The sequence below is a fragment of the Sphaeramia orbicularis genome, chromosome 17 (assembly GCF_902148855.1).
Source record: "Sphaeramia orbicularis chromosome 17, fSphaOr1.1, whole genome shotgun sequence".
Taxonomy (NCBI): Eukaryota; Metazoa; Chordata; class Actinopteri; order Kurtiformes; family Apogonidae; genus Sphaeramia; species Sphaeramia orbicularis.
Genome location: NC_043973.1, coordinates 23,829,914 through 23,902,002, shown reverse-complemented (window position 1 = coordinate 23,902,002; position 72,089 = coordinate 23,829,914). Strand labels below are relative to the sequence as shown.

The following is a 72,089-nucleotide window of genomic DNA, read 5'->3' as shown; positions in this document are numbered from 1 at the left end:
TAGATTTCAAAGTTTAAATCAATCAACACATTTCTATTCCCCGTCCTTCATCCATCACCTACCTGCTCATCCTCTCATTCTTTCCTGAACCCACTCACAGCCCCACCACACCCCCCCACTCACGATCCCAGCCCACATTCCCCTCATTGCTTGTGGACCATGGAAAGCCCCCGGTACATTTTCAGAGCTGCTGAGTTCGTATACAGACACAGAGACCTCTCTCTCTCTCTCTCTTTCCATCGCGCTGTCGGCCAAAGCCAGCCATCAGATCACATGCTATGTGCAGCCTCAGCAGCAGAGGAGCGCAGTTATTTGCTGGGGGCACATATGCTGGGGCCCAGATGAATGACTGGCATTCTGGTGACCTCCCAGGATGGCAGCGGACCTCTGGGGTGGAGGGCTGTTTTAGGACAGGGTGTCGTGGCTTGTTGCTGTGTCATTTATCTGCAGAAATCATGTTGTCTCCAGGGCAGAAAGCTGCAAAAATGTTCACCCGTCAAAAGGACACTTACGCTGGTATTTCTAAGGTGCCTTGGGCTGTGTCTCAGTGTAAATATGCACATTTGGTTCAGTTTGGCCCTAAAGATATAAATAATAAAGACAAAAAAATATTCAATAAATGCACAAACTTCTATTTAACTTGGACGTGTTGGAGTCTCTTTTGCTGGAGGCTAAATATTTCTTGAAGTTAGGTACCTTGTAAGCCATGGGTGTCAAACTCATTTTAGTCCAGGGGCCGCATTCAGCACAATATGATCTCAAGTGGACCCGACCACTAAAATAATAACAGTGAAAAAAGTTAAATTAAATAATGATAATGTTTATGTCTACAAAGTTTCCTTAAAAATCTGAATAATAGGAACACTTTGAAATGTCTTAAGAAAAATAGGTGCAATTTAAAAAATATTATGCCTCTGTTTATCATTTACATGTGTACCGTAAAACGTACAGATCACGGTGGATCTACAAATACACAGAACATTTAATAACAGAATGTTGGTAAAATTGCATTTACTTTTCTTAAGACATTTTATGTTGTTCATATTTGCTCAGGTTATTCAAATTTTTTGTAAAAGTATAGTTTGTTAATGTAAACATTTTCATGTAATTTTCCTTTTTTACACTAAAACAAAGAGAAAATTTGCAGTTGTCATTATTTATAGGTTATTATGATAATATTTTACTGCTTTGATCCACTTGAAATCTAATTGGTTCATTTGTATCTGTATGTGGAGCTGAATTAAAATGATTTTGACACCATTGATTGTTAATTTATTTAGTGAAATTTTTGCACTTCACAAATTCATCCCATGGGCCGGATTGGACCCTGTGGCGGGCCGGATTTGGCCCCCAGGCCGCATGTTTGACACCTGTATTGTAAGCTAATAGCTGTCTCGGTTACCTGCATTGAAGGTATTTTGACTAAATAACCAAAATGTAATGTCTAATCTGCAGCTAATTAGCCTAACTATTGATCACATGTATCACTTTTAGTCAGTTGTACTCTGACATTGCTGAATGTTCTCTAAATGTTTACAAAAGTCAGTCTTCTTGCACAACTGAGTGGATTTCTTAGCCTTGATGGGATTAGTGACATGTTTTAGAGAGTTTGGGTTCTACATTATAAAGAAGAGCAGAAACATGTGGTTCATGGTTTGGCTGCATGACAGACTGGAGAGCCTCACCTGTTGCAATATTTCAAACTGTCATTTCCTGTCTCAAAAAATGATAATTTTCATCATCTTATCAGGTGCTGTGGTAATTTTCTGGTCTATGTGTAAGATGTAAAAGATCATCATGGAGTTTGTCCAATTGTTATTGTAGATGAGATTTATTTTTCCTTGAAATGGGGACATTTCATTAAAAAAAAGGAAGGATGCAAGATGGAATTTATTTTTGCAATAATTTAATTTGTATAAACTTTTTCAAGGGTAATGTGTTTGGTTTTCATTATTAGTCATCATTATGTGCTGCTGATTTTTTTGCAAATATTTTCTGTGTTTAAATTGTAGTGCACTGGTAGTAACTGTTTTCTGGGCAGAGAGATAAAAAGAAGGATATTCTGTGGTTTGTCTGGTTCAGGAAACTAAATAATAAAACAAGTGGGTTGAACTTGGAGTGAGTGGTCCTTGTGCTGTGTTAATGACCATGACCCTCATTTACACTAAATAACACTCAATGCAAGACAAAATACAAAATATTACATTGTGAAATCAGCTGTTTTCACAAAACTGACACTCTCATAGGACCCATTTAACCCATAAGGAACCAGTGTGACTTTTGTGGCAGTTTCCAAATGAATTTTTCTCTCTATTTAACCTTTCCTAAGTGAATTATCACCATTTATTATAATATTATCCTCTGAATTTATCAATTTTTCCAGTGAAGATAATCTATTTTCCTATGTTTAATTGAGCATAAATATGTTCATAAAAGCTCAGAGTAAAATCAAAGGCTATTGTATCAAAACAGAAAAAAATGAAGAAAAGGGGACTTTTTCAGTAAAATGTAGCTTTAACTGCACATAAACCAAGTGTGTCCATCCTCTGTCATTGATCCAATTCCATGGGTTTTACTGGTGAATCAATGCTGTAGAAGATGACGGTGTTTTCATGTTCACTACAGAGCCTCTGAACATCCAAATTGGTCATATCTGATGACCATGAAAAGATGACAAACTGTATTTTACATCAATTATTTACATGGATTGATAGGATTAGTGGATCAACAGTTTAGATCAGTAGATGGTTTTGGTCAGCGGTGGATGTTTGGGTCTTTATGGGTTAAACCAGATCAGTTTCTGGTCTCCTTTTGAACGACCCAAGGCCATGACGTGTTTACGACCAGAGATCAGAATCTTGCATCTTTAGTCAAAATAGAGTTAGAGTTAGGTTTATGGCCCCATGTTGGCCCCTTGTTGGCACCATGTTGGTACCATGTTGGTACCATGTTGGCCCCATGTCGGTACCATGTTGGCCTCACTTTGGTACCATGTTGGTACCATGTTTGTACCATGTTGGCCCCATGTTGGTACCATGTTGATACCATGTTGGCCCCATGTTGTTACCATGTTGGTACCATGTTGGCACCATGTTGGCCCCATGTCGGTACCATGTTGACCCCATGTTTGTACCATGTTGGCCCATGTCGGTACCATGTTGGCACCATGTTTGTACCATGTTGGTACCATGTTGGCCCCATGTTTGTACCATGTTGGTACCATGTTAGCCCATGTCGGTATCATGTTGGCCCCATGTTTGTACCATGTTGGTACCATGTTGGCCCATGTCGGTACCTTGTTGGCCCCATGTTTGTACCATGTCCGTACCATGTTGGCCCCATGTTGGTACCATGTTGGCCCATGTCGGTACCACGTTGGCACCATGTTTGTACCACGTTGGTACCGTGTTGGCCCATGTTGGTACCATGTTGGCCCCATGTTTGTACCATGTTGGTACCATGTTGGCCCATGTCAGTACCATGTTGGCCCCATGTTTGTACCATGTTGGTACCATGTTGGCCCATGTCAGTACCTTGTTGGCCCCATGTTTGTACCATGTTGGTACCATGTTGGCCCCATGTTTGTACTATGTTGGTACCATGTTGGCCCATGTTGGTACCATGTTTGCCCCATGTTTGTACCATGTTGGCCCATGTTGGTACCTTGTTGGCCCCATGTTTGTACCATGTCTGTACCATGTCCGTACCATGTTGGTATCACGTTGGCCCCATGTTTGTACCATGTTGGTACCATGTTGGCCCATGTCAGTACCATGTTGGCCCCATGTTTGTACCATGTTGGTACCATGTTGGCCCATGTCGGTACCTTGTTGGCCCCATGTTTGTACCATGTTGGTACCATGTTGGCCCCATGTTTGTACTATGTTGGTACCATGTTGGCCCATGTCAGTACCATGTTGGCCCCATGTTTGTACCATGTTGGTACCATGTTGACACCATCTTGGTACCATGTTGGCCCCATGTTTGTACCATGTTGGTACCATGTTGACACCATGTTGGTGCCATGTTGGCACCATGTTGGTACCATGTTGGCCCATGTTGGTACCATGTTAGCCCCATGTTTGTACCATGTTGGTACCATGTTGGTCCCATGATGTCAGCTGAACCAGATAAACCACAATACACTGGTTTCTATACGTAGGACTTGGAATCCTTTTTTTCTTGAAAACCCTCAGGCTCACTCTACAGAACACCTCTCAGCTACCATATTAACTATTGCTACCTTATAATTGCAGTCAGGAAGAATCACACGCACAACACAGATTCCAATACAAATCTCACATACTGAACCTTAAAGGGGAACTCTTGTGATTCAAGACTAACTTCCAGAACTAACCCTGAGTTGCTGATGAAATGTGGGTCACGCTGAAGGACTTACTCGAGGTCTTCGTCACTTTGCAAACATTTGGCTTCTTGCAGCCTGTGTCATTCCGCTTTTCATTGTGCACTGTGCATGACTTGTTTTCCGTTTTGACAATTGACCTGTCGAGTTTCTGTTGTGTTTGAAAAGTGTCCGAAATGTTGTCACCTTAAGGAGATTTTATCGTGCGCTTTTGAGTGAAACTTTAAGAAAAAGAAAGAATGGATGGATGGGAAGAAAATGGAAAAGGAAACATCATTACAGTGACACTCAACTATTCGCCCTCAGCATTGTATGACTAATATGTCTGAGAGGAGCAGAGGCCAAGTATTCAGGGTGTTTTGAAACTAAAAGAAACAGTTATGTTTCCATAGCGATGTTGACATGTATATCTCATGTGTGTGATGCAATCATAAGTATTTTATTTCTCAATAACAGCTCATATAAAATCTTGGGTTTTGATCATTAAGAGTTCTGATCTGTATTTGTTGGTTTTAATCATTGATTGCCAACAAACTGTCACATTCACTTCTGCTAAGCATTAGATTAGGATCATGTCTCATCTGGCATTTTTTTTTCCTCATGTAAGAAAAAACTGAATCTATTGTAGGCCTAGTATTTTCATCTATTGTTTACTGTCTGACTCTTTTGGCAGACATTTCTGGCGTACATCTGCTCTAATTTGCTCATGCTGCCTGCCTTTGACTATTGCCATCACAGCTCCTTAAAAGTAATTTGTACCTCAAAACATTGTAGCATAAAGCACATTTTACTTTAGACTTCCTTTCACTTCAACATATACATACACAATGCAATGTACATGAAGGCTTCTCAGGTGTCATGAGTGGGGAGAAAAATGTGGACTTTCCAGTTGCACAGAAACAGTGCCCGTTGCCTCAAACACACCTGCACATCACTTGGGGTCAAATAAAGTAATTTAAATCAAAGAATTAGCATTATATTCCATTTAGTTCTGTTTTAAAGCAGTACATTACATCACAGAGGCAAGGTGAATGTATTGTTTAACCCTCCGGTATCCAGGTGCACCTTTTAGGCACACGTTGCACATCGTGTTAAAAAACTTCATATTATTTTTCACAATTTAAATAAGCTTAGAATTCAAAAGTTGTTCATTTTTGAATGATCTTTAAAATTCTGGCCACCTACTAAAATTTGCACATTGTAAACAAAAGAAAATTACAAGACTAGCATCTGTCTCCCAAGTGTGCCTAAAACGCACTATTTCTTCCATTTGATATGTATGATTAGGGCTGAACTTGATTTACAAAAATAAAATCAAATTAGAGTGGAAAAATAAATCAATATATATTTAATAGTTTGATTTAAAGGTGTGCCTTTTACGCACACTTGGTGACAGATGCTAGTATTTTTGAACATTTGACCTAGCGCCAAAAATAATAATGCAATTTAACCAATGTTGCTGTTAATCATTGACATATGCCAGGATGCAAAAATCTAATAATATGTGATCCACTTTTTATGTAGTATATTGAAAAAAATAAATGTTTTGTGTTTTTTGCATCCAAAAAAAATGGTTTGTTTACATTACAAACATGGCATTTAAAGGGCTAAAAATGTGACAATTATTGAGTATTTGGTATTTTTATTTTAAGTTTAAGTTGATGAAATAGAAAAAAGTGTAAAAGAATTAAAAACAAACTGTATGAATTTTTTTTTTTTTTTACATTATTCCACAAGTGTGTGAAAAACGCACACTAGGTGCTTAGTAAGGGCCTTCCTGGAAGGGATACCGAAGGGTTAATGTGATGAAATGCATTTGTGAATTTTTTTTTTTTGCTAAGACTCAGATAGAAATTTTGGTGAAATTAACATTCATGTATAGTATTGAAGTAGTGGCTGAGTTTTCATAGGACACATCCACATTAATACTATTTTTTATTTCATTATTTTTACAATCTAGAAATGTTCTCTCCATTTTTAACATACCTGAAATGCTGTTGACAGTGGAATGTTTGCAAAATGCTTCAGTAACTGCTCATCTGATGTGAATCCGTCAACAGTGATTGAGATAAGAGGAGAATGTAACTGCACAACAGCTGCAGAAAGATAACAACAACAAAACTGGCTTAAATTCAGTGCCCATGTTGATTTAACAGATTGTTTTCACTTAAAATGCGTGCAAGGAATCAGTGAAGGACTCGTACTGACTGATTTAGACTAAATCAGGCAGTGACTGTGGATGTGTCTTTATTTCACACTACAACACAAGCTGAGTTTCCAAACTAGAACAGGATAAGCAGCATTTCTAAAAGTCTGAGATTTTGTGAGATTAAGCATCAGGGTAGTGTGGACGTGGGAAAAGTTATGCATTTTCACCCTTTAACACCTAGAACTATCTTTTTGTATTAACTTGTATATAATCATCTCTATATTTAACCTTTCTTGAGTTATTTATAACTATTTATCATTTTTATTTTGATAAATGACAGTAAATGGAGACATTAGTTTTTATGTTCAGTTAATGATATATTTGATTGAAAAATCATTTCTTCTTCAGTTTTCTCCATTTTGATATAATAACCTTTGATTTTTACTCAGATATTTTATGAACATCTACATCACAGGTGTCAAACATGCAGCCCGGGGGCCAAATCCAGCCCGCCAAAGGATCCAATCCGGCCTGTGGGATGAATTTGTGAAGTGCAAAAATTACACTGAAGAAATTAACAATCAATGGTGTCAAAATCATTTTAATGCAAGTTCCACATACAGATGCATATGGACCAATTAGATTTTTAAGTGGATCAGAGCAGTAAAATATGATCATAATAACCTATAAATAATGACAACTGCAAAATGTCTCTTTGTTTTGGTGTAAAAAAGTAAAATTACCAAAAAAAAATGTTTACATTAACAAACTATATTTTTACAAAAAAATGGAATAACCTGAACAAATATGAACAACATAAAATGTCTTAAGAAAAGTAAATGCAATTTTACCAACATTCTGTTATTAAATGTTCTGTGTATTTATAGATGTACCGTGATCTGTAAATTATAAGGTACACATGTAAACGATAAACAGAGGCATAATATTTTTTAAATTGCACTTATTTTTCTTAAAACATTTCAAGTTGTTCCTTTTATTCAGATTTTTAAGGAAACTTTGTAGATGTAAACATTATCATAATTTAATTTAACTTTTTTCACTGTTATTATTTTACTGTTATTTCACTTGACATCATATTGTGCTGAATGCGGCCCAACTAAAATGAGTTTGACACCCCTGATCTACATGATCAGTGAATTAAATATAGGAAAATACATGATTTACACAGAAAAAAAAACAAACTCAAAATAAAGAGGCTATTACAATAAATGGTGATAAAAGACTTAAGATAGGTTATATAGAGAGAAAAATGTATTTGGGAACTGATACAAAAGTACCACTGGGTCTTTATGGGTTAAGGGATTTATCAACATTGACTGTAATATTATCCTCTGTATTTTGAATTCTTCACTGTAAATCATATATTTTCCCATGTCTAATTCCCTATACTTAATTTATTATGATGCTCATGTAAACTCAGATTAAATTCAAAACTTATTATAATAAAACAGAGAAAACTGAAGAAAAAGGGACTTTTTCAGCAAAAATATCAGTAAGTGAACATAAATCCAGTGTCTCCATCCACTGTCATTTATTAAACTCCATGGGTTTTACTGGTGAATCAATGTTGTAGAAGATGATGGTGTTTCCATGGTAACTACGGAGCCTCTGAATGTCCAAATGGGTCATATCTGATGACCATGAAAAGATGACAAACTGCATTTTACACCAGTTATTTACATGTATTGATTGGATTAGTGGATCAACAGGAATTCAATATTTTATATCAACAGATGGTTTTGGTCGATGGTAGTTGTTTGGGTCTTTATGGGTTGTTTTACTGATCATGTACAGGGTGGGGAAGCAAAATTTACAATATTTTGAGGCAGGGATTGAAAGACAGTGTATGACCAATTAGTTTATTGAAAGTCATGAGAATTTATTTGCCACGAGAAAATTGACATAATAGAAAATGTTTTTATTCTATGTGTACTCCTTCTTTCTCAATAACTGCCTTCACACGCTTCCTGAAACTTGTGCAAGTGTTCCTCAAATATTCGGGTGACAACTTCTCCCATTCTTCTTTAATAGTATCTTCCAGACTTTCTCGTAATAGTTTTGCTCATAGTCATTCTCTTCTTTCCATTATAAACAGTCTTTATGGACACTCCAACTATTTTTGAAATCTCCTTTGGTGTGACGAGTGCATTCAGCAAATCACACACTCTTTGACGTTTGCTTTCCTGATTACTCATATGGGCAAAAGTTTCTGAAAAGGTATGGATAATAGTGTTAGGTATGATTATGACATCAATATATGTTTGGGTTCAAAACAATTGACATAGTGCCTGCTGAGAAAAAACAACTAAATGTTCATTGTAAATTTTGCTTCCCCACCCTGTAAATATTCATAAAAGCTAAGAGTAAACTCATACATTATATCAAAACTGAAGAAAAGTGACTCGTTCAGCAAAATATCTTATAAACCGAACATAAAAATAAGTGTATATGAACTACATGGGTTTTACCAGTGAATCAATGTTGCAGAAGGTGACAGTGTTTCCACATTTATTACACAACCCCCGGACGTCCATATAAGTCATATCTGATGTTGAAGAAAAGCCAAAAAACGACATTTTACCAGAATTATTTACATGTATTGATAGGATTAATGATTCAGATGTTATTAAACCTTTTAGATCAGTAGATGCTTTTTGTTGCAGGCCTCTGTTTAGGTCTTTGAGGGTTAAAACAATAACAAAAAGAACACATATTAATATTCAGAAAGCCTTAGTTTAGCACAAAGATTGGAATCAGTGCAAAAAGCTAATAATATCAGTCAGTTTAAGTTGAATAACTGTAGGCTGCTGGTTTTAACTCTAAACAGACATGGGTCAGGTAGTGGTATTCTCAGCTAATGCTTTCAGATCTAGTGTATTTCCCCTAGTTTCTATTTTAGGCCACATGTCAAGCACACAAAGTGATTTATTTATAGCTTTTTTTGTTTTTAATCTCCTCTCTATTAGTAACAGAAGACAGTAAAATCCAACCTGTCTCAGATATGACTGTGCTACACATCTGTTCTGTCATCTTTGCACATTTAACAGACTGGACTTCCGTGACTCATGTCTGAAGTGTGTTTGCAATGAATGTCTGGAAATTCCCAAATGGAGACTTGCTGCAACATGCAAAGATTTTCATTCAGTTGACGTTAATAGGATACATTTTTTTCTTTGCTTTTTTTTTTCTGCGTAGGTGTCATGGAAGAATTTGAATAAATCATGTCTGTCTGGTTTTATTAATGATAATTTTAACTTGGATCCAACCTTGGTATCGCTTTGATTTGCCAACAACGTAGTTCAAGCTGTTGTGAAACACGAATACATGGGAAGCTGTCCTTTTCGGTTTCCTGAGAACAGGATACCACTCGAGTGCACTGCACCTTGTCCTTGTCTATTGTGTATTGTGTGAATGAGGAAGCTGTCCGTGGATGTGAGAGACAAGCAGAGGAATCCATCCCACTCCTTCCAACACTATCAGTTACATTCCTCACCAATTCTGCCCTATTGGATGACCTTGTCTTCTGTTTTGTCTCATTCTTTCCCACACAGTCCAACACTTTAACACACATCCTGTCCTATCCCTTTAACTCAGCTCTGTGTCTACGTGAATCCTCTCATCGCAGACCCAGATGATCCCCAACAACAAACAGATCTACTGATTGAATAAGAAATCAACAGATTTAAAAAAAAAAAAAAAGTGTCTTCAAACATTTTATTGTTTGGACTTGTGTCTCCAGTCACTTATCTAAACTATCACAACTAAAACAACCCAGCCCTGATAATGTTTCCATATGAATAAGCCACAATAACTGCAGCACATTTGAAACAAAAAAAAAAAAAATGCTGCTTCAAAACTGGATCATATGATCCATGCTACCAGCTTTAATCCAGTTCATATTAATATATTAACCCTTTGATGCATGAATTATGAGAATCTTAGTCAGTAGTTTTTTTTTGAGTGTTTTTGTTTTCGGCATGAAAAAAACAATGTGATTGAAAAAATTTTTTTTAACCCTTTCATGCATTAATTATGAGAAGCTTAATCAAGATTTTTTTTCCCTTGGTGTTTTTAATTCCTCTTTAGGCATGAAAAAAAACAACAAACAATATGATTGAATTTTTTTATGAACCTTTTTTTTGTGGCGTTACAAAAATATCCACTCAGCTGGACACCATGCGTTTAATTTTAGAAGCAAAGAAACATGTATTTACTGATATACTGCATAAAAACTATGAAATAAAAACATTAATACTGCTAATCTGATGTTTTTTCACATTTTAACATACCTGCATGGAGATAATTTGCCCAAAAAAAACAACCTTTTTGTTAAATAAAAAAAAAAAAAAAAATTAAAAAAATTAAAAAAAAAAAAAAAAAAAAAAAAAAAAAAAAAAGGTTAATTACAGTCTAATAACAATTAGATTTTTTTTTTTTTTTTACACTCAAACATGTTTCTGCAGATCAGGTTTATCTAGAACAGCAAATTTACAGTAATGGTGTGAATTACAGTGTATGGGATGATGCATAAGTGTCCACTGTGTTGGCTGATATGGAAATAAACCAACAAAATCCATAAATATAGAAGAGATCAACACCTTTAAACAGCTGTCTACTGTAGTGACCGCTATGCATGAAAAGGTTAATGAACCTATTTTTTTATGGAGTTTCAAAAACGTCCACTCAGCTGGACATCACATGTTTAATTTTTGAAGCAAAGAATCGTGTATTTAAAACACAATGTCAGAAAGTGTGTGAAAGCTATGAAATAAAAACATTTTAAATGCAATAATAATCTGATGTTTTCTCACATTTTTAGCATACTCTGGTACTAGTTATTAGTAACTTTATGGAGATAATATATTTTAAAAAATATTTTTGTTTAAAAAAAACTGATAATTACAGTCTTATAAGAACAAGGGGTGTGTATTGGCAAGAATCTGGTGATACGATACGAATCACAATTCTAGGATCATGATATGATATATCACGATATATTGTGATCCTGTTAAAAAGGCAATTTTTTTGTTTGTTTCTTAGTTTAAAAAAAAATTTCCTGGAAGAATTGAATTACACCAGAAATATGCACACATACTAAACACATTTTTATTTCTAACGCTATATTACAAAATGTTCCTTGGTTAAAACTTCACAGACATTACAGTTTAAGATCCTGTTCAAATGTTCATATTCTATTTGTTCAGAACTAACATCATAACATTATTTTTGTGCAATCCCAACAAAGGAACTAACATCTGCCTCTCATACTGTAAAAAGTCCTTTTAGGATGCTTCAAATAACCATTATTCAATAAAACAGAGTTAAACAATAAGAAATCAAATAGAAACAAAAAACAATAACAAAAATGAACCTCCGAAACATCTGCATTTGAATAAATACTTAAAACTATCGATACAGTACTTTTTAATATTGATACAGTATTGTGAAATTAAATATCGTAATATATTGCCGAACCGATATTTTCTTACACCCCTAATAACAACTAGCAACTGATTTACACTCAAACACGTTACTACAAGAACAGCAAAGTTACAGTTATTGTATGAATTGCAGTGGATGAGATGATGCATAAGTGTCCACTGTGTCGGCTGATGTGCAACTAAAACAACAAAACCCATGAATATACAAGAGAACAGCTGGAGAATACAGGGGTTGGACAAAATAATGGAAACACCTTCACCTCAAGATGATAATGCCCCAATCCATACAGCTAAAATTGTTAAAGAATGGCATGAGGAACATTCTAATGAAGTTGAGCATCTCGTATGGCCGGCACAGTCCCCAGACCTCAACATTATTGAGCATTTATGGTCAGTTTTAGAGATTCAAGTAAGACGTCGATTTCCACCACCATCGTCTCTAAAAGAGTTGGAGGGTATTCTAACTGAAGAATGGCTTAAAATTCCTTCGGAAACAATTCATAAGTTGTATGAATCAATACCTCGGAGAATTGAGGCTGTAATTGCCGCAAAAGGCGGACCTACACCATATTAAATTATATTTTATTGATTTTTTAAGGTGTTTCCATTATTTTGTCCAACCCCTGTAGATGTCCACTGTAGTGACTGCTATGCATGAAAGGGTTAACATATTGATACTGTCCACATCGTCTCCATTATATCTGTATAATGTTTGGCAGCTGCAGATGTAGTGAGTTACCTGTTCCAGAGGATAAACTAAACCTCCTTTCTTTAAACAATGTCAGACACTGAAACCACTGCAGATGATAAATGACTGATGTCTGCTTTCAGTTATTGTTTTAATCTTAGTGTTAGTAGATACTTTTACAGTTTTAGAATGAACAGAATTTGGAAATGCACACATTCCTTCTGCAGTTCCCTACTCTTTGTCCAAATGAAACTAAATATAAAGACTGATGATATGACGTTATTTCATGCCCCTATGGAAAAGTGATGCCAAAGCATTGGGGTTATAGAAGCTGCCACTTTACACCTGAGATGAGCCATGGACTGGAGCGGTACAGTCTGTCACGTCTTTAACCCCACGTCCACTCTGAAAACACCTGGGATCAGCTAAAAATATTCAATCATCTTCAATTTTCTCCAGCCTGTAAACAGAGTCAAGTATCTAATTAAATTACAAGATGCTGAAAGATATACTTATGGAATTTCTGTCCGATACATTAGAAAACTGTTGCAGACTGAAGCTTTAATATTAAGTGTTCACTGTAAAGGTTCAGTAGGTGAGCTTTAGAGGATCAACTTGTTAAAATAGAATATATCTTTATTTATTTATTTATTAATTTTTTGGGCTTTCTGGGTTTTTTTTTCTTATAGTGGATAATTTTTTGGGCTGTTCTCTTTTTTTTCTTATGGTGGATACTTTTTTGGGCTGTTCTCTTTTTTTTCTTATAGTGGATAAATTTTGGGGGTATTCTATTTTTTCTTATTGTGGATAATTTTTTTGGGCTGTTCTATTTTTTTCTTATAGTGGATAATTTTTTGGGCTTTTCTCTCTTTTTTTTTTTCTCATAGTGGATAATATTTTGGGCTGTTGCACCTTTGGGTCACCGTAATATACAGTATAAAACTGCCAGGAAGAATAACCAGGCAATTGAGATGGAAATGAAATGCTGATCAGACATCACAGGTGTTCACAGGTTTGATTATAGTTGGATAGAACACACCTGTTGTCGGTCTTATTCTTATTTTCCCTTTTTGTGATTTGATCCAGCTACTGTCAGCTAGGTCTGGCTCTCTAAACTGGTTCCAAATTGGACCCAAAAGTAGGTTATTGTGGACACATTTTAAGTAGGGTGCAAGTACAGATTTACAAACACTGAAAATAAAAAGGAAGCAAGAGTGTGTGCCTTATCAAAAACGAAATATCAAAACTGAAATGTCATTTAGAACTGAAACACACAGTGTTTTATTTATTTAATTTATTTGCACATCATAAACAGCAAGAGAAAAATTTAAAACACAATTTTCATGCAGGTAACATCATTGTGCAGGAGAGGATAGAAGCCAAAAAAGGCTTCTGTAAATACCTCCCTGGAAATAAACAATAAACAGGAAAAAAAAAAAGAATTAAAAATACAATATAACTGAAATAATAATATAAAGTAAAAACAATAGAAATACAAAACGATGTGTACAGAGTGAAAACAGACGGTTGTGTAAAGAGTAAATTATAGATATTTAGTTTGATAAAAACCCCACAATGACATTAAACATATATTACAAACATGTTTTTTGGTTTGAAATCGGCAAACATAGGCTGTGACTCAAAGACCAGGGTGCAAAGAAATTCAAGGGTTGAGACCAGCTGAAGAACAACTGACCTGGGTGGACCAGAGATAATATCCTTTTAATCAAAAAGTTCAGGATGAACACAAAACACTTTCCAACTTCACTAGATTCCACTTAATGTCACACAGTGAGCCTTGAATGTAGCTGTGTTTGTGTATTAGTTGCAGGGCATGCAGAATACACCATCATTCATCTTGTTATCAGTCACACATCTCATTAATGTGCTTGATTCATAATTACTACGTGTGAAGCCGGATGTTTGCAGACCTGAATTGTACATGAAAACATCCCAGAAAAAATCTTAACTAGCAAGTTCAAACCTGTGTGATTAAGACATTTCCCAGAGTTAAAACCTGGCAACCTTTAATACTTTAAAAACTAAATAACATAAAGGTTCATGAACTTGGTTTATTTTTGCAACAAAAACAAAACCACTTTGTCTTTGTCCTTCTTTATTTTCTGAAAATTCAAATAGTCAGTCTGGTGTAATATTATATCACTTGCACTGCTAAGCCTTTAAACAGTTTTTGTACTGCTGTCATAACAATAAACATTGTTACTAGAATAGTTTTTGACTCCTGCCAACATGGTTTTACTGACTTCTCTCTGTGGGGAAAAATTCTATAAAACCAGATGATGTTAACTGGCAAGAATGTTCCTGTATAGTTTATTTGATTTATTTCATAGTTAACATGGTTTTATTGTTACGTACTTTTACCGAACTTTGTACTAGAGGGATGCTGATTCGTTAAAAATCAATGAAGTTACATAAGTAGTTTGATTAAACAGCGTATTTACAGTCATAGAAATAGTAGTTTGTACCTTTAAGGGCTTCCCCTTCCCTTCTGTGGATACACACATGGATATTATGTTTCATGCATTTAAGGGACTTTACATTGACTTATATTTATTTCACTGAAATGTTCACTAACTTTAACCTTAACTTAAAATAAGATGAGTCTTAAACCTCAAATGGGAATATTTATATTGTGAGGACCGGATTTATGTCCCCAGACTGCAACTGTACAAAGAGGTTTATGTCCTCACAAATGAACAAAAACATGGGCACACATAGACACACACAGATTTGTCTTCCGGCCTCCCTCCCTTCAACAAAGACATTTTTATACTGACTTTAACACACAGCTCAGATGAACAAATTTAGAGTCAGACTGTTTCCAATTGTGTAACTGGTAGTTTGACTACTCTCACTGTTGCCTCATTTGTGCCCATGTTTCCACCAAAACCTCAAAAGAAACCCAGTTTTACTGTGTACAGCAACAACACAGTTGGGCTTCATTTTGCAGGGTGTCCTCAAATATTCCTGATTGTCACTCTTCTTTGCACAAACAAGAAGTAAAATATGAAACATAAGCTTTGTCTGGTTTAGGGTTTCCACATACAGACAGTGAGCGATTTTCCTAGCACACCATTTTAGATCCACATCTCCTGCAATGACTTTCTGAAAGTGTTGATGATTTTCAAAGGGTCGGCCTTGCATTCCTTTGGAGGTTCACAGGAAGTGAAGCACAATGGAGGACAAAATGGCCAGAGGCGTTGTCCAGAGACGAGTCACTAGGGCAAGGGTGCGCACACACACACACACATAGAAAGGGAGCAGAGGAAGTAGTGGGGTGGTGTTAAATGACATGACTAGACTTTCAAAAAAGGTGGGGACTGTGGTGCTTCATAGTGTGGATGAGAAGGGGAAATGCAAACATGTTCCACTTTGCTGACCAGTCGCCTGTATGCAAGTGCCGCCCATGGAGACGCAGTGTCTGCATGTTTTTAAAAGAGCCTCTTTAAGAATACGCAGCATCTGAAACATGACGAGAATGTGTGCATGTACTGTTCTTAATTAAGAAGGGTAAAACAACCAGAGAGATGACTGAGAGCACATACCATTGGCTGTTCAATACCAATTCAATGAGTCCTATAGATTTTCAGCTCTAATGAGATAATCAGCCTGGGGCCACTGGTCACATACAGTACAGCAATCAATTACTGTGGCCTATTTGATTGGAGCCATTTCTGGTGTTTGCATGCATGGGTTTTTTGTTTTTTGTTTTTTTTTTTTTTGCAGGCTTTTGGATATGGAGAACCAGGATTGCATCTGTAACCCTCCCACGTTCTTTATTTTCCTCCCTCCGCTGCACATGGACATGATTGGTCTGTTATGACTAAAATCTTTGCTATTTAAAGGGCCCACAGTAAAAGTCAGAGTCCCCATCTGAAGTCCTCAATATAGCAGTTAGGCCCAAGTAGGTAATAAATAGCTCTGTCTTGTCTTTCGGTTTAGACTGAAGCTTGTCATAAAGATTTGCTTTCACCCTTGAGGCGGGAAGTTTATCTCTTCAAGGGAACACAACAGAAAAAGGATGTGTGTCTCTTGTAATGGATGTGGTGAATAGAGTTGTCTGGAGGACATGGAATAAGACGTGTAACTGTCTACTTGAAATCAAACCAATAAATGTAATACAGGCAATCTCTTATTCTGACTTCTAGTGACACGCAGGACGACAACTCTGGCCTGTTTGAGATCTGAATCCTTAAATCTGCAGGAGGTGTACCCGTGTCTGGCATTCTGCAGGCTCTGTCCAGCACCGCGCAGTGTGTTGCTGGGTACAAAGACACTGTGTTTGTAGTAATGGACCGTACACAGACCTCAGATTCCAGGGGACAGCTGCCACACACACTGCATCGTGACACACACACGATAAAGGCATGCATGGCCTTCACACACTTGCACAGACTTGGTTTTTCCTTACCCGTGGTGACCTAAAGTGAATGCAGCGGTGGGACAACTATACTCTTTTAGGTAAAAATAGGTAATACATGACTCAGTCTTGTATATAAAAAAGTACAATTTTATTAGAATATTCTTAGCTGCATATACATAACATAACATAATCCAGAAGTATAGAAGACCCTTCGCACCATCAGACTTTACAACACAGTCTGATGACTCATGGACTGATTGCTTGTTATTAATTCTATTTTTTGTGAGGTTTTTTTTTTTTTTATCTTTCTTGTTCAGCTGATGAAAAAAGTACACATACCCTTGGGGATAAATAGAGTTTGTCTCTGTCTGCATCTGTAGAATACTCCCTTTTATGCTCTTGTGTAGTTAATCTGTCAAATTAATAAAATTAATTTTGTCAGATAAATATAGCGCGTGAGAAATGGAATAACGAAAAAAGCCAAAAAAATGGTAACGAAAAAAAAAAAAAAATAGTCTTGACACTGCACACTCTGAAACACTCCTAGTTACATTACACTTACAGTGTAAAAATCTTAGGCCACTTTTACTTTGTTGTTTTTTCAAAGTTGAATTGACCATACATATTTATTTCCCATTCTCTTTTCTTCAAAGAAATTACAGGAAATATATGTACAGCCCTAAAAGATACACAGACTAGAAGCACTCGGAGAGCGCAGACCTCCACCAAGGCTGATCAGTGGCGCACCCCGTGGGCCCCCCCACCCCCAATCACCACCAAAATTTAATCATTTCTTCCTTATCCCATTTCCAACAAACCCTGAAAATTTCATCCAAATCTGTCCATAACTTTTTGAGTTATGTTGCACACTAACGGACAGACAAGGTTCCACGGACCTGTTTTAGCACACGCGGTGACAGGTCTTTTAAAGCTGTGGCACCACGTCTATGGAATGACCTGCCTCTACACCTACGGTCCATGGACTCTGTAGAGAGCTTTAAGAAACACCTCAAAACCCTCCTGTTCAAAAAGGCTTTTTAGTCTCCCACCTGACCCAGGACCACCACAGACTGATTGCACTCTATGTATTCATCATAACGTACTCCATGTGTCATCCCCCCCCCCCAGTCTCTCTATATCTCTATCGCTCTCTCTTTTCTCCTCCTTTACTCTCTCTCTCTCTCTTTAACCCCAACTGGTCAAGGCAGACAGCCATCCTTCAGGAGTCTGGGTCTGCTCGAGGTTTCTGCCCGTTAAAGGGAAGTTTTTCCTCGCCACTGTCACCAATCACAAGTGTTTGCCCCTGAAGGATTCTGTTGGGTCTCTGTAAACTTAATTTGATTCTGATTTGAATTGATAAAGCACTTTGTGACTCTGTCTGTGAAAAGTGCTCTATAAATAAAATTTACTTTACTTTACTTACTTTACAGACAAACAGACAAACAAACAGACAAACAAACAAACAAACAAACCCTGGCAAAAACATAACCTCCTTGGCGGAGGAAATTAATGCAATAAATCTCATATTGTATGAGCAAAATGGTTAAAGACATGAAATGAAAAGGGAGGTCACACTAAATACCAGCACTTTGATTTAAAGATACTCTGTTATTCCTGCAACTTGTGTTTTTAATGCTGTAATTCAGCTATAATTCATTACCTCAGCTAGAATTCTGCTCTGCACTAGACTTCTGAAAATGCTCTTTTACTGTGTGTTTTAGTCATATATACTGTATACCATATTGTCTCAAGTTTGGGAATACTACTGGAATTTGTGAATTTCCCTTAAACCGCTCCATTTCTGCTCTATGCTACCAAATGTTCAATAACTTTCTGAATTTTACCCTTTAAATACCACTTTAAAAATGAGATGCCACTTGTGTTATTGCACAAAAACTACTCATGCAATGAAATCAGTGATATTGCTAAAGTTTGATATGTCAGATACTCTAATATGACACAAAACCACATCCCTCCACCATGAATTATATGGAAAATATCTTATATTTTGTGTTTTTCAAGTGGTAACATGTATTCAGTTGGTATATAAAGGGTTAATATCCAGAAATTATTGAACATTTGGTAGTTTTAGAGTTCTATCTATCTATCTATCTATCTATCTATCTATCTATCTATCTATCTATCTATCTATCTATCTATCTACACTGTAAAAAAAAATCCTGTTGTTTTTATAGAAAAAAAACCCAAAACTGGCAGCTGTGGTTTCCAGAACAATAGTGTAAAAAACACATCCAACTATAAACATATTTACAGAGTAACATGTAGATTTAACAGTTTAAACATGTAGATTTAATATTGGATTTAAATGGTAAATGGACTGCACTTATTTAGCACATTTTCTACACCTTCATGGTGTCCAAAGCACTTTCCAAAGCCACCAGGTCCAACTGGGAACAATTCAGGGTTCAGTGTCTTCCATGTAAACTTTGGCATATGGACAGTCGGAGCCAGGATTCAAACCACCAACCCTTTGGTTATTGGATGAGCCACTCTACCAACTCTACCAGCCCATTAATTTACAAGTTTAAAATGTTGCATTGTTAAATTTTTTAACTAACTTTTTATTTAAAAAAAAAAAAAAAAAAAAAAGCAAATATGCCGTTATTTCAATGATATGGTCTTGCAATTTAAATGGCATCACATTTTTTTTTCAATTTACAGTTTTATTTTCTAAAAACAATAGAAATACATAATTTCTACATACAAATCTAGTTTTGTTCACATACTCTTCCTGTAAAAACTACAGCTATATTTGATTTAATCGTTAACACAAAAATATTTCCAAATAAACAACTTTGCATTGTATTGTCACTTACAGTTTTTTATGTTGCAATTTTACAACTTTTTGGTGTTAATTCTACAGTCATTTTTTACTGTCTATCTATCTATCTATCTATCTATCTATCTATCTATCTATCTATCTATCTATCTATCTATCTATCTATCTATCTATCTATCTATCTATCTATCTATCCTTTAATTTTAGAATATACTGAAGTGAAGGCAGCATATGCAAGAATAGACAAAAATAGTGTAGATTAAAAACAGATGATTATGGAAGCAACAACAACTTAGTAAATAAAGAATACTATTACACTCAAATCTGACAAAATATCTATAATCTATACATCCCATATATCCAGATTGTTTCTTATACAGAGATTGAGAAATGCATGGTAGAACTTGAACAAACTTAGTGCTTTCCCAGGACTTTTTTTGCACAGTCAAGTACTGTCAGTAAAGTTTGGATTTCAGTATGATCGATTCCTCACATATAAAAGAAGAAAAACAAACAGCAGATCTCTTAAATGTTAAACAAACTATTAAGCAAGATCCAGAAAAAGTGGTTAAAGCAGGTCAGATGTGCAGCAGCTCCTCACCAAGTTTGCTTTGTTGCTATTTTCACTTGACTTTTTTCTGAATGCATTTTTTTTTTTTTTTTTTTGCTGAGGAGGTTTTTAAATCCAAGCTTTGTAAAGCAAATTCCCTGTCCTATACTTGACTGTAGTGTTCATTGGTAATGATAAAGCGCGTTGCAGTCGCTCCTCCCCCCCTCCCTCCCGTGTGGTTTTACGCTTTTGATCCCCGAGGGACCTCGCGTTTTACATTCCTGGCATTCCGACCTCAGTCCCTCCTCGGTTACTTATTATCGCCGCCTGCTCTCTCCACAGTCATTTCACAGCAAAGGCAGGACCGAGGCACACGAAGATGAAACACGACTGACTCGGACAAACTCATGGATACAGTGGAATAAGTCTGAGTTTGACTTCGACAACAAGAACAAGAACAAGGGTTTTGTTATGATGAGAGCGTGAGCTGGTAAGAACAGCGGTTGTTCTCTTTACAACAGAAAAAAAAACGATCCTCAAATACAAACTGAGTACATTGGAACTAATGTGTGAGAACTTATATGTAAGGTGTGTTTTTTGTAGGTTTTTAAAAAGTTTTCGCAGGGATTTGAAACAACAGTTTTCTTGTGAGGACGAATGTAAAGTTATTTTACAATGCGGTTTGTGCGCTTTTGCTCCCCCGTGAGATTGGAATTTTTGGCGCATGTATTTTCTGCCTGCTGTGGAAAATGTGTCCACATTTCTGTGTTGTCGCTGTTGCTGAGGTGGATTCAACATTACAATATTTTGACATAATATTTGAAACATACCATTCATGAACATGGGGATTTGTTGACATTGTTTACATAATGAAAAATGTAAATGTAAGTTGAGATATTGAGGGTTTTTTTGGTCATAAAGAGAACCTTAGAGATCAGAATGAGTTTACTGATGTGGAGGCCTGGATTGTAACTGTCAGTCATCTCTTCTAGTAGTAGCCTATAATAAATATATTAATTCATTTTCTCTTCTTTTACAGGTTCACAGCTGTTAATTTAAGTATTTTTGATCTGAGAAAGAGACGATTTCCAAGAGAGAATAACAACGTTCACAAACCAACATGTCATCCACTGAAGAGCCGTCTGGAACGGTCCTGCACCGGCTCATCCAGGAGCAGCTCCGCTATGGAAACCCCACAGACACCCGCACACTGTTAGCCATCCAGCAGCAGGCCCTGCGAGGAGGCAGCGGAAGTAACAGTGGACCCAGCAGCGGAGGCGACATGGGCAGAAGTCCACGATCCTCTTTGGAGAGTCTCACCCAGGAGGACCCTTCATTCCCTCAACTCTCTGCGAGGCAGGAGCCCCAGGGTCAGGAGCACCAGGGTGACTACCACCACTCAGAGAGTGGTTATCAGCTCTACCAGCTGCATGGAGAGGAGCTGCCAACCTATGAGCAGGCCAAGGCACATTCTCAGTATCTGGCCTCTCACTGGGCCCCTACTGGCACAGGCCCCATCCGGCAGCTCCATGAGGGGAAGCTCCTGCATGAGGGGGTCTTCCACGAAGAGGCAGATGTGATGGAGCTGAAGTGCAGCCATGTGCGGTCACTCAGTGAACATCGCATGCAGATATCTTTGGAGAGGAATGATGCAGCTGCCAAAGCAGAGGCCATCAAAAACACCTCACACAGCTACCCTGAACTGCCCTACTACACCCCACAAAGCCTGCAGAGCATGGGGCCGAACCCGGACAAGCGCAGCCCACCACCAGAATACTCAGCACCCATTCAGGGACATGGATTTATCCCCCACCAGGTCCAGGAGCCAGTGCACATACAGCAGCACAGGTACCAATGGATTATTATTTTTCTGCACTTAATCTACTTCAAACATTACATCATTCAAAGTGGTGTAGTTTTGTACTAGAATCCGCCTAGTAATCAGCTTCCAGGACTCGTCATTGTGTTTCACATGCGTAAACACATACTTACGAATGTGAGTCACACTGTTCCACATTTCTGTCTTGAAATACTTAGAAGCGAACAAGTCCAACCCTGTAGGTGTTTGTAATGCTTGGCATACTGCAACTAGATACCTTCACATGCTTGTGTTGCCTTAAATGCTTGTATGGAGTTTGTTCCACATTTAGGTTTTTACTTTATTTACAGCCACTGGAGTCAGCTCGTCTGCTCATCTGTAGACAAGAATAGAGGTTAATATGATGTTTCAGATGTCTTGGTCAAAAATTAATCCAGCCTCAACTCCATACCTCCAGCTCCCAGAATAAAATGCTGTGACTCAGCCAAGCATCCATGGATTGAAATGAATGACAGAGATATTTGTTTTTACTCATTACCAATCTGTCTTTTACAGGTATATTCAGTCTGACCAACCAACTGAAGTCCCTTGCTACAATGCATTCAACAGCCTGCCACCTGCTGGCTTGGAAGAACCCAACCAAGTGGAGCTGTTGCTGATAGAGAATGAGAGGCTGAGGCAAGAGCTCGAGGTTCACCGGGAAAAGACCGGACGTATTCAAAAGGTATGAAGAAGTCAAGGGAACATGTTTTTATGCTGCTGACATCTCTCACATAGGTCTTAAAGAAGGAGTAAGAACATCTAAACCAGTATTACATTTTACCATTGGGAGGTTTAATATAAAAGTGGATAAACTCAACACAGCAATCTTCTATCAAATAGTATAAAAAGAGGTGATTCCAACACATTATGGAGCATACTTTAAAATGAAAAAAAAAAGTGAGATGCCATCACATTAGAAAACCTGTTGTTTATCAGAGGGAAATTCCCTTGAGTTAATTACTTGCTGAACAAACAGACGGGCATTATCATTCACTTTAGCCACCTGTCTATGAAACTCAACCCCAGTCAACAGTTGTCATCAACCTACAGCCACACTCCCTCATCTGGACTGGGCAGATGAGATCAACAGCTGCCACCTTTCATACCACAAGCAGAGGTCACAGCCTGCTACTGTGTTTACACACTACTTTCATTGTGTGGCTGACCTAGTGGCAGCTAGAGCATCTGTGTGTGCGAGTGTGTGCTTTAGTGTCAGTGAGGCCATAGATTTTCCTCGTAATCCAAGGCTTGTCAGACAGCAGTCAGTTGGTTTGTGACTTGTGTGCACACTGCTGATGGGGGTTCCTCCACATTCTCACTCATAGCCCAAATCCTCTTCCTGCCATTGTTGGCTTTCAATATTCACTCTTTAACTGTTGACTTAACAGGCCTAAAATAAGATATTTTCCCCCTTTAACATGGTGAAAACAACTTCAGAGACATTTGACACCTCAGCCAATCATCGTAAAATCCACTCCACTCTCTGCTGGAGTTATGTCACATGGTTCTTGCGTTGTCTCAGCCTTAAAGAATGGTAATTGCCAGGGTTGGAAAGTTTTCCCCGTCAGGCCGCAGCCCTGAGTAAACATGCCTGTGTGACTGCTGTAATGGTGGGTGTCTCTTTGCCGTTTCCACAGCCCAGGCACAGGCATGCACACCTTCCCTCCACTGGCAGCCTTCCCAGATCTGTGTGTGTGAGTCTTTGTGTGCTTGTGAAGTTGTGCTTTGTGGTGTGTTGTGTACATGCACGCTCTTGGGTGCGCACTTGTACGCTCACACCTGGAACTAGAGCTATCAGCCCTCAGGAATGTAGATATAAATCAGTCTCACAGGGAGTGGTGCGGGCTTGAATTCCTTCTCAGAATTATACCACACACATACACTCGTTGGGTGTACTGTATACACAGTTGTGTACATACCCATATGTATATCTATGTACTGTAACAACATGAATCAACATTCCAGCTCCTCCCTGGCATGTTAAGTAGGTTAACCAAAAATTCCTTCTTTCTACTTTCTCTATTTCTGTACTCCTTTCTTCTTTCCTTTCCTATTTCCTTTACTTCCAGTTGGAGCAGGAGATCCAGCGAATTTCCGAGGCCTACGAGACACTGATGCAGGGAAGCAGTAAGAGAGAGAACCTGGAGCAGACACTGAGGAGGAAGCTGGTAGCAGAGGTCAGGAGGCTTCAGGACTTCAACAGAGACCTGAGAGGTATGAGCGACTGCCATGAGACCTACTGCATACCACAAGTACTTTCCTGTCATATCAAATACAGATTGGTTTAAGATATAATCTAATGTTCAATCTTTGTCGTTGCAGAAAACCTGGAAAATGCCAGAACACATGTTGCAAAAGAAGTAGAGGCTGCTGACCACAACCAGCACATCATGGCTAAACTCCTTGAACAAAGTAAGTATTGCGTGTCATGTGCTCTGTTGCATCCTCCTTTGTAATCAACGTGCTTGATTGGATTGGACTGTAGCAAAGCAAGGGGCCCTTTTGTAGCTAAGGGCATCCTGCATGCAGGAATTTCACTTGCATAACCTCAGCTTGTTTGGTAAGAAGGCTTAATAATAGGGAATTCAATCCATGTGGCCCTTTGGAAAAGAACAAGGGAAACCAACAGGTTCTAAATCACAGAGCGGCTGTGGAAGTGGTAAAAATGAGGTTCCCCACCTGTGATTTATGTTGTCTGTTTAAGGAACTGGACTCAAGCAGAGTCGTGGTGTTTGTATAGCCTTGATGAGGAATGCTCTGTGCTATGTGGGTCAAAGGGATAGGGCAGCTTTCTCCCCCTTCCTCCTCCTTCTTCCTCTTAACATACCATGAGTGCTTCGCTAAATGAAGAACACTGGCCACCACGTACGAGCTCTGGTACTTATTACTGCAGATACACTCCAAAGAGAGAATTAGTCGACTGACACCCATAGATACTTTTAGGAGAGAAATGTAAACCTGTAATACCCGAGCTATTCTCAAAACCATGCACTTGACTCTAATTCTCATGCATCAAACACACATTTAACCATGCCTCCTTCGTTTCATTGCTGCAGATGAGGAGCAGAACAGTGAACGTGAGCGTGTAGAGCGGGAGCTGCAGCGATTGAGGATAACAGCGGAGGAGCAAAGCCTCAGGGCCAAGCGACTCGAGGAGGCCCTGGAGGCAGCTCGCGGACGTGGGCGTCAGCTTGAGGAGGAACTGAGGAGAAAGAGAGCTTACGTAGAGAAGGTGGAGAGGCTTCAGAGTGCCCTGGCTCAGCTACAGTCCACTTGTGAGAAGAGGGAAAGCCTGGAGATGAAGCTGAGGACTCGACTAGAGCAGGAGCTGAGGAGCTTGAGGGCCCAGCAGGTAAAGACAAAATACGACCTTCCCATTTTTGCATCCCTACAGTTTATCACATGATGGATTTAGTCTCACCATACCCTCTGTCGCTTCGCCACAGAGGCAGTCCCAGCCGCCAGGAGTCACCATGAGCTCCCTCCAAGAGCGGCTGCATGAACGGGAAGAGCGTATCCTGGCCCTTGAGGCTGACATGGTACGCTGGGAGCAAAAGTACCTGGAGGAGAGCACAATGAGGCAGTTTGCCATGGAAGTGGCTGCCACTGCTGCTGCCCAGAGGTACGGCTTCTAAAATAAGCACCCACTGGGAACTAAGTATTTATTTTTTTCATGTAATTTAATCCAAGTGCAATTTCTTTCACGCTACAGAGACACCACCATCATTAACCACTCCCCCTGCCACTCTTCTAACAACAGTTTCAATGATGACCTGCCGGTTGCTGACTACAGGAATCAAGAAATGGAAAACAGGTTTGTTTCTTTGATCAGTCCCTCTTGTTTTCAAAGAATCCAGTTATGGAATCAGGATGGGGTTTTTTTTACTAAAATGTTCCTTCATGTTTGTTCTCTGTCAGGATCCGCGCTCTTTATGCTCAGATCTTGGAGAAGGATGCAGTAATCAAGATCCTCAACCAGCGCCTGTACCAGGACCAAGGAAGGAAAGAGGAACTAAATCCTTGTTCAAAGCTCTTAAGTAACGTAGGGGCACCTCTACGACCTGCCTCCTCCACTCCTTCTATTAGCACCTCCAAGAGCACCACCAAGAGCAGAGGTGAGGAATATAGTGTTGCCTTGATTTAATCATTCATGTGGGATGATACCAAAGCAGGAGCCCACTGTCCGTCTTACATTACATACACAAGCACACACACTGTATAGTATTATAACAAGCAGATTTTTTCATTAAAAAACCATATAGATGAAAAGAAGGAAGTGATCAGTAATTACTGAAATCACTCTTGACACATGCTAACATTTTTGTGATATTTTCCTTTAGGTAAGAGCCTCTCAGATGATCAGACTTTGCCAAACCGACAGTTCTCCGCTCAGTCTGAACCCGGAACATTAGAACGGCAGATGGCAGGAACCAAAGCCAAAGAGACTGCCAGCATAACTAAGCTCAACACTGGTGAGTAATCAATCAAAAATGCATGAGTGTGCTTGTTCACGTGGGGCATTAAAACAATAAAAAATAACTTTCCCTCAATACAGACCACATAGACACATGGTTCAGGGTCTGCATCAAGTGAAGCGACATGCCCGTATGAGTCTGCATTTGACAGTCACAGTGTAGAAGTAAACATTTCATTGGAAAAACAGTGTTTGAATGTTGACTTTGTGGATGTTCACATTGATTAACCATGCTGTGGCTTAACCAGCCTATCAGATACCATCTGGCCAGGTCATGGTTCATAATGCAGGCCGCGAGGAATGTGCATGCTTAGGAAATAATGTGGATCTGTTGACTGAGCATATTAGGTCTGTTTGAGTGTGGAAAATCTGTGTTAACCTTTAGTCAATGATAGCTGAGCTGTATCTGTGACATTTTCCACTGTTATGCCTTAAAATATTTGTACAATTATTGTTTCTCTTTCTGTTTTTTCCAGACAAGGCAGTGCCTAGGAAGTTGCTATTAAACCCGTTCAGAGGCCTGGATGAGTTGGAGTCAGAGGCAGTGGAAATCTTCATTTAGGGAAGTCAGAGGTGGATGTTGAATGAGGAATCTGTGAAGTCTTTGAGTAAAAGAATGGAAGAAAATACTGTATGCAAGAAACAAGAATGTTGTGGAAAAAGGCCAAAGCATGAAAAAAGGACTTAAGATTTTAGAGACAGAGCTGTGCTCTGACTCACTCGCTCTCACTTAGAGCTGGACAGCTGCAGGCAGACTGTCCAGCGGGGGGAGAAAAGATGAATCTTCCGAGGTACTTGGACAGTATTGTGGATTGTAATAGGGCAACATGTTCTCAGAGAGTGTATGCCAAAATATTTATATACTACAAATATATATTATTGCTGCTTTCCCCTGCTTTGTTACCCCTTTATCTCCTTTCTAAATGAATTCAAAAAGCTACATATTTATCTTATCTGGTTTCCACGTTCCCCAAGTATTAACTTGAGCCTCCTGCTCCTTTAGATAAATATCAAATACTAAGTTAATCTGTGGAGTCCAGACTTGCATTCCCCTCCTTTCCCAAAAATGTGGTGTTAATCTGAGTAACCTCATTCCCATTACATGGATCTGTTTTTAGAGATACCCTGTTTAACAATTTAAGCTTATAACACATAAGACACTGTTAGTGAAATGCTCTTCCTGTTCATGTTCTTTAAGCTTCAGTAGCTGGTTCTGCAAAGGCTTAAAATATGCAACAGTAAGATGCTTAATTAATATATAAAAACTTTCTCTTTTTTTGCCAAACTGAAACGAAGTGTGTATTTTTGGGAGGGTGTTGCATCTGGTGTTGATTTCATCCTTTTTTTTTTTTCTGATTTCCTTTTTGTTCTCAAAGTATGTTGCATTGTGTGATTATGGTATGTGAGTGTGTTTCCTGATAGGGGGATTCTGCTGGTTCGGATCACCCTGGGGGTAAAAGTTGAAAACAACACCATATTGGTTTTTGTTTACTGTGAGCTTTGAACTAACAAACAGGTTAATTATTATTATTATTATTATTATTATTATTATTATTATTATTAAATATTTTATACAGATGTTTGTATTGTTATTTTAGATATGATAGTGCTTTGAGCAGGATGCCAAAGAGTTTATGTATGTTTGTTGTAAGTTATGTGTTGACAATCACGGTCATGTCTTGCTGTACACAACCAACCAAGTGATGACTTCAAATGACATTTCTGTGAACATATGAAGGTTTTTACAGTTGAACTCAACATTTCATAAAGCAATAAAATATTCAAATACACACTGACTTTTTCAGAATTTTTCATTGTTGCTATGTTTGTCTTAATTATGTGTGATATAAAAGAGTCAATTATCCAGAAAGAGTTAACAAAATCATTCTTCTGGTGAATATGATGAGACTTCTCTTCCTTTTTCACTCCCAGTTCTTTGTCATTCTGTCACCCTATCTCCTCATTCCTATGCTCTTGTTCCACCACAGAGACGAGTGCTCTTCATTAATGAATACCAGAGCTGCATTCTTTTGGGTTCAACTTTCTCGGGTGGCCTGCTCTCTTGTTCTCTTCTTGCCATGAAGAGCATGCTTGACATAGATCACATTCTCATAGGGACACGTAACCTTATACGTGACAAAGACAGGTTTCTCCTAGATTAGCCACTAATGCCATTTGAAATTCCTCTGTGCTGCCATGCACCTTTACTAACATGCGCTGCATTCTTGAAAGCTTTTCCTGCTTCTGATTTAACTCACACCCAGAGGTATTTATGAAGTATTTCCACACATGCCATTAGAGGATGGAGGGCTCTGTTAAGCGGTATCTGTTTCAGTATAGATCTACCTCTTATGCACACATGTGCACTGCATGCACACACTCTGGCACATATCGACTGTTACCAGTTTGGGGCGGTTCAGCAGCAGTGACAATGAGACTACACAATTTAGGACAATGGCAAGGACAATGGATATTGTGGTGTCATCATTGTCTGCTCACATGCTTTGCCACTCAGCCTATTGTTCAAACATGTATGTGAAATGTAAAATATGACAGAGGAAGAGCAGCTTTTCACACATTTTAAGCAATAAGCAAAAGTGGTTAAATCTAGAAAGAACTGGTTAATAATCATTCATTCACTTCAAATACTTTTTGTAGGTACACCAAAATTTATAGACTGTTTTTTTTTTTCTACTATTATACCATTAAGTGGTAGTGTATGTTATAATACACTGTGTTTTATCCACAAAAAAAACCGCCTTGCTACAGCATCAATTTCAGAAAAGTCGTGACATGTTAGAAGTGCATAAAAACATAAATCAATGATCTGTATGTCTCATAAGCCTATATTTTATTTACATTGGAACAGAGAAAAATATCAAATGGTTATACTAAGAAAATAATTTAAAGAAAAAAAAAAAAATGTAATTTTAAAACCTATGGCAGCAGCATGTCTCCAAAAAGTCAGGACATGGCCATCCCTTCTGTGCACTTATACACCTCCATACCATCAGAGTTGCAGGCTTTTACTGGCTGCATCACTGTGTGGTACGGAGGCTGCACTGACTCCTGCCAAAAGACTCTACAACGCAAAGTTAATACAGCCAGAAAGATCATCGGTGCCCTTCTTCTCTTCCTCAAAAACATTTTTTACACCTGCCTCACCCGCAGACCCATCGGCATTGCCAGTGACACCTCTCACCCCTCCCACTCCCACCTCAGCGTCCTGCCTTCAGGAAAAAGGTACCAGAGCCTCCAGGCCCGATCCACAAGACTGTTGAACAGGTTTGTCCATCAGGCTGTCAGGGTGCTCTATCCACAGCGGCCCCCCCCCCCAAGACTGCAACCCACCCTCTCATTTACACAAAGACTCTACCTCTACCATTTTTGCACACAAGTCTCAGTAGACTAATCTGTGGACGACTGCCCTATCTGCTGCTTTGACAAATCTGTTGCTGTTTGGTTTCACTGTGAACCTCCTCACCTCATAAACTGTCACTGAACTGCACAACTGCCGCTACTGTCAATAGACTGACATTATATTTATTCCAATTCATATTCTATGTTACCTCTTTTTTCTTTTTGAAAATGCATGGCATTTAATAAGGTGACAGAGAAACATTATCTCAGTTCTCTGCATGTCCTCTACATTTAGTGAATAGACAATAAATGATATTTGAATCTTTTGAACTGAGCACTGACAACAACCTGGATGGTTCAAGAAACATGTGTGGTTTTAATGCAGTGCTGCTTGAGGGCCAAAAAGGTCATTTGCATCCAAAATTGATTTTTGGCTTAGTTTCTTGTGCACAGAGGTTTCTGGAGATTCTCTAAAACTTTTGATTACATTATGTAGATGGGATATTTAAAGTTGTAGCATTGAGGAACATTATCCCTGACTTGTTCCACAATTTGTAGATGCAGTTTTTGCAGATGGATGAACCTCTGCCTATCTTTATTTCTGAGAGACTGATTTGTCGCCAATTTACTTAATCCGTTACAAAATGTTCAGCCTCTTGTCTCCAACTTTTTCAAGATGTGTTGCCAAAATGAGCTTATGTTTTCCTTAACTCATAAAGACCCAGCACTACTTATACGTTAGTCCCCAAATGAAATGTTCTCCATAAGTGATTTATCACCATTTATTACCTCTGCCAAGGAGGTTATGTTTTTGCCAGGGTTTGTTTGTTTGTTTGTCTGTCTGTCTGTCTGTGTCTGTCTGTTTGTTTGTTTGTCTGTCTGTCTGTCTGTTAGTGTGCAACATAACTCAAAAAGTTATGGACAGATTTGGATGAAATTTTCAGGATTTGTTGGAAATGGGATAAGGAAGAAATGATTAAATTTTGGTGGTGATCGGGGGTGGGGGGGCCCACGGGGGGGGCCACTGATCGTTAGTGTGCAACATAACTCAAAAAGTTATGGACACATTTGGATGAAATTTTCAGGGTTTGTTGGAAATGGGATAAGGAAGAAATTATTAAATTTTGGTGGTGATCGGGGGTGGGGGGGCCCACGGGGGGGCCCACTGATCGTTAGTGTGCAACATAACTCAAAAAGTTATGGACAGATTTGGGCGACATTTTCAGGGTTTGTTGGAAATGGGATAAGGAAGAAATGATTAAATTTTGGTGGTGATCGGGGGGGGGGGGGGGGGGGGGGGGGGGGGGGGCACTGATCAGCCTTGGCGGAGGTCTGCGCTCTCCGAGTGCTTCTAGTTTATAATAATATCCTCTATTTTGTACTATATCAGTGTAAATCAGTATAGTAATAGTAATCCTGTATTTAATTTATAGATCATATGTATGTTCATAAAAGCTCAGATTAAAGTTGAGGGGTATTCTATCAGAAACAGAGAAAACTAAAGGAGAAATGACTTTTTCAGTAAAACATATCATTAATTGAACATAAACCAAGTGTTTCCATCCACTGCCATTGATAAAACTCCATGGGTTTTACTGCTGAATCAATGTTGTTGAAGATGATGGTGTTTCCACGTTCACTACAGAACCTCTGAACGTCCAAATGGGTCATATCTGATGACCATGAAAAGATGACAAACTGCATTTTACCTGAATTATTTTAACATATTGCATAACATATCCACATTGCATTTTACTCCAATTATTTACATGTATTGACAGGATTAGTGGATCAACATGTATTAAACATTTTAGATCAGTAGATGCTTTTGATCTGTGATGGATGTTTGGGTCTTTATGGGTTAAAAAGGTGCATTTTCTCATATGTTCTGTGATAATGTTTTTTATATGTCAATGTCTGTATGAATGGTTGTTGATCTCTATATGTCAGCTTTTTAATGAACTGGCAGCGTGTCCAGGGTGTAGCCCTCCTTTGTCAAATGATAGCTGGAATAGACTTCAGCCCCCTGCAGCCCTCCAGAGTATTACATGTTTTGCGAGAATTGCATGTTTGCTATGATCTATTACGAATAAAATGTTGGTTTAAGAGATTTACAAATCATTGCACTCTGTTTTTATTCACATTTTACACAACTTTTCTGGAGATGGTGTTGTGTGTTTTGTCCTCATGTACTGATGTAAATAATCTTCAGGGATGAATGAAATACAAATAATCTTACTCTGAATTTGACTGAATAAAACATGCAAGACATATCAAAGCATGAATTGCAAGAAAATCCCACACCTGTATTCTTTCTATAAACATTTTTCCGGCCAAACAGGTAAAAACGTAAGTGTGCGGGATTTCCCAGCTTTGATACCTCACACCCATTAGTGAGACTTGAGACAAATGACTGTAATATTGACTGTGTTTCAGTGTTTCTTTCACATTTCTGGAGTCTTTGAACGGCAGCTGGTTTAACGTGATTAAATGGGATATAAATATACAGATGATCTATTTGCTTATTCCCCCAACAAAGTGTTGATACATCTGCGCCAGCTTTCAAACATTTGCCGATCATGTTCAATCATGTTACACAACTGAACCCCACACATCACATCCCCAACTTAGCAAAAGGAAAAATGTATCTCGCAGTGGTGTGGTTTAAGTAATTGGATCAGGAATATGCTGAAACCTCTAGACATGCCTGGACCTGCAGAGAGAGGATGTGAGATGGTGAGATAGTAGAGATGCTTATATGGGAAAACACAGAGCAGGAACTGGTGGTATGCAATGCCATCAATCGTATTTATGAACTGAGAGCTCTTATCTGGCAAACTGACTGACAACATTGTGAAGTCTCGCCAACATTCCTCTGTGAATGTGAAAGGCAGCTGACATGTTTCGACTGCACTCCTCTTTCCCAGAAATGAAACGATGAAGGACGATAGAACATAAATGGGAGTCAGGGGTCAAATTCCTCTTTGCTCAAACATGCAAGAAAATTACATTTTCTACACTTTTTGGAATCGTTTCTCATTTTTTTTGCCCTCTGGCTCAGTCACATGGGAGCTTCATATTGACTGTCATCACCATGAAAGGAATGGGTTTATTGCTGTGTAAACCGTGGAAATTATCCACTCACAGTGTGTGTTTGTGTGCAGAATTTTTTTTTTACCCTCAGCTCTGATGTTTATAGTTTAACAGCACATTCCTAATAAGCATCGGCCTTTAAAGGTTTCATATCATCCATGCTGAGTGTTAATGCGGATGACTGTTGGGAAATATTTGAAGTGGTTACACTGGTGACTTTCATGGCACTCTGAATAGCCTAAGTCCAAAAACTGTTTTAAAGAGTATATATTTCAGCTCTCTGTGAAATAAATTCACCCAAATCCATTTTAGACACAAAAATACACACAAGTAACAGATATGTGCCCACATCACAAGCAAGTTCACACATAAAACCACAAGGATAGAAATGATAGTGTTGAGAGACTGATGGACTGGCCTCCTCAGGGCAGATATATGTGCAGCACTCTTACATTAAGTAACTTAACACTTGTCACTCAGACAACAAACAAACATGTTCAAAACACCCGGCAGGAAAGAAAATTGATCCATCATTCCTTGCTCCTGTCATAATCCTTGTGCATTTTTTCGACATTGGTAATAGATGAGTCATGCCTGCAGGGACACAGGAGAGTAACTTGTAACCACCTGCTACACCACCGTGCTGCAAAAACTGCAGTTGTGAATGACATTCCTGTTAGGGGGTTAGAGATGAAACCCTCCTCCTCCAACTCTTCAGTTTCTGTTCGTTACACATCATTGCTGTAGAGCAGGGGTGTCAAACTCATTTTAGTTCAGGGGCCACATTCAGCTAAATTTGATCTGAAGTGGGCCGAACCAGTAAAATAATAACATAATGATATATAAATAATGTCAACTCCAAACTTTTCTCTATGTTTCAGAGTGAAAAAAGTACATTTACATAATGAAAAGATTTACATCTACAAACAATCCTTTCAAAAGATGTAAATAACATGAACAAACTGAAAAATAAGTGTAATTTTAACAATATTATGCCTCAGTTTATCATTTACACATGTACATTATATATAGCTTACAGATCACAGTGGATCTACAAACACACAAAACATTTAAAATAAGGCAGAATATTGTTAAAATTGCACTTACTTCTCTTAAGACATTTCAAGTTGTTCATATTTGTTCAGGTTATTCACTTTTTTTTTTTTTTTGCAAAATTATACTTTGTTTTAGTGTAAATACATGAAAATATTTACATTTACACAGTGAAAAATGTGGAGTTGTCATTATTTTTATGTTGTGATAATAGTATTTTACAAGTCCCGCCCACTTGAGATTGAATTGGTCTGAATGTGGAACCTGAACTAAAAGGATTGTTAATATCTTGAGTGTAATTTTTGCATTTCACAAATTCATCCAAAGGGCCGTATTGGACCCTTTGGCGGGCCAGATTTGGCCCCCGGGCCGCATGTTTGACACCTGTGCTGTAGAGTAAACTCAGCATTTTAGTATATATAATGTCACTACGAAGCATGCTGATCTTTTAACACTAGAACCAACAGAAGATGCATATCCCTAGACAAATAAAGTGGTTAAATTTACCCATACACCATCTCTAGTCAACAAAAATGTCCTCACTCGTTGAATAAAGTCATTCTGTTCTCTAAGGAATGTCTCATGTCATAACATATGGTTGTATTTTGGAAGCATATGTAAGAACACAAATCACTTTGCACAGACATCGACACAAATCAGTCTAAAATGATAGTGAAATGAGTATTAGAGGAATATATATCTACATATTTGTTTGGTTCATAAATCTCCGACTCCTTTCCACTGAAAGCTGTCATAAAGGACAAGACATCTCTTTCCGAATACATACAAACAAATGCTGCTGCCTAAAAAACTAGAGCATTACCCAGAATAACCTAGAATAAACATAAATGGCATGAGAATTTGTGTATTTCAGTGATGTTCACTGGAAAAATATACACATTCTTTTAATAAAAAGTAAAAATTAATATTACAAGGGAGTTTTAGACTTGGGGATGAGGGTTATTATGCAAGTCAGGATTCTTAAAAAGTTTCAATGGCAACATTTGACAAACATTTACAGTACCTACATATTAGATATTGTAGTGCACAGGTGTCAAACATGCGGCTCAGGGGCCAAATCCGGCCCACCAAAGGGTTCAATCCGGCCCCTGGGATGAATTTGTGAAATGCAAAAATTACACTCAAGATATTCACAATCAAGGATGTTAAAATCATTTTAGGTCATTTCAGACTAAAGTGGATCAGACCAGTAAAATACTATCATAATAATAACCTGTAAATAATGAAAACTGTAAATTTGTCTCTTTGTTTTAGTGTAAAAAAAGCAAACTTACACAAAAATGTTGACATTAACAGACTAGCCTTTTACAAAAAATGTGAATATCTGAAATGTCTTAAGAAAAGTATGTGGAATTTCAATAATATTCTCCCTGTTATTTAATGTTTTGTGTACTTTGTATTTGTAGATCCACTGTGATCTCTAAGTTGTGATTCACATGTATAAATGATAAACTAAGGTGTAATATTGTTAACACTGCACTTATTTTACTTAAGAATTTTCAAGTTGATCGTATTGGTTCATGTTATGTTCAAGTACAATTCGTAGATGTAAACATTTTCATTACGGAATTTACTTTTTTCACTCAATAGTTCTTATCCTATTATTTTTATTATTTTATTGGCCTGGCCCACTTTGGATCATATCGGACTGTATGTGGCCCCTGAACTAAAATGAGTTTGACACCCCTGTTGTAGTAGATGCAATTAGATGCTTTTCTATGTTTTTGAACAAAATATGTACAAATAGCCTTTTTAAAATATATATACATATTATCTCAAATTTGGTTAATATAAACTGTATATATATATATATGTGTGTGTGTGTTTGAAAACATGATATTTTCTTATGGAAGGAGTCCTCTGAAAGTAAACTAAGTGAAAACCATGAACTGTGACCATATGAGTGACATCCAAATTGTGATGTGATTTTCAGTCAACGTTACCTGCTTTTAAACACAGTGAATACAGAAGGTCCTGGCTAAATGGTTGGTAGTCTGGCTAGGCAGCGCCACCTACTGCTGTATTTCTGACCGTGTATCTACATTTAGTATTATTATCAGAAAACCAGTGAGTGGTATGCGTTTGCACCACTGTACTCGCAGCACCAGACGTTGAACCAGCCGGTTGAAAACTACTGACTTTCCCATCAATTTGATTCATTCCTATCTCAGCAAACAGCTATGTCTTTAACAATAGTCCATAATTATCCCATAAAACAAGAAAAGCCAAGGTGGGATATCGTATCCGAGGAGCGCAAAATTACCGGGATGGGACCGTTACAAAACCGAACGCACCTTTTCCTAAGACCACGCCCACCAGCTGTCACCGCTGCCGTAGCATCAGTAGCTAACAGTTAGCTTACCGCTGCTGTTTGATTGTGGCTCAAACATGACATTTTACATTATTTGTGGTGATTAAACTAACACTATCCAGTAGGGATGTGCTCAGTTTTTGGATGTGATTCTTGGCGACGCAGTGTGGAGCGTTTTAAACTGCCGGATGATCCTGAGAAGAGGCTGGAGTGGGTTGAGTTTCTGGGTACAGTTAATAAGCAGCGGTTCAAGGAGTCCTCCTGGACTGAGATCACCATCTGTAGAGAACACTTTAAAGAGGACTGTTTTGGAAAACCCACCCAGGGTGCCGTGCAGCTAAAACCTTGCGCTGTCCCATCACTTAAGTCAGACTTGAACGAATCCGAGCCAAATGTGCAGAGCCCAGCAGACGTGGTGAGTCCATCTTCCCCAGTAATAACAGACAGTAAATAAATAATAACCCCCTCCTTACAACTAACACACATCCTCATCATCAGTTAGTCAGACGTGATTTATTACATGCATGTGAGGCTGTCAGCTGAGAAAACCCAGAAGAATGTCTATCTGTATGTGTAGTATCAGATGGATAAGGTTGTCTTTCTGCACAGTGATGTAAGTGTTCAGGTGTGCACTAAATTGCCATAATATAGACAAAAATATTTTTATACTGACAGTCTAGCACACAGGTGTCAAACATGCGGCTCGGGGGCCAAATCCGGCCCGCCAAAGGGTTCAATCTGGCCCCTGGGATGAATTTATGAAATGCAAAAATTACTGAAGATATTAACCCTTTCATGCATATTGGTCACTACAGTGGACAGTTATTCAAAGCTATTTCCTTGTATATTCATGGGTTTTGTTGTGTTAGTTCCATGTCAGCCAATACAGTGGACTCTTATGCATCATCTCATACACTGACATTCATACCATTACTGTAACTTTGCTGTTCTTGATAAACCTGATTAGCAGTGACATGTTTTAGTGTAAATCAATTGTTATTTGTAAGACGAAAAGAGTTTTGTTTTTTTTTGGTTTTTTTGCATATTATTTCAATGAAGTGAGTAATAACTAGCTTTAGAATATGTTAAAATATGAGAAAACATCAGATTAGCAGCATTAAAAATGTTTTTTCTGTCATTGTTTTCATATCACTTTCTGATATTGGGTTTTAAACACATTTCTATACTTCAAAAATTAAATGCATGGACATTTTTGTAACTCCATGAAAAGAAAAAAAAAAACTCGGATCACATTATTTTTTTCATGCCTAAGGAGGAATAAAAACACCAAAGACAAAAAAATCTAGACTAAGGTTCTCATACTTAATGCATGAAAGGGTTAATAATCAAGGATGTTAAAATCATTTTAGGTCATTTCAGTCTAAAGTGGATAAGACCAGTAAAATACCATCATAAAAACCTAGAAATAATAAAAACTGTAAATTTGTCTCATTGTTTTAGCGTTAAAAAAAAAAGTAAAATTACACAAAAATGTTTACATTTACAGACTAGTCTTTTACAAAAAATATGAATATTTGAAATGTCTTAATTTTTAATTCAAGATTTTTTTTGCTTAATTCAAGATCTTTTTTGTTGCTTGATTCAAGATTTTTTTTTTTTTTTGCTTAATTCAAGATTTGTTTTGCTTAATTCAAAATGTTTTTTGCGTTATTCAAGATTTTTTTTTTGCTTGATTCAAGATTTTTTTGTTTGCTTAATTCAAGATTTTATTTTGTTTTTGCTTATTTCAAGATTTTTTTTTTTTTTTTTGCTTAATTCAAGATTTTTCAGACCAGTAAAATACTATCATAATAACCTATAAATAATGAAAACTGTAATTGTTTCTCATTGATTTAGTGTAAAAAAAAAAAAAAAAAGTAAAATTGCACAAAAATGTTGACATTTACAAACTAGCCTTTTATTAATAAAAAAAAAAGGTGAATAACCTGAAATCTCTTAAGAGAGGTATGTGGAATTTTAACAATATTCTCCCTGTTATTTGATGTTTTGTGTATTTGTAGATCCACTGTGATCTGTAAGTTGTGATTCACATTTATAAATGATAAACTAAGGCATAATATTGTTAACATTGCACTTATTTTACTAAAGAATTTTTAGCTTGTTCATATTTGTTCATGTTATGTTCAAGTACAGTTTGTGGAAATAAATATTGTCATAACAGAATTTACTTTTTACACTCAAAAGTTCTTATCCTATTACTTATATTATTTTACTGGTCCGGCCCACTTCATATCATATTAGGCTGAATGTGGCCCCTGAACTAAAATGAGTTTGACACCCCTGGTCTAGCATGTAGAAAGGAGTTCTTCCACACTCTCCAAAGATAACAAAAAATCTGTTAATTAATATCTAAAGCACATTACAGTATAGTTCAACTAGTTGGACATTTGATTTGATTAGATTTATTTGCACACAACAACAAATCAAACATTCGGACAAGCAAAGAAACAGATTGTGCAGGTGAGATCAGAAAACCCCATGGGGCTTATAAAATTAATTTCACCTCATTATTTTAGCAAAAACAGACAAAAAATAAAACAATAATAGACCAAGTACAAGAAAAATATAAACAAAAAATAAAACATGCACAGTAACAACACAGTAGATAATTAGCAGCTGAGAGCCATTGTCCATTTATTTTCTCTTATGTAAACTGCTTTGAAGACCTACAGTAAAGCAGTATCAAAATACTTTACACTAGTAAACAAACAGCAGTTCTAATATGGTTTTTCTTCATTTTTATGCCAACTTTTCCGTGCACAGGAGACCGGAGGAGCCTCATCTTCCTCTAATGACGAGTCAGGACAAACCTCACAGGGTAAGACATCTTCTATTGTAAAGTGATAACAGTTTTAGTGTTTACAGTTCATTTGTATGTAACTGATTTACTTTAACTTACATTTTCAGCTGCCCAAGAAATCACAGTGCAGAGCGGTGTCTTCTGTTCAGCCGATATTTCAGATTCAATTATGTCTGTGATGTCAGAAAAGTAAGGCTTCCTCATATTTTATTTTCTTAACTTACAACATTGTTTTTTCAGAGTGACAGCATAATATGAAAATTGTTTCAGAGCTGCATGTTTTCAGATGAAAGAAAAATAGTAGTAGAAAAGTTGCGAATCAGAAATGTCTCCTTCACTTTTTCAGCCACAAGTGCCCGTTATGTGGTGGTAAACTTCAGTTGAAGAAGTTCAGCCATGGGTTACTTATCATCCTGGACCAGCAGTGCCTTCAGTGTGAGTACAGAAATGAGTGGAAGAGTCAAGTCAATGCCAGTGTCCCAACAATGGAACAACACCTGACAGGAGGGAGGGATGTAACTCTGGAGTCCCATCGGGTAGGACGTAAAACTTTAAACACTCCTTGATATATATTTACATTTGTTTTGATATTACAAATCATAGTATGTGATTTATGGGTGTCACTTTTACTCATATCACTTTTTTTTTGCATCATATCTTTTAACAGACAGAGCCAACAGATGAAAATCACAGCATTATTGCAGATACCTCTGAGATCAATGCTGTTATTGAAGAGGAAAGTGATTCCATAGATGAAACAGACCAATCGTCAGAAGATGACTCAGATGAAGATTGGAGGTCAAAAAGAAAGAATTTGCTTAATAAGAAGTGTTATGAGTATTCTGAAATTGATGATGACGAAGTTAATGATCATTCTCTCCGCAAAAACATGCAGCTCTGCACAGACTGTGGGATGTTTTTCAGCAAACGCTGGCCTCACACATGTGAGCACATAACTAAACCCTTCCCCTGCAATATATGTGGAAAAAGATGCGTGAGTGAGGCTGCTTTAAATACTCATGGTAGAACCCATGAAGAAGACTATGAGTTTCGGTGTAAATTTTGCACCCTTACGTTCAAAACAAAGGCGGACAAACTGAAACATGAGCAGGTTCACATAACTGAAGGAAAGCCCTATAAATGCCGTGAATGCTTGGAGACATTTGCCAGTAGAAAAGAACGCAGCATCCACTTAGAAACGCACACAAAATGTCACATCTGTGGGATTGAATTTCGGTGGCCCCTTAACCTTCAGAGACACTTGGCTGTCCACACAGGAGAGAAACCCTACAAGTGTTCAGTGTGCCAACGTGGCTTCAACCAGGCAGGCCACCTTAAATCACACATGCGCCTGCACACAGGAGAGAGGCCTTTCAAGTGTCAACATTGTGACAAATCCTTTACACACAATGTTAGCTTGAAGAGTCATGTCCAGCGTTATCACACCTCGAGTGCTGACCTTGAACCGAAGAAGTGTAAGAAGAGTGAAAGCAGCACTAAAAAGAATGGAAACAACAAAGGCACAGACTCTGGGTTTGATAATCAAGAGGAAGAACAAGATGAACAAAAGACAGAGAAAAAAGTCACAGTGAAATTCAATAAATATAAAAGAAGCACAGGTAGACCCATTGGAAGGCCCAAAAGGGCATCATCAGAGAATGTCAGTGAAGAGTTTCATGCGGAAAGCCAGAGTTCAGATTCTACAACTGAAAAAATCAAGAAACAGAAGTGCCAGAAAACTCAGAGAGACGATAAAGAAAGTGAAAACAATTTGACAAACAGTGACACAGACTTTCACTCAGTAGAGGAGGAGAAGGAGGAGGAGACAAGCCAGACTGTGAAGAAGAGCACAAGCAGATCAGGACGAAGACCAAAGAACTCTGATAGTGACTCGGATTTTCATCCAAAAAACAGGAGGAAAAAGAGTCAGAAAAGAGGTTTGGGCACAGGGAGGCACAGAGGAAGACCAAGGAAGGCTCCAGAGGTGTAAATTTAAATCTATGGTTGCACTGATTGTTATTCTCCAGGCCCATACTGATGTTGAGGTTTAAAATAAGTATATGGCTGACAAATATTTTTTTGTTTGTTTGTTACATTAATGTTATTGTTTATTCCCATTTGTGCCAAGGAAAGCCTTTATCATAGGAAAAATAACTGATTTTAAAGTCTTTCTGCTCTTTATCATGTTATCTATGAATGAGCACAAATGTCATCACACATATTTATAAAACAACCTTTAATAATAACACAACAGGCAAACAGTGGTCACTGCAATCAGGGGAAATGTCATTGTATTTGCTGAAAGCTGATGTTAGTCCAAAAGGCCAATAATATATTGCTATAGTTATGTTTTTACATTTCTTCAGCTACTGTGTCTGTGCATCTGTAATTAAACATTTTGGTACAAATTGAATTTGTTTGAACAAAAGTGGAAGCTCTTCCAAAACTGGACTGCTTTCCTTGTTTCAGCACTTAGTATGACCAACAAAACGTGTACACATTTTATTGCCTTTTATTGGTAATTCTTGCTTGTCTTGATCCATCTAGACTACATTGGAAAATTGCCACATAATTTTATGATAGTTGTATTAATATGGATAAAGTGTAGACCGTTTAACAATGTGTCAGCGTTTCTTTGTGTTATAATTACTTGTACTTTATCTTAATTAACTCTAATATCTATAGAGCAAAAAATAGGATAACTGTAAAATACAGAAAAGTCATGGTGTTTATGGAACCACTGACCACATCAGGGGGCTTGATTTTTTAGGCTTTTTGCTGAAACAAGGGCCAGTGTAGTTATTAAAAACATTAGGATCACGTTTTCACGATCATTTTTCTTGAATGTTTCTGTAGAGGTATTTCTGTGTTTCAGTGGTAGAATATACTGGAAGCACATTTACCCGAGTACTGTACCAAGAACAGATTTGACATGCTTTTACTGAAAGTAATACTATTTTATATTCATATATATGTACTCCACTACACCTCAAAAGAAGTTTTTTTTTTTCCTTTTTCTGGATTAACAGATATAGTAAATTCACATTCATAGTGAACTGTAAATTTAATTTGCAGCTCCCATAGATGCTTATCACAGAGCAGTATCAAATGTTTTTAAAACGTCTATCTCAGACTTTTTCATATTTTTATTTTAGAGCTGCACTTTTACAAATGTTGAGGGAAGTAGGCTACATTGTGAATGAACACTGCCTCTTTCAATTGTTTTCCCACAAATACCCATTTTGTGTTCATACATGGGAAAAGCCAAGTCAATGCCAGTGTCCCTGAAGATCACCATCTAGGCTAACAGGGGGAATAGAACTAAATCTAGTAATCCCACAGGTAAAGTACACAAGTTTTTTAATGTATACAAGCTTGTCAACTTGTTCTTGGTTATATTGCAAATGCCACCTTCAGCTGAGTATTTGTTGACTCTAGCTCTGATATACAAGTTAATTGCAGCTGAGAGAGTACCTCATAAGGACCTCAACAACTTTGTGTTATATGAGGTATTAAAGTCTAACAGTCAGATAGATAGAGAGAGAGAGAGAGAGAGATTTGACCTGCTAAGTGACTGAAGAAGATGGAAATTAGCCTTGGCTGTAATCTTGTGTATTTACATGTGTATGTTCATCAATATGCATTTGCCCTTTATAAATAAATAAATAAATAAATATAAATATGTCCAAAATGAAACAGTCTGCCAAAATCCATACCATAAGCTGTAACACAACGATAAAAAAAAATCAAAAAATAAAAAATGTGCAAAAATGGCCTGAAGGGTCCTTAATAAATAATATTCAATAAATCACATAAAGCTAGAGGACATTTTTTATAATTATGCATTTTTAAGTATAAACTTCATCTTGCAAAATCAACACACATTCTGATGTTTTTAGTGTGTGATTTATTTATTTATTTATTTTATTTATTTTTTTTCAGTGTGTGATTTATTTTTACATCCGGGACACTTTTAATGATAGAACGTGCGAACCCGGCCCATGACCCCGCCCACTGAGGCAGCTAGCAAACACACAGCTAACTGTTAGCCTGTCAATGGAGAGGAATGAAACTCTGGTAGCTAACTGAGATGTTTACATGCATATTAACCGGTGTATAACGCTGTCAGGACACAAAATATAACCAACATGTGCTCTGTTGTCGGTTGTGAGTCGTGGCGTCGCAGTGTTCAACGATTTAAGCTACCTGAAGATCCGGAGATGAGACTGGAGTGGGTTCAGTTCCTTTTGGAGGTGAACGGACAACGACTCAAGGAAGAGTCCTGGACTGACATCACAGTATGTGCAGAACACTTTTACACCGACTGTTTTGAAAAGTACACTAAGTCTGGTACGGTCCAGCTGAAGCCCAGTGCAGTCCCGTTGGTGTGTGTGAAGTCATGCAAACATCTGGACCTCCAGGTGCCACCAGTGGTTGTAAATTCCGAATCAGAAGATGCACATCTGGACAACCCAGTACCAGAGACAGTAGATGCACATCTGCACAGTTCGGTGCCAGACTCAGTAGATGCACATCTGCACAGCTTGCAGAATGGGGTGGGTCTTCTCTGAAACATCCACAACAACCCCCTTCCAACTCTACACAACATGCCCAACATAGTGATGTACATCCCACATGTCAGACACAGCCATTATTCAAGATTCAGCCCCTCCTGACTCATCTTCCCTCTTTTAGTAAGTTCACAGTTTTAGCGAGTTGCTCCATGTTGTTTTGTGCAAATTTAATATCATAACCAATAAAGAAAACAGGGCAGCACCAGTCAGATGTTTAGGAATGTGAGTCTCTAGCTTCATTTAACCCTTTCATGCATGAATTATGAGAACCTTAGTCGAGATTTTATCCTGAGTGTTTTTATTTCTCTTTAGGCATGAAAAAACAATGCAATTGAATTTTTTAATAAGTTTTTGTTTTTTTTGTTTTTTTTTTAATGAAGGTGGATTTGTTTCTTTATTGCTTTAACTAAAAAAATAAATAATCAGTTTGTTACATTAGTGCCCTATCAAGTGTCTAACCACGTCTTTCTCCAGTAAATGTTTTTTTTACTGCCTTTTTAAAACTTGGCCAGGGGACTACAGATGAAAACTAGCCTTCTGGCTAATTCTGGCTTTTTTTTAACCATGTGTAACCATGTGTTTTATGAAATTGCATTGTCCCCTTTCAAATAAACTAAACTAAACTAAACTAAATTAAAAAAAAAAAAAAAAGAGTTTGAATGAAAAAAAAATTTACAACCCAAAATATTGCATTTGAACACTTTTTCTTTGAAGTGAATTTTTTTTTTTTAAATTGAATTTTTTTTTTTTTTAATGAAAATATATTTTTTGGTGAAAGCAATAAAGAAGCAAATCTACCTTCATAATCTTTTGTGAAGTTCCAAAAATGTCCACTCCGCTGGACACCATGTGTTTAATTTTTGAAGGAAGGAATGCAATATCAGAAATTGATATACTGTGTGAAAACTATAAAATCAAAACATTTTTAATGCAGCTAATCTGATGTTTTCTCACATTTTATCATATTCTCAATTTTTATTAGCAATTGGTTTACACTTAAAGATGTCACTGCAGATCAGGTTTATCAGGTAATGCAAAGTTATAGTAATGGTATGAATGTCAGTGTATGGGATGGTGCATACGCGTCCACTGTGTTGACTCATATGGAACTAAAACAACAAAACCCATGAATATTTTAGAGAACAGATGTAGAATAGCTGTCCACTGTAGTGACCACTATGCATGAAAGGGTTAACTATAATATTACTAAGACTGTGCTTTAACACATAAACACTGATGAAATACAGTGGTGGGAAAAAAAGTTTTTGGACACTATGCCTTTGTGATACAGTGCATTAGTGCCAAGTATTGTCTGCAAGATAATGCTGCTTGAAACACATCCAAGTATGATGCTGAAACTGTCAAGAATTCAGTTTTGTTATTATTTCTTGTTAACAATAAACAGTAGTGCAGTATGTCCTGTGCAGTACAAGATGGCTCCACAATCTCACCTTTGATTAATTATTAACTATATAGTACTATTTCATAGTGTGGTATTTGTACTTTCACGTATTTATAAAAGATCTTACTCACACTTTTTTGAATCCTGTAGATATGACAGTCCTGTCATCAGCACTAGGTCTGTGAGTTGATGTTTTCACGTTGCCCACTTGCACAGTACTAGTTCAAGCAGATGTAGCTCCTCTACTTGAACCTGTGCTGTACAAGTTGGCGTTATAAACCTGTTGTCATGCAGTCATAACTTGTTTTTTCCACAGCGCTCCGATATGTGAATGATGGGAAGCTCAAAGATGCTTCATTTTAACGCCAGCTTTTTTTCCAATTCATGTCATAATTTTCTGCAGGAGTCTGTGGAAACTGCAGAGGTTGCTTGTCAGTGTGATAAAACTGAAATGAGAAGATGTCTGCAGTCTGATCCCAAAAGCTCAAACCACACTTTAGCAGGTAAGACAGTAGCATTGTACAATAAAATAATCTCTTTAGCTGGTTCAAGATGTGCTCTGTGTCAAGTGGGTTCTCCTGTTTTAGATGCTGACACTTCCAGATTTGAGAAGATACAAGAAGCAATAAGTACTGAACTAGAAAAGGAAAAGTGGGTTACACTCTTGCAACATTTTTGCTTTATTTGTGGCTTTTAAACCCCTATCTAATGTGCTCTGTTTGGGTTGTTTTTAGAACTCCTTTCCTCCAGATTAAAGGAAAGTATGTAGTGAATGAAAACTGCCTCCTCCAGTTGTTCCCCCGCACATGTCCATCATGCGACCGCACACTTAAGATGGAGAAGATCATTGAAGGAATGCTCGTTATTTTGATCCAGACGTGCCTTCAGTGTGAATATAGAAATGAGTGGAAAAGTCAAGTGGACCCCAGCATCACAGATCAACGCAGGACAAGAGGCAAAAAAGTAGGAGTTCAGTTATTCGATATAGTGTCTGAAAACCTAAGAATCTGATCTTAGTATTCATTATTTTGTCTTTTTCATAAAGATTGTCTTCTGTTTTCTATATCAGCTGGATTCTCATAAGGTGACAGTGCATACGGGATAATAAATTCCACTGTGTCTCCTCTTGCAGCTTCTTTTCTTTTTCAAAGACATTGTGCTACACTTAGTTGTCATTCTTGCTCTTGTGTCACTTTCCAGAAGCTGCGAACAGATGACAACTGCAGCAGAACAGTCATCTCTGAGATGCACACTTTAAGCAATAAAGAACATGATCTCGCAGATGAAGAAGAGGAAGGTGAGGAAGGTGGTGAAGGCCCAGGTTCAGACGAGGAGTGGAAGCCGGAGGATATTTTACTGGCTGAGAAGCTTAAAGGGGAATCAGAGGAGGAAACGGAAGATGAAAGTGGGATCGAGGAAGACAGCCATCTTTCTACTGGTGGCTTGAACGCTAATCAGCTCTGCACAGAATGTGGGCGTTTTTACAATATTTTAAAGCATCACATATGCGAACACAAAATCAAGCCCTATTCCTGCAATATATGTGGAAAACGGTGTGTTAGTGAGATTTCTCTAAGGAATCATAGCAGGGTACACGATGAAACCTATGAACATCATTGCAAATACTGCTACGTTACCTTTAAAACGAAAGCCGACAAAGTTGCACATGAGCAGATTCACCAAGATAAAAAAGACCCCTATAAATGTCCTGATTGTTCAGCGACATTTGCTACCAATAAAGAACGTTTCAGACACTTGGAAAATCACAGAAGCTCAAAGGAATTAAAATGCGATGTGTGTGGGATTGAATTTAAGGATTTACATAAACTGCGGAGACATTCGGTGGTGCACACGGGATTGAAACCCTACAAGTGTCTAGTGTGTCAGCGTGGCTTCAGCCAGAGCAACAACTTAAAATCCCACATGCGCCAGCACACAGGAGAGAGGCCGTACAAGTGTCAGCATTGTGACAAATGCTTTGCACACAATGTTAGCTTGAAGAGTCATGTCCAACGTTATCATGGACATCAGCGTAACAAGGAAAAGATAAATGAAAGGTCAAGTGATGCCGGTGACGCTCAGGATAACTGCAAGAGAGGAGTTGACTCTGGGGTTGATAAGGTGGTAAAGGAACAGCACACAGAAGCAGAGGTGAACAATGAAAGAACAGGTTTGCCAACAAATTACAAAAGACGGACAGGTAGACCCAAAGGGAGGCCCAAGAGAGACACAGCAGAACACTCAAGGGAAGAAGCCAAGCAGGGAAGCAGCACATATTAAATCTGCCAAATTAAAAAGGGAAGAGCTTAAAGAAAATGCATAGCAGCGATGAAGAATGGAAGGAAGGAAGAGCTGACAGGCAGTGATGTATCCTTTGACTCAGAACTAGTGAGAAAGTGGAAAGGATTATAAAAACAGCTCTGACTTTGACCCAGAAAAAGAAGAAACAAAGAAAAACAGGTTTAGAAAATCCCATAAGAGTGGCGAGAATTTAGGGAAGCGTAGAAGAAGAAGACAAAGAAAAAACATGAATGTTTAGATATTTGTAAAACACATCAGTTTAGGGCACAGGTGTCAAACATGCAGCCCAGGGGCCAAAACCGGCCCACCAAAGGTTCCAGTCTAGCCCGTGGTATGAATTTGCATAGTGCAAGTAAGGGCATCAAACTCAAAAATAATATCATAATAACCTATAAATAATGACAACACCAATTTTTTCTCTTTGATTTAGTGCAAAAAATATTAAATTATGAAAATGTTTACATGAACAAACTATCCTTGTACAATAAAATGTGAATAACCTGAACAAATATGAACCGGAAATGTTTAAAGAAAATTAAGTGGAATTTCAACAATATTCTGCCTGTTACTAAATGTTTTGTGCCTTTGTAGATCTGATCTGTAATGCACATGTATGAATGATAAGTCGAGGCATAATATTGATAAAATTGTACTTATATTTCTTAACAAATTACTTTTTTTTCTGGTTATTCATATCCTTTTTGTTTGGATAGTTTGTAAATATAATACTGGCATAATTGAATGTTATTTTTTGCACTACAACAATTTGGGGTTGTCATTATTTATAGGCTATCATGCCATTATTTTACTGGTCCAGCCCACTTCAGATTAAATTGGGCTGAATGTGGCCCCCGGAAGAAAATGAGTTTGGTTTAGGGTATGAAAAAGTAGTGAAAAATTGTACAACATTTTACAAGAATGACAAGTTCATTTAAAACAAAAGAATGATAAACAGGCCAGATACGTTTTTTGTATTTTTTACAAGCTGTGTTACTGATGTTAGTTTATAAAGTTAAAGTATATTTACGTTGTTGTTTTGAACTAAAATAACAGATCCTAAAATAGCTCAACATGAAGCTAATGTACAGTACTGTGCAAAAGTCTTAGGTCAACATTAGGTTTGTTTGTTTACTAAAGTTCTAATGACCACACATATGTGTTTGTCAGCATCTGTATTAAGATTCAATCTGGATATATATGAAGTATGTGCAACAGCAAAAACTCAAGTTGCAGGGAAAGAAACTGCTTCTATAAACCAAAGTGGTAGTATTTAGTGTGATCTCCTTTTGCATTTAATATGTCATTAGCCTTTTTGTTCAGACAGTAGGAGATTTATGGCATTAATTTTCTGATATTTTATACCAGATTTCACATGTTGAATGTTTCTGTTTGTGCTGCTTCTTGTCACAGCGGTCACATTAAATAGTGACTTTAAGATTTAGAACTCATTTAGTTCAGTTTGTGTGTGTCTTTTAAGGTTGTACACACATTCCTTGTATTTTCTTCATAAAAGATAATGATAAATAAATATGTATGCTCATTTCAACCCTGCAAAAACAACAAACCTAGATGTGTTCCCTGAGTTATGTTCCAGAGTCTGCAGTGTCAAGACTACAATTTCTTTACATGTTATCATTTTATTTAGTTTTTGATATATTTATGTGACAAAATATATTTTAGTTACTTGACAGATTAACTATTAAAGAGTATAAAAAGGAATATTCTACAGATACAGATATAAACTTTATTGATCCCCAGGGGTATATTCACTTTTTTTTCATCAGTTCAAGAAGTAAGGCAAGCAAAAAAAAAAATGAATTAATAACAAACAACCGTCAGTCCATGAGTCATGTGACTGTATTATAGAGCCTGATGGCAGTGGGCATCCTCTGTACTTCTGGATTGTGTTTTAAGATAAGAATATATACATAATACAATTTTACTTTTGTACTGTAATATCAAGATCTCAAGCTTGATAAAGAGTCCTGGTATCTTTTCCCAGCAAGAAAGTATTTCTCTCTCAATCGATATAACAGGAGCCATACATAATAGACAGACAGTAATGGACTGTTGGCCTTTAGGACAAGGTGAACTGGGAAAAAAATCAAATCTGCTCAATATTTATGTATGGTTGCAGAATAATGAATTCATTGTAGGGTAAGGTAACTGCAACTTACTGTTAACACGCTCAGGTTACATAATCGGCAAATCCTGAAGCATTTGGAAAGTTTAATATCTTAACTAAATCTGTACTTTACTGCGATAACGACGCCAGTTTCAGACTGAAAATTGTCTTGCTCTTGTGTTGATCCTTGTGTTGGACAGCCACTTTCTATCTTTGTTTACTCACTAAAATTAAGAACATTACATCATTTCTATCAGTTTTTCCATCTGTAAGGATGTGGGTAGTCTTCAGATATCAGTTCATTGTTACGTTGCCTCCTGAAGGGGCAGCAAAGGGTATTGTTTTTGGTTCAGTTTGTTTGTTTCTTTGATTGTTAACACTCTGGCAGCAAAACTATTGGTTGAATTCATATAAAAATGGGTTTATAGATTGCCAGTGACCGAGAATAGATCTGATTACATTTTGTGAGAAGTAGGTCAAAGTTACATTTTTTTTCATGAATTTTTAATTTTTTTTTCCCCATTTACTTATAATGAGTGAAATTTCAAATGTCTGTAACAGCAAAACTATTGGTTGAATTCATACGAAATTTGGTTTATAGATTGCCAGTGACCCAGAATAGATGTCTTTACATTTTGGGGAGAGTAGGTCAAAGTTAAAAATTTTTTATGAATTTTTAAATCTTTTTTTCCCATTCACCTATAATGGGTGAAAATTCACAAGTCTGTAGCAGCAACACTATTGGTTGAATTCATTCCAAATTGGGTTTACAGATTGCCAGTGACCCAGAATAGATGTGGTTACATTTTGGGAAAAGTAGGTCAAAGGTAAAATTTTTTATGAATTTTTAAATTTTCCCATTTAAAATCCCATTTACTTATAATGGGCAAAATTTCAAATGTCTATAAAAGCATCAATTTTGTTTAAATTTACTCCAAACTTGGCATGTATATAGAAGCAATTGATATGCTGACATCAGCACATCTATAGACATGATGACCTCAGCTGGATCGATGTCAAAATAAGCTACAATACGTGCAAGGGGCGGGGTTTGTTGTGCCTGACACCACTTGTTACGTGGTGTTTTACAGGTCACATCTATAAAATTTTCCCAGCTGGTTCAAAAATCCTATTAGGTCTGCTTTTAAATGTGGCTTGGCTAAATAATATACACCGTTTCAGTCCTCTTCAGTGCTTCTACAGAAAGGTCTGTGATGATCCTATGTCAATATTACTATAATCAAGGACACAGTGTCATCTTTGACGCTATGTTTTGTTGAAGAGTGCAATTTTAATGCAGCAGACATCCCACTGTCCTGTCCTTGATGTCAGTGTTAGATTAGTGACAGCCTTCAGGATTTAATTTACATACCATTATATGCCAAACAACAGCCAGTTCTTAGATGTCAGGCTGTCCCTGAACATTCCACTGAGGTGAGCCCCCACTTGAAACTGTAAAAAAAAGCACATGAATACAGAAAAATAAAATCTGAGTAGTCCTTCACTGTGATCATGTTTCATTTCCCTTCATGTTCAGTACTGTAATGTTATTAAAAATGCAAAATATCTGAAGTGACAGCAGTTGAAATGTTAAATAACACAGGAAATGTTTTGTGAAGGTCTTTCTTTCATCTTGTCATTTCTATTTCTTCTCATTTCTTATTTAAAGGATCAGACAGAGCTTTCACTGATAAAATATGTAGCTGAGTCTAGGACTGGGACAGCGTAGCTAAGTCTGAAAAGGTGAAAAGTCTCAAAGCAAAGTCAAGAAGTTCTGAAAGAAGTTGAATCACTTTTGCACTGTTTCCTTTCTCTTCTACCTTTCAATTGTTGAATTTAAATGTACGGCTGCATAAGAGACAGAGTTCCCACTTTGATCAGAGGAATCCTTCCTCTTACATGTTTATCCTCTCCCTCGCTGCCCCGGAGCTTAAGCCAGCCTGAAGGCCCATCACCTTTTTAGAGCGTTGGAGAAATATCTTCACTTTTGATCTCTGGGAAAGAGTCAACCTATTGCATTGTGAGTTTATTGTAGGTTTCAATGTATTTGGAGATTTGAAATAAAAGTGTGCTTATAAGATGCACTGGTTGATTTCAGAGTGATCTATGATGGCGTCTCAGTCCACAAGGTGTCGATGGATCTTCTCAAAGGTCATATTTATATGTGAGAGAAGACATAAATACTGAATACACTGGTCTACAACTAAAATGCATCTAGAATAAAAGTGGTGAAACTTTAAAAAGTTTGAGTCACTGATAAAGAAAAACTATGAGTATTTTTGTTGCAACGTCCAAATGACTTTTGGATTTAAATTTTTTTTTATTATTATTATTTTGGTCTGTTCTAAGTGATTGATCATTATTATAATATTATCCTCTGAATTTTGGATTTTTAAATGAAAATCAGGTAATTTCCTGTATTTTATTTACTGATCATGTAGATCAGGGGTTCCCAAGGTGGGGTATGCGTACCCCCAGGGTTACTTAGGACAAGCCCAGGGGGTACTTGAGATATTTTTTTGAAAAATACATTAAATTAGTCATCATGTACCAAATACGAAATAAATAATGAGAATTAAAGCTAAAATATGAAACACAATAAATACATTCATATAGTTCTATTGTCAGTCATCTTGCTTTTTTTAGCTTGCTTTTTTTTTTCAATCAAAAATGCTGAAGCGAGACTTTGAGGGTACTTGGCTAAAAAGGTATATTTCAGGGGGTACTCCACTATAAAAAGTTTGAGAACCACTGATGTAGATATTCATGAATGGTCTGAGTAAATTTAAAGGTTATTAAATCAAGAAATCAAAAAAAGAGGAAAAAGACACTTTTCAGTGAAATATCATTAAGCAAACATAAAAAACGTGTCTATAGTCATTATCATTTGTCAAACTACATGTTTTTTTGTTTATTTTATTTTATTTTTTTTACTGGTGAATCAATGTTGCAGATGATGACTGTGTTTCCATGTTCACTAGAGTGTCTGAACATCCAAATGAGTCATATGTGATGACTGTGAAAAGATGAGAAGCATGCATTTTACCTGAACTATTTATATGTATTGATAGGATTAGTGGCTATCAAGTTATTAAACGTTTTAGATCAGTAGATGCTTTTGGGTCTTTATGTAGATGATGATGTAAATGAGTGTGAGCTGCGGTACATCACCTCCTTCTAATCTCAGTTGAAAATTGAATGGACATTACATTTCAATTTAGTCTTTGTTTTCTCCTGACTGGGCAAATTATGAAAAATGCTAGATTACATTTTGTGGGTCTTAAAACCAAATCTCAACTCTTAACACTGGTGTCCTGTTCTCTATGGTTTAACCACTAGATGTCCTCCCTGTGCTTCAAATATAGACTAAAATACACTCAGTGACATGGCACCTGCAACATTCAATTCAATTACTATAGTAATTCCAGCCTCTGCTTTCTTGTCTTACTCTTTTTCTCCTTTCATTTTCGTTTTTAAGTTTAATCCTCTTCCTTTGTCCATGTCTTTTTTCACCCTTTCCATCCTCCCCTGCCTGCTCTCCTAGGTCAAATGACATCTCAGAGCACAGTATCTTCTCCACACCACCTGGAGTTCTTCTATAGGTGCTTTACAGATATCATAAAGCCACCAGCAAAGAGCACAAAGGTGTTATATACGGTGTGTATATATATGTGCTTAGACACCTTTGACAGAGCTGCTGCTGAGGCCTGCAAAATGGAAGCACCCTGTCGCTCAGTAATGCCACAAGGACATCATCATTCTCTTATTTTCTCTACATTTTATAAGGTCAGGCGTATATACATACATAGTATTTCATCTCTATTTTCTCTATTTTCATGCTACTGCCCTCTCTCCCATGTAATAACTCCACTTCTCTGATAGCGGAAACCGGGCTTTTAACGATGCCGCTTAAATAATCTGAGTTGCTCTCTGTTGACAGAAGACTGACTTGAAATGGCAAGTGTATCAGGGAGAGGAAATAATAGTTTCGGGCTGAGCTGGCTCCATCAGTTTGAGAATAATATTTATTTGGCTTTGTAAGTTCACTCAGAGGGATACTCAGCGGTCCATTTTCCCTGCATTTCTCCAACAGCGCAACTTAAATAGGAACCTTGGAAAACAAGAGCGCTGAAATAATAGTAGTTCTTGCTTTTATGGGTTCTGTATTTCATTCTAAAAGCAGATTCTTCACACAGGAACTCAAATGCCTCCCAAATGTCATAGGCCAATCAGATAGAAATCCATCCGGGCCAAATGACATTTTCCAGCTTATCAAGTTCCAGACAACATAGAACTGGTTGTTTATTGAAATGCACTTGGCCTTTGGACTGTGCTTTTTTTTTTTTTAATCTCTTCTGTCTGCTCTGTTTTAACACCCAGTTCATGATTTATTGGCAGGAGGTACAACATTTTCTCAGAGAAAACAATTTGTTAGGTTGTAAGACAGATTACGATACCTAAGTGTAGTTTGCTCTATAGTTTTTGAAGACAAGCATCCTATAATCCTGTTTCATATCATAGTGTCATTACCCAAACAAGGTCATAACTACTCCAGTTTGGTTTGAGGAATATTTCAACAAACAACAAACTGCCTTTATAAAAATATCTATCACTAAATCACCATCATACCAATCAAACTTTTTCCTCTGTTCACCACATCATGAAAACATTGATCTCTCCAACTATCGTCATTGTGACCTTTTCACCTACACACAGCTCATGCAGGAGGCAAATTTATTCCTATAAGAATAACATTTATCGTTGGCTACTGTTGACCAGCCATGCAGTAAAAACACACGTAGTTCCTCACTGTTCTGTGCTGTTTGATAGTAGCTGATGAAACGTAACTGCTGAAAAAGATAAAATATTATCTACCTTATAGTTCTTGTTTCAAGGCACGATTGCAGTTTATTTAGAGCAATTCATCATTCAGCTACTTTTACTTATCATAACAGTGAATCACCTTTAAATGATCTCATGGTTAAGGTATTTTTTAATTTTTACACCCATTTTTAAAGAAATACTCCAGACAATTTTCTGCTCACCACTAGAGAAATAAACCACCTATAGAGTGCATATAATTTGTAAATGGAGGAACTGTGACATCACTCACCGGTTTCTGAGCTGTTGCTTTGACACCAGTAGTTTGCAATTTTCGTTACACTGGTTTTTTGGAGCCTAGAAGTGATCATATTTGAACAAAAGGGCCAGAGCTGCAAGAGGGATCTCCCATCTTGTGAGTATAACCAGATACCCCCAACTACAATGGATCTGTTAATCAGAAGAAATATGCTCATAAAACAAAATGAAACTCCCAAAGTTTGACAGACCTGTGAATTAAACCCTGACACTCCTTCTGTCTGATGCAAGATCTCATAAAGGGAAGAAAAGTGTGAAGATGGACAACCAGATTGCTTATTAGCAGTCCAGTATAGCAGTCCATCAGGAAGACGATTTCGTATGCCAAAGTGCAAAACTAACCGCCTCAAATTATCATTTGTCCCAGCGTCCATTAAGATGCTGAACAATGCTAAAAACTAGTGTAACAGAGCAACGCACAACAAACACACAGCACTTTAGCACTTAGCACTTTTTTTTTCCCCTGCACTTTAAGTGTCTTTATATGTTCTGTGTTGTGACTGTCAAATGCAGTCCATGTCCGTTTTATCTGACAGACTAGCTGTCATTGTTGTGATCATGTTTTTTATCTTGTCTTGTGAAGCAATGATATGTAGCACTGTGCCCAAGATGAATTTCCCTCAGGGGACAACAAAGTTTATTTTACTTGACTTGACTTTACTTTAATTCAAAGGTGCAGGAGACTTTTGTGACCAATTTTTCATCAAATCTGTAAAACCTCAGTAATAGCCTAAGTATCAGGAATCTGTAAGTCTTTCTGTGATTACTCACCTGAATCTCTTGCATTACGGTGAACAATTTCAAAGTGCCATCCACCGTAAACAAACCATGTGTTTATATTCAGAGCTGGAGGGAACTTGGGCATCTTCAGAATTTTGTCGCGACGTGCATTGTGGGAAAGGGAGGTTCGCACAGCCACCTGACAACGGCAGCGGTAGCGTGACCATATGATATTATATGGATGAAACAAACATGCGGAAACAGCTGGAGGAATATGCATATCAGGAAGGGAGCTCCCGCCGTTTCTGCGTCGTATCTTTAGCAGCTGCTGCTGTCAGGTGGCTGCGTGAGCCTCCCTTTCCCACAATGCACGTCGTGACAAAATTCCAAAGATGCTCGAGTTCCCTCCCGGCTCAGAATGTAAACAAAGGTTTGTTTATGGTGGATGGCACTTTGAAATTGTTCACCGTAATGCAAGAGATTCAGGTGAGTAATCACACAAAGACTTACAGATTCATGATACTGAGGATATGACTGAGGTTTTACAGATCTGATGAAAAATTGGTCACGAAAGTCTCCCGCACATTTACGTATATGGAGGTCAGGGTCCCAGTGGCCATCTGTGGTATTACAACTTTAAGATACTTCAACATTGGCTTCATTCTGGAGCTGAGGTCTTAGCTGAGGTACCACCAACAGTGCTAATACCACAGTTTGAGAACCATGGTTCATTGTGGGTTCAGCATCAAACTGTATTTGTTTTCTTGCTGAGAGTTGTCTCATGCAGGGGAGTATGCTGGAAATTCTGACACTTTTTTTGCTCCATTTTTGTCATTTCGCTTCCTTGACTCTGACAGTCTCTTTCTTATCAGCAGCAGGAGGTGGTCACAAAAATGGTTGCTTTGTGAAATGCTTCAGACATCATTGTGGGGCACAGACAGAGAAATTGTTGGCTGCCCTTGAGCAAGGCACTTAACCCCCCTATTTGCTCCATGGGGTGCTTGACATGACAGCCCACTGCCCCTGATCTGCAATGTGTGTGTTGTGTTCTTCCATGTTCAGCTGGTGATGGGTTAAGAACGAAGGGTCAGTTTTGGTTGACTGACAAAGAATCTTCTTCTTCTGCCTTTTCTGTTGAGTTCACAGGTGACTACCTCTACTTCCACATGAATGGTAGAGGTTAGAGGCGGTCTGGTGAGGAGAGGCTACTTCCTGCTTTGTGTATGTTGGACTCAGGCAGATAGGAGGTTCTGAGGGCAGGAGGCTGCAGAAGCTCACTACTCACTCTAGTGTTACAGGAGCGCTGGCTGGGACTGGGCTGATGCTGTTGTCAGAGGTGTCACGGAACAAAGTACAAATACGTCGTTACCTTATGTAACAGAGTCAATTATTACGCAGCAATGTGGGTATGTATATGATATTGTGTATTGTTATAATTACACAAAATCTGTTCATTTTATTTTCATTTCTTTTGGTTGGTACCTGACACTGTGGGCCTCCGGGTCAGTATGTGGAACTTTTAATTTGAGCCTGTTCCCCAACGAGCAATTTACAGTGTGACACTGCACGCTATAACACTGGTCTACAATTTTTTAGAAATGATTTGCTTCAGAGATTAAATGTGCTAAATGTTAGGTATTTTAATAAGATTAATTGAAAATAAATGACAAAAGTGCCGGTTTGCTGATGTTTTCAAGGTATATGATTAAGTGTTATTACACATATATATTGGTTTATGTACATTTATATAATAGTTTTATAAATTTTCCACTAAATAGAACCTGTAAAGTGAATGTATTCTAATGTGCAGACAGTGTTTTGAAATAGATCTTGCAGCTCTGAGACAAATATTCCTTTTGAGTCAAACCCATTCTCTCGTTAATTCTTGAATTTCATATTTTGACCCAAGGCTGTATCTTGGAAAGTTCAGCCAACCAGCATTTTTGACTTGATTTTTCTTTATCAGTGACTCTCATGTGGTAAAATTTCATTATTTTTATTCTGGAAGCATTTTCCTTGTAGACCAGTGTAACCAGAGTTTTCGCACCTTCGCCTCTTCCCTTTTGCTCCGGATTTCTGTGGGAGAGGTAAGCAGCTGTGCAGTTCATGAAAATTTTTGGTTTAGCCTCTGCTAATTTAATTTTTTACATGAACTGGCTAGTTCAGGCTGTTTGAGGTGCTTATAATGTGCTGAAACACATGTCTATGTCATTTTGTGTTGGAGCTTGTTTTACGGGGGTCGATGACCGGAGGTTTTTGTGTTTTTCTGTTACTTGTCAGGAACGAAAAAAAGACAATAAACGGAGACTGCCTCCAAAGACATACATGCGGGTCTTGTTCTTACAAAGAACACAACGCAGAGTTCGACACCACCAGTTACACTTACTCAAGTAGAAATTTTGGTTATCCATACATTACTGGAGTAATTATTTTTCAGCTGACTTTTTACTTCAACTCCTTACATTTTCACACAATTCTCTGTGCTTTCTACTCCTCACATTTTAAAAATAGCTTTGTTACTTCTATTTCATTTCGTCTTGTCATTGTTCAAATTTAAAAAAAAAAAAAAAAAAAAAAAACTATCCAGATAAATTGCGCCATCCAGATATAGTGATATTTGATTGTGGTTGGATGAGAAGTATAAACATATACCATTCTGACATCCTGTTGGTTTGTACACGATCCATTGCACCCACACATGACACAAATGACGTCACACTCCAGCAAGGACATACAGTAGGTAGTGCACTATAGGCCTAAGCTTTGGTCCTAATGGCATTTTTTCCCCCTTACATTTACTTTTAAACTTTAATTAGTTTTGAAAGCAGTACTTTTACACTTTTACTTGAGTAAAAAGCTTGAGTTGATACTTAAACCCTAGTATCTCTACTTCTACCTGAGTAATGAATGTGAATACTTTTCACACTTCTGGCTGTTGTACACTTACCTTCAGTATAGTACATTGAAATCTTTGACATAACATCCATACTGATATTTCTCAACACTAATGCAGGGTAGTTCAGGGGCCACATACAGCCCAATTGGATCTCAAGCAGGCCAGACCTGTAATATTATAGCAAAATAACCTGTAAACAATATTAACATCTCTTTGTTTTAATGTGAAAAAAGAGAAATTACATTATGAAAATGTTTATATTTGTTTTTCAAAGTGTCCTTTCATAATAAAATATGATCAGTTACAACTTAGAGGTCACAGTGGATCTACAACTGCACAAAACATTTAGTAACAGTCATTATATAAGTTAAACTGCACTTAAAAAAAACAACAGACGTTTCATGTTCAGGTTATTTCACATTTTATTATGAAAGGATAGTTTGTAAATGTAAATATTTTCATAATATAATTTTGCTTTTTTCACATTAAACCAAAGAGAAAATTGGAAGTGTCTTTATTTTAAGTTAATATGTGATTACACTGTTATCCATAAAGTTGTTATACAATATTATTATCTCTTCTCATGGAATGATTGTGACAGTGTAATGTGTTGTTAATAAATTAAGTGCAACTAGGACTAGTATGTAATCAGAGTACCTGGTCAAAGATGATTAAATAGAGATAAATATTCCATTTTCACAAACAAGATGAACTGCTGGCATACACACACAACCGCGCACACATGGACACACTATGCACACACACACACACACACACCAAGGTTATAATAGTTTTGGATTTTTCATTATAGTTTAGTTTATTTAGTTTTGACTTTTTTTTCTCTAATTCAGTTAATTTTAATTCTTTCTTAGAGCAGGTTTGCTAGTTTTTATTAGTTTTTGTTATTTTCTAAATGCTTAGTTTTAATATTAATTTTAGTTTTGTCGTATCTTTTCTCTTCTTCGCCGTCATATTCAAATAAATCCCAGACAGGACTCGGCTACTTTCTCCCAACTTTAGTCTCTATGTTTTCAGGTAGAGTGGGGATGAGATGACGACTATAAACGACAAGTGACGACAAGTAATGGATCGTTAAATATCATATGGTGTCAGCAGCTAAAAGTGCTTGAGGGAAATAAATCGATTTCGTATCAATCCGACATTGACAAAGATGAAAACGAAGGGAATTTTATCCATAATTCTTATACATTTTAGTTAGTTTCGTAAGCACACAATACAGTTTCAGTTAGTTATCGTTTTTTTCTTTTAATTATAGTTTTTATTTATTTCAGTTAACGAAAATGTTTTTACAATTCTAGTTTTCGTCATTTCGTTAGTTTTCGTTAACGATAACCTTGACACACACACACACAGACACACTAGATACTCACAAACACACAGTACATGTACCTTTCTCCTCCTTTACCCCTTTTCCACTATCCCCAACCCTCCCCCTTTTATTTATCACCAAATATCTAAATCTTATGTCTGTTTTCTTTGTTTTCTGTCTAGATCTGTTAACAAGTGTGTTATATTGTCTTGTATCTGTAACTGTTGCATTATTTAAGTGTGTGTTTTTTACGCTGCAATTTGGTTGTTCTTCATTTGTCAAATGTCACTTATAAATAAATAAATAAATAGAAAGAAATAAATATAGGAATGGATCTGAAAACAAAATCACTCCAACTCTATGGGCACCAGTGTATTTCACTGGTCTGGCCCACTTGAGACCACATTGGGCTGTACGTGGCCCCTGAGCTATAATGAGTTTGACGCCAGTTGGACCCTATGGTGGGCCAGTTTTGGTCCATACATTTGATACCCCTGCTCTAATGATAATTTTGAATATTTTTAGGTAGAAATATCACAAACCCACTCCGTCTTTCAAAGATTAAGTGTGCCCATGTTTGTCTCTTCTGAAATTTCACTGCGGTAGTTTTCGCTGTCATTCACGGTTCGTCAATGGCCTCCTCTTCCCCAGCTTTCACGGTGAAGGCAGAGTGCTGTCATACAGTATTTATCAATCACGCAGCATTTGAATTCTGTTATTTATCCTGACCCCCTCCCTCTGCCCCCTGTCTGTTCAGAATTACCTCCATCAACAGCGCAATCACTCGTCTCCTACTATCCAGCCCGTTTGACTGGCAACTATTAGTTTGCTCCCTCTGTCACAGTGCGGCATCGTCAATCCAAAACAGCAGGGACTGAATGCTATGTCAGGGATGTCACACACTTTTCCTCCTGATGTGGGAGATGTGTTAGATCTGAGTCTGAGATGAGCCGAGATGTGATGGTAGAAGAGTCAGTGCAGAATTTAAATCCATGTCATACCTGATGTTATATGTGAGAAATATGGCAAACACTGCACAACACAACTGTGTCAAATACTTGTATGTGTTGGTTTGAACGGAAATAAATGGAAAACGTCGACAAGAAATAGTGTTGAACAGCAGCAGAACATGTTTAGAATATCAAATATGAGGAAGTGTATATAGTTTCAGAAGACACAATACATTCTTAAGCAATAGGTTACTTAAAGGGATTACTTTTTTAATCCTGCATAATTCATTCTGAAATGTATCCAGCAGAACTAATCTCACATAAAGTCTCCTGATTTTAAACAAAATGAAAAATCTGTATTTATGCGCTAGTCGTCCTTGATCCAGAGGAAGGCATTACAATAAACACTCAAGATGCATGTTCAATTGAACATTGTTTGTTTTTAATGTTCTAGCCTCTTTACCTATTTCAAGCTGTAGAAAAACAGAGAAAACTGCTTTTTTCAGAGGCCATTTTTTTATTCTAAGAGGATTAACTGTAAGGCAATGAAGTACACTTGAGAAAATAGAGAAAATAAAATCTTCTTCTCTGGAAATACACATACAATTCTAGTGCTATAAAAGGTCAAGGGAAAACTGTTCATTCTTTTTTGTGAGATAAAACACCCCACTGCTGTTGTTTTTACATATAATGAGTTAGATTTATATAGCGCTTTTCTATGAATGTATACTCAAAGTGCGTACAGTGGATCCGTTATTCATTCACTCTCACATTCACACTCTGGTGGTGGTCAACTACATATGTAGCCACAGCTGCCCTGGGGCAGACTGACAGAGGCGTGGCTGCCAGTCTGCACCTACGGCCCCTCCACCACCACCGAACATTCATACAAATTCATACACCAGTGTGAGTAGCAGCACTGGAGGCAAGGAGGGTGAAGTGTCTTGCCCAAGGACACAACAGCACATGGACAGAGCACGATTCGAACCGCCAACCCTTCGGTTATTGGACAACCCGCCCATATTATGGGGTGACATATGGGTGTTTCTATGTAACTGGTCCCTAAAAACAGGACAGAGGGTCTAAAAATGCAAACCAGATGTAGACTAATGTTATGAAGCAAGTTTGGAAGCACTTTGGGTCTATTTTAATAATAAATATTTACTGAGATAAAAGAGAAACTATTTTTCAGATAAAACACACTTTTATATTATTTTTATGTTATTTTTATACAAAAATCCATGTCTAACACAGTAAAAAGGACCCGAAAAATATGCGCTACTATTTTTTCAAATATCTTTTTATTCTCTCTCAGGTACATTTTGGGAATTGAACTAATTATGCAAGGCAGAGTGTTTCACAAAAATGACCACTTTTGCAAAATCACTCACGATTTATATGTGTTTAAATAGGCAGGTTCCGCATGTTACACCAGTGGACACGATGGGTTACACACGAAACCTGGAATGAGACTGAGATTCATGAAAAACCTGCATGTCTGGATTAGAAAAACCACTAGGATCCTCAAATTTAACACAGTGTCTTTATTTATAGTGGTATACAAGACCATTTCAAACAAACTTTTCCAGATCAGATGCACTGACACCTAGGTAGCGTTTTATGTCCCAATTTTGGTCCTATTTTTGGCCCCAATATTTTATTAAAAATGTATTAATTTTGGGATGGCTCAGAGCAAGAGTATAATTTTTTACATTTGTCTGAGGTCATCATTAGGTACATCCTGGCGGGAAACATGTCAAATTTTATTATTGGGTCTATAAAGTGCCAGGTACCAAAATGAACCCAGTTTCATAGAAGCACCCATATACCAATAGCTCACATGTCTATGGTATTGGTCTGTATGGTTTTGGTATTATCTAGTTTTTTTGTGTAGAGGGTCAGTCATTTAAGGTTGTGTTCTGTGATCCTCCAGCATTATAAGGAGTAGAGAAGGGTTGAGATGACACAGCTTTTGTACAATGTCAGCTTGATCTTAACGCTATACCAGGGTGACCTCCACACATTGCTCAACATCCTGAAGGTGTTTCTGGCCTTAAAGAGCCTGTTCTCAATGTTACTGACTTTACCTACATTATATCTGACAATTCTGCCAGTGTAGGTAATTCTTCTATTGTGTGGGAGTCTATTCTGTTTAAGTAGCTGGGTGTAGACTTCTGTACATTTAGTATCATCACTTCTGTTTTCACAACCGAGATCGATTTCTATGGCAACGTTCTAATTAATTTTTCTACATCTAAGCTTTCCTAAGTAATTTATCAGTATTTAATATAATATCATGTCATGCATTTGGCACTTTTTCACTAAAAATCCTGTATTTTCCAACATTTAATTTATAAATCATGTATTCATAAAAGCTCAGAGCAAATTCAGTGTGATTATATCAAAACAGTAAAAATGGAATAAAAAGGGGACCCCTACAAGCTTTTACAACCACTGTCATTTGTCAAGCTACATGGGTTTTATTGGTGAGTCAATATTACAAAAACTTATTGTGTTTCCGCATTCACAACAGAGTGTTTGAACATCCAAATAGATCATATCTGATAACAATGAAAAGCTGAGAAATTGCATTTTACCTGAATCAATGTATTGATAGAATTAATGGTACACTTTTCTTTTCTTTCTTTCTTTCTTCTACTTTATCATTATTATATTATTGCTATTTTTTGTCACTTAGCTACTTTAACAAACTTGTTTATATTTTTTTATCTCTTTATTTTTTCTATTGTATTAACACATGCTGTCTTGTGTTGCTGTACATACTTGAATTTCCCCCTTGAGGGATCAATAGAGTATATCTTATCTTATCTTATCTTATCTTATCTTATCTTATCTTTCTTTTTTTTTAATTAGTTAGTAGTAGATGCTCTTGATTAATGGTGGCTGTTTAGGTCTTTGAGGGTTAATCTCAGACTGTATAAAATAAGTGGACAGAGGAACCATAACAACCGCTATTGATACCTGAACTACCACTGTAAAGCTAAATTTGTCACATTTGTGATTTAGTTGTTTCCACGTTGGCTTTTTGGAGCCAAAAGTGGCCGGACTAGAGGAGTCTAACAAGTCAGAGTCTTCACTTACTGACTCCAGTGGGTGTTATATAACAAGGTCATTTTGTGATCTTGTTAGTGGATCCTGTTAAAAACAACTACAGTCAAACCATCTGTTAGGAAGAATTTTTTTTTTTTTTTTTTTTTTTAATTAACCACAGCTCTAAAAGTCTGACTTAGCAGGCAAACAAGCTGTCATACAGACCTGTCAATCAAAAACTGACGATAGACATCAACACCTTCTATTTGTGTTGAGAACGAATTAATGGAGGAAAAATACCACATGACACACCAGATCACTGATAAGAGGGTCCTCACCCCTTGGTTCATCTTCAGGTCTGCTTGTTGAGCAAATATGTTGAGGTGAATTGTTTTCTCTTGCTTCTGTCTCTTGAGTTTTTCTGACTGAATTCCATCTCGAATGAAGAATTTCTTGCTCGGTGCAAACAAGAGAGTATGAAGAACATCTTGAAAAAGAAATAATTCAAGTGGACTGGTCATGTAATATTAACCCATAAAGTTCCAGTGCTATTTTTGTGGCAGCTCCCAAATGATTTTTTCTTTCTATTTAACCTTTCTTAGTTTAGTTTATTTTAGTTTATTTATTTGCACAAAATAAAAACAGCAGTAGAAAAAAAACAACATTCAAACAAGTAACAAAATTGTGCAGGAGAGGTTAGAAGCCAAAAAATAAGGCTTATATGAATACCTCCCCCGAAATGAATACGCAAAAAAAGAATTAAAAAATACAATATAACTGAAATAATAAACTGAAGTAAAAACAATAGAAATGTAATCCACATTACAAATCATCAAATACAAATCAAGTAATATACAGCCTTACATTTTATCATGAATTAAAGTCCTTTTCAGATGCTTTTTAAACAATGATAAAGTAGATGCTGATCGAAGTTCAGGTCTTAGATTATTCCACAGATTTGGTCCATGATATTTCAGAGAATACTGACAAACTGAAGTTCGGCAGTACGGAAGATAAAAATTTGCTTGAAAATCGTGTCGGAAAGTTGTGAATAACAGAAGACAACATAAAAAATTTTGAAAAACTTTAGGAAGAATATGAGTTAAGTGAACGTATTTGCACATGAAGACACAGGTCTGGTAAATGTTCACATCAAAAACTGAGAGAAGATTGAATTTTTTGAAAAGAGGAGCAGATGAGTCGAGTCTCTTAGAAAAACTGATCATTCTTAAAAATTTCTTTTGAATTAAGAGAATCTTATTGAGATACGTGGGACAGGTTGCCGCCCAAACCGTATTGCAATAAATAATGTAAGGATAAATTAAGCAATAATAAAAAGTCAAGAAACAAGAGTGATTTATCAATGAACGAACTCTGTTCAAAATGCCAATTGACTTCATGATTTTTTTTACAGACAAGATTAATATGAGATTTCCAATTCAATTTTTCATCTACAATAACACCCAAAAATTCAACGTAAGATACCTGGGTTATTTCAAAGTTATCTATGAATATTTTGTTGTTTTCCTTGTTATACTTCTTATTTTTGTTACAAAATATGATAAAATTAGATTTTTGAGTATTGAGAGAGAGTTTATTCATCTGAAACCATCTAGAAATAGACGATAGTTCCTCATTTGCTTCTCTAATCAGTGTATTGAAATTTTCATGTGATATAACCAAACATGTGTCATCAGCAAATAAAAGAGGCAAGACATTTTTACATACCATAGGGAGATCATTGATGTAAATCAAAAAAAGGAGAGGCCCAAGAATCAAACCCTGAGGAACCCCACACATTATCTTAGCTCTATTTGAATTATACTTATTGAATAATACATACTGTTCTCTATCATGTAGATAATCCTGTAGCCATGTCAAGGCAACATCATCAAATCCATATTTCTGTAATTTTACAATGAGAATGTGATGATCAACTGTATCAAATGCTTTGGATAAGTCTAAAAATATGCCAAGAGATACTTAAGATCTTAAGAGATTTATCACCATATATCATATTACCCTCTATATTTTGTTTTTTTTTTCTGTGAAAATCAAGTATTTTCTTACAATTAATTTACTGATCATGTAACTGTCACCTCACAGCAAGAAGGTCCTGGGTTCAGTTCCAACCAGGGACCTTTCTGTGTGGACTTGGCATGTTCTCTCCATGTTCGCGTGGGTTCTCTCTGGGTACTCCGGCTTCCTCCAACCATCTAAAAACATGCACTGACAGGTTAATTGGTTAATCTAAAGAATGTGCCCATAGCTGTGAATGTGAAAGTCATCAGTTGTTTTTCTGCGATGAACTGGCAACTCATCCAGGGTGTACTGGGAGCTGGGATCGGCTCCAGCACCCCCAGTGACCCTAGTGAGGATAAAGTTCAGAAGATGATTGAATGAATGTACTTTAATCATCATGATGAGATTATATTTGAGGGTTATTACAGCAAAAACAGAGAAAACCTGAGAAAAAAGTGACTTTTTCAGTCAAATCTATCATTAACTGAAGATAAATCAAGTCTGTCCATCCACTGTACTTTCTCACACTCCATGAGTTTTGTAGTAGAAGATGCCGGTGTTTCCACGCTGGGGTGCCGATAAAGGGGGGTAAACAGGACAAATTCATGGGGCCTAGTATTTGTGGGGTCCCATAGAGCAGTGGAGGGGGCTCAGTGGATATACAAGTTGAGAAAGTTTTGTGTAAGAAAAAGGCGTAGAAGTCTGGAGGCGAACGTTGAAAGCATGTTAAGTTTTGTGTCGTTTTCGCGTTATCATAAGTGATGTTCTTTATGGACCGCACCCCCACGTACACCCCCCCACCCCCCCCACCTTGGTCCAACAGATTGAGAAGATAATCAATTTCTTTAGGGTCCACAATGATTCCACGTTTACTACGGAGCCTCTGAACATCTAAATGGGTCATATGTGATGACCATGAAAAGATGACAAACTGCATTTTACACCAATTATTTCAACATATTGATAGGATCATTCGTTTTAAAGTTATTAAACATTTTAGATCAGTAGATGGTTTTGGTCACCGGTGGATATTTGGGTTTTTATGGGTTAAAAGAGAAAACTAAAATTATGATTGCGATTGATTGGATAACAGAAGGAAAACATTGAAGATAAAGAACAAAGAACACTTGGCACAGAAGGAGATCTGAGGAACATGAAACATACATGGTAGACTGTCCAGATGCTCGTCCAAAATACACAGAAGTGGAGGTCTTTCATTTCCCTCACATGCCAGAAGAAAACATCTTGACAGACAGTATTCTTATACGTTCTTCTTCATTTATTCACACTGTTACATGTAATACAGTTTTCAGATAATATTAAAAACATCCCATTTTTTAAAGACAAACAGAAGCTTATTCATGATTAGGGCTGTTAGAAAATATCGCCTCTGCAATATATCGCAATATTTCATTTCACAATACTGTATCGATATTAAAAAGTACTGTTTTGATATTTTTAGGTATTTATTCAAATGCAGATATGGCGGAGGTTCATTTTTGTTTTTTGTTTTTCTTTATTGTTTATATTTTATTCACTATTATTGAACACTGATTTATTAAATAATGGTTATTTGAATCATCCTAAAAGCACTTTTTACTGTCTGAGAGGCAGATGGTAGTTCCTTTGTTGAGACTGCACAAAAATACTGTTCTGATGTTAGTTCTGAACAAATAGAATATGAACATTTGAACAGGATCTTAAACTGTAATGTCTGTAAAATATTATTTGTTTTAACACAGGAACATTTTGTGATATAGCATTAGATCCTGTTGTAATCTAAGATAAATGTGTTTAGTATTTGTGCAGATTTCTGGTGTAATTCAATTCTTCCAGGAAATAATCATTTTTTAAAAAAGAAACAAACAAAAAATTGCCTTTTTAACAGTATCATGATATATCGTGATATATCATATCGTGATCCTAGTATTGTGATTTGTATCGTATCACCAGATTCTTGCCAATACGCAGCCCTATTCATAATATACCATTAAAAAAATCCATCATAGTGTGGTATATGGATGTATAAATAGTAAGGTGTGCTTCACTGTGGAGCTAATTTCATGATTTTTTTTTTTGATTTTTTTATCACATCACTTTTAATTATTGCACTTTGAAGTTTTATGTTTCCTTCTCCAGGGAAAACAAACTGCGTGTTTCATATTCACATGGATGATTGGACAATTAATGTTCTTGTGACTTAAGTTCCCAGTGTAAAACTAATGATACCTGACAGATAATATCAACATACAAGGGCAGCATTGATGCATTTCCTCATCCTCATCATCTTCCCGCTTGATGCTGCGCTCAGTTCGGATTAAACGCTGCCTGTAGACGCTCGCAAAGAGAAGCCACTGGTAATGAAAATATTCTTCTTGTATCAAACACTACTGAAATTATAATTGAAGGTTTATCTTGAATGATGGAGATTTAGTCTTTTAAAGGTTAGAGATGAAACATTTATTGCTAAACATTATGAAATTATGTATTTTTAGTTGAGCCTCTTTTCTTTTTTCATTGTTTCCTCATTAGTTTGACAGTGAATTAAGATTTAAGTAACATCATCGCTCATTATGAATTTAAACACAGTTCTGATGTGTGCCAACATAAACATTAATTAAAGCTGTTCCAACTCTTTTGTGAGTGGAAGTGGAATAGAGAGAGAGAGCGGTCCATGTTTGCAAGATCTGGCTTTTGGATCCTGTTGTCGTCCCATCACAGCCCCTTGACAAAAAAAAAAAAAAAAAAGAAGAAATTAATCAGCCTCTTAAATCAATGTTAAATGTTAATCACTGGGTTATTCACACACCAGACATGAGCAGAATGACAAGATGTGAAAAATCAATGATGACAGAAATGCCCCAAGTGTCACTGACAGACTGAATCATCCACAGAGAGAGTTATCTGTAACAGGATGCCGAGCTCCTCCATATCAGCGCCTGCAGTTCACATTTCCACTCATTGCCTCATTGCAGATTAATGCAGACCTCTAGGACCTGTTTATATGCACTCATGTTTGTTTGTAACTTGGTTCAGAAAGACTAGTAATTATGTCATTCTGTCCAATATTAGGAAGGGTGAACTGTAGTATTGCGTAAAGTACCTATTCGTTATCAAAGTATTGTTAATTATATACAATTACTAGTGCTGGGCAGCGATTAAAATTTTTAATTGCAATTAATCGCATGGATTTCTGCCATTAATCACGATTAATCACATAGTTATATGGGGGGGGGGGGGGGGGGGGGGGGTTGCCAGCATCAACAGTGTGTATTGCCTTTAAGTGATATTTCAGACTTGAAGTATTCCAGTGATAAAAAAAAAAAAAATCCACATTGCAGTGCTTACAAACAACTTTGGCCTGATCAACCCCACCATCTGAACACATTTAAAATGAAAATGTCCATGGAAAAGACCGGCACTTTTCTCCATGTTTATGTCCCCACTAGTTTATTTCCGGTTGTGAGTGATTGACAGGAGTCTTAAGCCCACTGATCAGTACTAATACTAATAATCCCAATAATATGTGATGTTCAGTTGTTAAAAGCAAACAAAGTGGGCCCTCTAGGGGTCGGAATTGTTAAGCATATTCTGTTAATATGGTTACAAAGCCATGTTAAAATAGCGTGCGTGATGATGTCACACAAAAGCGCGTTCACCTGCGTAACTGGAATGTTGTTATGAGCATGCGCAGAATAAATAGTTTTCCCTGACCAAAATGAATGGCGGTCTGTGTTTCTTTTCTCCCGTGAATATTAGCCTATGCTAATGAGCCACGATTGGTAACTGACACGATAGACTGCTGCATGATGTCGAACGCTACAGGAATAAATTGCACTAACGTATGTTTTGTCCTTGCGGTGTTACCGTAGTCAGTTCAGACATAAGAAGGAACTAACAGACACGTTTCTTTCACTCTGTTTGTATGGCCCGAAAAACGTTTGCCTGTGAGTATTTCATGTTCAGTTGTAAGAATGAATAGTATAAAATATCTCTGATGTGAACCTTTGTTGCTGGATAAAAAGACGTTGTAAATCTTAAAATAATCTCTGAATGTTAATCGTTAGCGTGTCAATGGATTTTCCCATTTAAGTCAGCATCGAGCTAGCAGTCTTTTTCCCCTTCATTTAAATGTATAATGCCATGTAAATGTACTAAGGCAATGAACAGAACTGAGATATATTTTGTATGGATGTTGCAGTTTTACAGTGAGTCTCAAGTTAAAGATTTGGAGAGAAGTTTTCGGTGTCAGGCTTTTCTTGGGAAACTTGTTGTCTATCTGCCGAGCTAATCGTTACACACACACAAGCAGAGGCAGAAGAATATGAGTTATAATAAAACGGCATTAATGTGAGATTTAAAAAATTGTCGGCGTTATTTAATGAATGCGTTAACGCAGTAATAACGCATTAACTTGCCCAGCCCTAACAATTACCGAACCAAAAGTTTTAAAGTTGATGCAAAATTCCTAAAAACATACATTTTAACCAGTGTTAATCTTATAACTGTATTAAATGCTGGTTTCTGTTAAATATCTCAAAATACAGTAGTGTAAGATCCATTTTTTTAATTTAGAAGGAAAATTTTGTTGAATTTTAAGCAAAGAAAAACAGTCTCCAGTCTCTAGTTGGCTGGTAACCCATAAAGACCCAGTGCTACTTTTGTGTCAGTTCCCAATTTTTTTTTTTTTTTTCCTATGTAACTTTTCTTAAGTGATTTATCACCATTCATTATAATATTATCCTCTGTATTTTGCATTTTTTCAGTGAAAATCAGGCATTTTCCTATATTTAATTTCCTGACTATGTACTTTAATCACCATTCTAATATTATATTTGAGGATTATTGTGTCAAAATCAGAGAAAACTTCAGAAAAACTGACTTTTCCTGTAAAATACGCACATCATTAACTGAACATGAAAATAAGCATCTCCAACAACTGTCTTCTATTAAACTCCATGGGTTTTACTGGTGAATCAATGTTGTAGAAGATGACGGTGTTTCCACGTTCACTACAGAGCCTCTGAACGTCCAAATGGGTCATATCTGATGACCATGAAAAGATGATAAACTGTATTTTACACCAATTATTTACATGTATTGATAGGATTAGTGGATCAACATGTATTAAACATCTATATCGGTAGATGGTTTGAGTCGCCAGTGGCTGTTTGGGTCTGTGTGTGGGTTAAATAAAGTTTTATTTTGGAAGAATGATTCCCCTCCCCCTTTTAAGATTTTCCATGATCAGCTGTCTGCTTTTTTACCTTTAGAAAAACTGACCTTGGATTAATATAATCGTGGTCATCTCTTTAATGAATTTTGGTTATGTTATGTTTGTACGTCAAATGATGAATACTGCCCTACTACTATCATTTATGTTACAGTATGCATCACTATGCTTATGCTTATGTTGCTACCCCTATTATTATTATTATTATTATTATTATTATTATTATTATTATTATTATTATTATTACTTCCTTTTTTATTTATTTATTTTTTATTCATTCATATTTAGACTTTTATGTTTTTGGTCAGTTACTTTTGAGTGTGTTTAGCCGGTTTATTCCTTTAGGGGTGGGGGGTGCACAAAAGAGAATTGTAAAATGTAAGACCCAGTATCACTAAGTTTGTACTGTATCTGGATGATGTTCTTTTGTAAAAAAAAAAAAAAAAAAAAAAAAAAAAAAAGAAAAGATATTTATAAATAAACAAATAAATGAATGAATGAATGAATGAATTCTAAAAATGTTACATCCAGGCTGTAACTTTGTTGTAATTACTAATATTTTTACTATCACCTGCTATTTGTTGCATATTTTTTCTCATTACCTGTAACGTATTGCAGTTATTTTTGTGGTAGTTCAATTACGGTAAGTTACTCCTCAGTATCTGTACTATACACACTGAAAACACAGTCATTTGTGTTTTCTTCTATCACATGAAACCTGAATCTGCTCACTAGTTCTTCTGCTCATTTTCAGTAGCTCTAAGCCCTAGTTTTATTTGACCTGAGCACATCTAATCTATCATCCACCGTCTTTTTATGTGCTCTCTCGCCACAGTTTTGTTGATCCTTTAATCAAACTTTACTGCATTGGAATCATATTATATACTTGCGTCTATTTTCTGTTGCTCAGGTGACTACTCCAGAACCTCATCCTTGTTTCTGCAGTAAAAACCAAA

The 72,089-nt window shown here is 37.0% G+C and overlaps 3 protein-coding genes across 5 annotated transcripts; all 3 read left to right on the top strand.

Annotated features, from left to right (window-relative positions):
* Positions 1-20,687: 20,687 nt before the first annotated feature.
* On the top strand, positions 20,688-28,527 carry LOC115437857 (angiomotin-like 2a). Of its 2 annotated transcripts, none has more exons than XM_030161225.1 (11): positions 20,688-20,886; positions 21,436-22,244; positions 22,771-22,939; positions 24,327-24,471; positions 24,580-24,669; positions 25,314-25,609; positions 25,704-25,879; positions 26,018-26,071; positions 26,176-26,372; positions 26,598-26,729; positions 27,208-28,527. In XM_030161225.1, exons 2-11 carry the CDS (start codon positions 21,517-21,519, stop codon positions 27,291-27,293), a joined length of 2,073 nt encoding a protein of 690 aa, XP_030017085.1. In that variant the 5' UTR covers positions 20,688-20,886; positions 21,436-21,516; the 3' UTR covers positions 27,294-28,527. The 2 variants fall into 2 exon arrangements, with proteins under 2 accessions (XP_030017085.1, XP_030017084.1); XM_030161224.1 differs by having other exon boundaries at positions 20,689-20,886; positions 25,970-26,071.
* Positions 28,528-36,595: 8,068 nt separating this feature from the next.
* LOC115437749 (zinc finger protein 492-like) lies at positions 36,596-42,084 on the top strand. The gene is made up of 5 exons (XM_030161079.1): positions 36,596-36,984; positions 39,354-39,408; positions 39,498-39,579; positions 39,737-39,926; positions 40,058-42,084. The coding sequence occupies exons 1-5, from the start codon at positions 36,697-36,699 to the stop codon at positions 41,378-41,380; spliced, it is 1,938 nt and encodes a 645-aa protein (XP_030016939.1). The 5' UTR covers positions 36,596-36,696; the 3' UTR covers positions 41,381-42,084.
* Positions 42,085-43,404: 1,320 nt separating this feature from the next.
* On the top strand, positions 43,405-47,926 carry LOC115437750 (zinc finger protein 260-like). Of its 2 annotated transcripts, none has more exons than XM_030161081.1 (5): positions 43,405-43,946; positions 45,770-45,869; positions 45,954-46,017; positions 46,101-46,329; positions 46,567-47,926. In XM_030161081.1, exons 1-5 carry the CDS (start codon positions 43,539-43,541, stop codon positions 47,644-47,646), a joined length of 1,881 nt encoding a protein of 626 aa, XP_030016941.1. In that variant the 5' UTR covers positions 43,405-43,538; the 3' UTR covers positions 47,647-47,926. The 2 variants fall into 2 exon arrangements, with proteins under 2 accessions (XP_030016941.1, XP_030016940.1); XM_030161080.1 differs by having other exon boundaries at positions 46,101-46,335.
* Positions 47,927-72,089: the final 24,163 nt, after the last annotated feature.

Excerpts from the sequence above, each read along its gene's own strand:
- LOC115437750 (XM_030161080.1), top strand. The coding sequence starts at position 43,539 with ATGTGCTCTGTTGTCGGTTGTGAGTCGTGGCGTCGCAGTGTTCAACGA. Across the intron at positions 45,870-45,953 it reads CTCAAACCACACTTTAGCAG|ATGCTGACACTTCCAGATTT; the intron begins GTAAGACAGTAG and ends CTCCTGTTTTAG. Across the intron at positions 46,018-46,100 it reads ACTGAACTAGAAAAGGAAAA|AACTCCTTTCCTCCAGATTA; the intron begins GTGGGTTACACT and ends GGTTGTTTTTAG.
- LOC115437749 (XM_030161079.1), top strand. The coding sequence starts at position 36,697 with ATGTGCTCAGTTTTTGGATGTGATTCTTGGCGACGCAGTGTGGAGCGT. Across the intron at positions 39,409-39,497 it reads GTCAGGACAAACCTCACAGG|CTGCCCAAGAAATCACAGTG; the intron begins GTAAGACATCTT and ends TTACATTTTCAG. Across the intron at positions 39,580-39,736 it reads ATGTCTGTGATGTCAGAAAA|CCACAAGTGCCCGTTATGTG; the intron begins GTAAGGCTTCCT and ends TCACTTTTTCAG.
- LOC115437857 (XM_030161224.1), top strand. The coding sequence starts at position 21,517 with ATGTCATCCACTGAAGAGCCGTCTGGAACGGTCCTGCACCGGCTCATC. Across the intron at positions 22,245-22,770 it reads GTGCACATACAGCAGCACAG|GTATATTCAGTCTGACCAAC; the intron begins GTACCAATGGAT and ends TGTCTTTTACAG. Across the intron at positions 26,373-26,597 it reads GAGCACCACCAAGAGCAGAG|GTAAGAGCCTCTCAGATGAT; the intron begins GTGAGGAATATA and ends ATTTTCCTTTAG.